General features: G+C 50.0%; 3 protein-coding genes and 1 pseudogene across 5 annotated transcripts; all 4 read left to right on the forward strand.

The window, feature by feature from the left end:
- The first annotated feature begins 3725 nt into the window (after positions 1–3725).
- Positions 3726–7442, forward strand: TUBA1B (tubulin alpha 1b). Its single transcript, XM_055126020.1, has 4 exons — positions 3726–3898; positions 5324–5546; positions 5669–5817; positions 6301–7442. Exons 1-4 carry the CDS (start codon positions 3896–3898, stop codon positions 7279–7281), a joined length of 1356 nt encoding a protein of 451 aa, XP_054981995.1. The 5' UTR covers positions 3726–3895; the 3' UTR covers positions 7282–7442.
- Positions 7443–13490: 6048 nt separating this feature from the next.
- Positions 13491–13995, forward strand: LOC101555414 (anaphase-promoting complex subunit 10-like; annotated as a pseudogene).
- Positions 13996–28728: 14733 nt separating this feature from the next.
- On the forward strand, positions 28729–42221 carry LMBR1L (limb development membrane protein 1 like). 3 transcript variants are annotated; one of them, XM_055128953.1, is made up of 17 exons: positions 28729–29098; positions 31693–31777; positions 33102–33135; positions 34364–34431; positions 34571–34674; positions 35514–35640; positions 36109–36177; positions 36282–36346; positions 36648–36720; positions 36804–36887; positions 36978–37054; positions 38069–38146; positions 38245–38318; positions 38686–38776; positions 38875–38941; positions 41340–41501; positions 41631–42221. In XM_055128953.1, the coding sequence occupies exons 1-17, from the start codon at positions 29027–29029 to the stop codon at positions 41696–41698; spliced, it is 1398 nt and encodes a 465-aa protein (XP_054984928.1). In that variant the 5' UTR covers positions 28729–29026; the 3' UTR covers positions 41699–42221. The 3 variants fall into 3 exon arrangements, with proteins under 3 accessions (XP_054984928.1, XP_004616771.2, XP_054984929.1); XM_004616714.3 differs by having other exon boundaries at positions 28731–29098; positions 34292–34431; XM_055128954.1 differs by lacking the exon at positions 31693–31777 and having other exon boundaries at positions 28977–29098; positions 34292–34431.
- A 2479-nt stretch (positions 42222–44700) lies between these two features.
- On the forward strand, positions 44701–55316 carry DHH (desert hedgehog signaling molecule). Its single transcript, XM_004616716.2, has 3 exons — positions 44701–45239; positions 47724–47985; positions 48314–55316. The coding sequence occupies exons 1-3, from the start codon at positions 44937–44939 to the stop codon at positions 48937–48939; spliced, it is 1191 nt and encodes a 396-aa protein (XP_004616773.1). The 5' UTR covers positions 44701–44936; the 3' UTR covers positions 48940–55316.
- The last annotated feature ends 5632 nt before the right edge of the window (positions 55317–60948 follow it).

Here is a 60948-nt window from a genome sequence, read left to right on the forward strand (position 1 = left end):
AATCGCTTGGTAACCCGTAGCAACGGACTTTGACCTAAGTAGAAGCCCCACGTGGGGGCAGGTTGGAAAAACCCTACACTACCTGAGCCCATGTGCTGCTTGTGCCATGTGGCCGAGCACATGTGGTGCCCCAGCACATGTGTGGCCCGCATCTCCCCTCGAGATGTGTACTTTCGTGTTTTCCTGTCTAATGCTGGGATGTGTGTAGGGGCTCTCTCGGCTCTCTCCCACTTTCTCTTCCTCCTTCCCTTGGAAACAAGAGGATGGACTCCAGCCTACAGAAAGGGCCTGAAGGAAAATCCTTGGAGAACCCTCAATTCTTCCCTTAATTGGATTAAGCCTCAGGCTAGCACAGACCGAGATCCAGCAGGAAGGGAAGGTCAGGAAAGGAGTTTCAAAGAAGACCACTCCCAACTCAATCCCCTTGGCAACCCCCTAGCAACGGACTCTTACCTACTGTAAAGTCCCACAAAGGCAGATTGGGGAAACCCTATAAAAGCCACCTTGAGCAGAGGAAGGGCATGCAATATGCTGCCCCTGTTCTGCTTGTGCCCATGTGGCCGAGCACATATGTGGCCGCATCTCCCCTCTTGAGATATGGACTTTCATGCTTTCCTGTCTAGTGCTGGAATGTGTGTAGGGGCTCTTTCTGCCTTTGGAGAGTTCTTTTTTTTTTTCTTTTTTTTTTTTTTTCTTTTTGGGTCACACCTGGTGATGCACAGGAGTTACTCCTGGCTCTTGCACTCAGGAATTACCCCTGGTGGTGCTCGGGGGACCCTATGGGACGCTGGGAATCGAACCCGGGTTGGCTGTGTGCAAGGCAAACGCCCTACCCGCTGTAGTATCGCTCCAGCTCCTAGGTACATTCTTATCAGTAAAACAGGAGTTACAGAGGTAACTGGCAGAAAAGCAATGAATGCATCTTCTCCACATGATAAGGCCTTTAGGAGCGTAAAGGGAAGAGAGCTGAGTCAGCATATCTGGCCCACTTGGTGTGGCCTGCAGGGGCCGTCTCCCTTGTGCTCCCAGAAATCTGTCGGACCCAGTACACTACCAGAAATCCGGTTGGCCGGTAAGCCCTTAACCCCGTTAATTGGGGTCATAAACAGAATGCTTCTCCCTCCCTTCGCTTGTTTAGTCTGGGGGGTCAGTTTCAGTTTCTCAGCCCCCATCACATTTTCTTAATTTTCATTAGTTTCATTATTCTCATTGCATACAGCTTCTTATTTGTCATTACAAAGACACTAGACTGGGGCAGGGCTGTGGCACAGCTGCAAACGCCTTGCCTTTGTGAGGCCTGGATTCTATTCCTGGCACCACCAAACAAAAAAAAGATTAGATTCTAGCTAAATGTGCCTTTTAGTTCTATAAAACCTGACATGTCATCAGGGACCAAAAAAACCCTCAACTACTTCCACATTTACAACAGGGGAATTCAGAGACAAGAAGGTTAGCTGAGTTAATGGTTTTAGGAAGGCACCTGGGGATTCCTATATGCCCACAGGAGCAAAACTCTGCAGCAGGATGCTGAGAGGAGCCGCCTCTGCCAGGAGTGATTCCTGAGTGCAGAGCCAGGAGTAAGCCTGAGCACCCACCTGTGTGGCTCCCAAACAAAAACAAACAAAAAAGAGGTAGGAGCCTGCTTCCGAAGGGCTTCACTGCACAATGAAGTTCAGCTGGGTGGTTCCCAAAGCTCCCATTCATCTCAGGTTATTTTCCATCTTCTTTTAAGAATATGTGAAGGAAAAAAATTGAGATTTTCAAATATGTCCCTTATTTGGGAAATAAGTACATATTTGCATTTTGAATTGAAAACCTTTCAACAAGGTTACAAAAAATATTTATTAGAAATTAGCAAAAATTGGGGGCTGGAGCGATAGTACAGTGGGTAGGGCATTTGCCTTGCATGCGGCCGACCCGGGTTCGATTACCAGCATCCCATATGGTCCCCCAAGCACCGCCAGGAATAACCCCTGTGCATTGCCGGGTGTGACCCAAAAAGCAAAAAATTAAAAAAAAAAAAAAAAACAGAAATTAGCAAGAATTTCCCCGTATGGTTCCAAGTTGATGAATGGCTTTACATATCATATTCTTATAAATCACACACATTAACAGTGTAAATGTGTTGTTAGAGCACTCAAGTTATTGTCCTCAGCAATTGAGATTGAAATCAGAGAACCAGAGACAAAATGGCCGAATAAAGTAAAGTACTTGAGGAAAGGAAGAGAAGGGCTGGGAAGTTGGGGCTTGTGAGGTTTCCTGAAGCCGGGTGCCAGACAAGATGCAAAAACTTTCATTTTTATCTTCTTTAACTGGGAGTTGGCTTGCTCTGGGTCCATCCAGGTGCCTCTGCACGACCCTTTTTGTGGGGTATGAAGAACTAAGGGGAACTGAAGCTTCAGTCAAATAAACATGAGGAAACATTCAATAAACCTAAACTGGAGGGGGGACAACATAGCCACTTTGTAAAAGTCTTCAAGCAAGTTCCTCCCTACTCAAACTTCTGTCCCCACTTGAAGTTACCAAACCTGAAATGCCTTCTTTTATTTTATTTATATATATAGTTTTTGCTTTTTGGGTCACACCCAGCGATGCTCAGGGGTTACTCCTGGTTTTGCACTCAGGAATTACTCCTGGCAGTGCTTGGGGGACCACATGGGATGCCGGGGATCAAACCCGGGTCGGCCACGTACAAGGCAAACGCCCTACCCGCTGTGCTCCGGCCCCCTGAAATGCCTTCTTTAAACATTCCTCTTTTTTTTTTTGCTTTATGGGTCACACCTGGCAATGCACAGGGGTTACTCCTGGCTCTGCACTCTGGAATCACCCCTGGCGGTGCTCAGAGGACCATATGGGATTCTGGGAATCGAACCCAAGTCAGCCGCGTGCAAGGCCTTACCCGCTGTACTATTGCTCCAGCCCCTAAACATTCCTCTTAAAAGCCCTTATGGACAAGTGAAAGAATTGGTGTTGAAACATTGTATAACTGAAACCAAATCATGAATAAGTATAACTCCCTGTGACCAAATAAAATTAAATTTAAAAAATGAAAGCACAAAGATGGTGACACTTGTTTTTTTGGGAGGTCACACCCAGTGATACATAGGGGTTATACTGGCGGTGCTCCGGGGACTAAATGGGATGCTGGGATCGAACCTGGGTCGGCTGCGCGCAAGGTAAACACCCTACCCGCTATACTATCATTCCAGTGATGAGAATTCTAAAAATGGGGCCTACTCAGTCCTTTCAACTACGCAAGTCTTACACTTTGAGTTGAGTACAATATTACTTGTGTCCAACATTTGCCGTCTTCTAAAGGACAAGCGCTAACAAAAAAAAGAAATCTTTGCAGTTTGCTAGTGCTCACGAGCCAGTTTCACGAGTGCAGGAGAAAATGCCTTGCCTTTCGGGAAACAGGAAAGAAAAACGCAAAACTCGCTGACACATTGTAGCAATGGGAAAACGATCAGCTGAGCTATCGGGCCCCGTTTCTGCATGTCATGGCGCTTCATCTTCTCGGCTGTCTCCACCGAGGCCAGGCGACTTCCCGGCCCCAAGTCCGGCTCCCCGGAGGCCCCCGCGGCCCGCGCGGCGCACTGCAGCAGCCCGGCCCCCGCCCCGCGCCGCATCCCCCCGCCCCGCGAGGCCGGCAGAGAGGGGGCTGGGCAGGACCCGCCTCCGCAGCGGCCGAGCCGGGCGCCGAGTGGGCGCGCGGGGCCGGGGGAGGGGCCGCGGCCGAGGCGCCGCCCGCGCCCGCCTGCCCCTCCCGGGCCCGCTACTTAAGAGGCGCCGCCGCCGCCGCTCGTCCTCGTCGCGTTACTTACCTCGACCCTTAGCTTGTTGAGGACGGTAACTTGTTTGCGTGCCGCAGTTCCTGCTCGCCGACCCATCCACCATGGTGAGTGCGCGGCGCGGCAGGCACCTGCGGCAGCACGCCGTGAGGCGAGGGGCGCGGAGAGCGGGAGATAAATGTGCTTGGGGATTTGGGGCTTGATGGGGGTGAGCTCGGGGGTCCCTCCTGGTGGTGCTAGGGCGGGGCGGGGCGGGGTGGGGCGAGCCGTGGTGCCGCACTGCACGCAGCCTCGCGGCTTCGACCCTTGCTCCACGGCCCATACCTGAGTTTGGGGCCAGGGGGCAGTTAAGTGGAGATGCTGCTTTTTCTCAGCCGCGGGGGAGAGCAGGACGCTAGTCGGACCCCGTCTCCGCACGCGCCCCATCCCCCTCCCCGGGCCCTGCATTTGGCGGGCGCGCGCGGCGCACTCCCCGCCCTCACTTCCTCCAAGGCGCGGGCGGGAAGGCGCGCGCCACGGCGCAGGCGCGACCGTTACCTTCCCGCCAAGGCGCGGCCGAGACGCAGCTGCAGCTGCGCGCAGGCGCACGGGGCCGCTGCGGGTCTGCGGGAGGGCGGGTCTCGGCGGGCGGGGTTTACCTTATTTTCTTCATGCGGAAACCGAGAGGAATGTGAAAAAGGACCCCGGCGTGGTGTATTAGCGCAATTTTTAACGCCTAACGGGCTGCAGAGGCCACCCGCCCTTCTCGAGCTCTCTACAGCATTAGGAACGCGTGTGGGAGCAGGTGGTGGAGGGATTTAGAAGGAAAGGCAATAAGATCTTGATCCAGATCTGGGCTGCCGGTCGGCCTCAGCTGCCGCCCCTGGCCAGGAGTGGGGGTGGGGCTGAGCCCAGAACCTTCCCGGAATGCAGGATGGGCAGCAGCTGCGCGGGTGCGCACTCCGGAATTGCTCGTTCCTCCAGTGCCGCAGAGCCCCGCCTCGCCCCTGAGGCCAGACATTTCCTCTCCGCAGGCCTGGCCACGTGCTTCCTGTGCTTGGCCTGGTCGGAAAACTGATGACTTAGGTCTAAATAGGATTCTGATGCCTAGTACTAAACGACGAATGTGCCAGCAGCCCTTAAAAGAAAAAATGATTAAGTTCTCTTACCTAAGACATTCCCTTGGGACTGGAGTGATAGTACACCGGGTGCGGGCGGTTGCCTTGCACATGACCGACTGCGGTTTGGTCCCCGGCACCCCATATGGTCCCCCAAACTCCTAGGAGTGATTTCTGAGTGGAGCGCCAGGAATAACTCCTGAGCATCGCTGGGTATGACCCCCAAACCACAAAGACATTCCCAATAGCAAGTGCGTGGGTATTTAAGGCAATATGGAGAGCCGGGAGCCTATTCAGGAGTGACCTCATAATGCCATCTCGCCTGCCTGAGCATTAGATTTTAACTCGGTTGAGAAAAACTGTGGTATTGAGTTTGTTTTGCTTCACAGTATCCAAGTGGATTGTTTTAATCGTGATTGTTCCCCTCTCCCCCAGCGTGAGTGCATCTCCATCCACGTGGGCCAGGCCGGTGTCCAGATTGGCAATGCCTGCTGGGAGCTCTACTGCCTGGAACACGGCATCCAGCCCGATGGCCAGATGCCCAGTGACAAGACCATTGGGGGAGGAGACGACTCCTTCAACACCTTCTTCAGTGAAACGGGCGCTGGCAAGCATGTGCCCAGAGCAGTGTTCGTAGACTTGGAGCCCACAGTCATTGGTGAGTGGCCTCAGGCATCGGAGTGTGGGGTGGGGTCGGGTGAGGGCTCCCTGGGCTTCGTGGGGTTAAGCGGGCTGCTGCGGGTTGTAGCTGATGGGAGGTGCTGGGTTTTCCTTTTCCAGATGAAGTTCGCACCGGCACCTACCGCCAGCTCTTCCACCCTGAGCAGCTCATCACAGGCAAGGAAGATGCTGCCAATAACTATGCCCGTGGCCACTACACCATTGGCAAGGAGATCATTGACCTTGTCTTGGACCGAATTCGGAAACTGGTAAATACCAGACTTTAGTGTGTATTTAAGATGTGGCCAGAGCAATAGTATAGCAGGTAGGGCATTTGCCTTGGATCTGGTCAACCCAGGTTCGATCCTGGGCATCCCACATGGTCCCCCCCAGGCACTACCAGGAGTAATCCTGAGCATTGCCGGGTATGACCCAAAAAAGGGTAAAATTACATAAATGGTGTAAGAGATGGTCCAGAAGATGTCCAAAGGACAGCATGCCTGTCTCACATGTGTAGGCCTCAGGTATACCAAGTCTTGCCTTCCTGACCCCCAACACCACCAGAGAGGTTCCCAGAAAAAATAGAGAAATGCATGCCAAGATGTGGATTATGCTGGAAATATTGCTTAGGCTTCCAAGATAGTTTGAGTTAGGTACCAGTTTGCTGGCATGTCTGCTTAAAGGAGTATAGTGTCCTGTGGTTTAATGAGACAGTAAAAGGACTTTTTCCTTTTCTTCCCCCCCCTTTACAGGCTGACCAGTGCACGGGGCTTCAGGGCTTCTTGGTGTTCCACAGTTTTGGTGGGGGAACCGGTTCTGGGTTCACCTCCCTGCTGATGGAACGCCTCTCCGTCGACTATGGCAAGAAGTCCAAGCTGGAGTTCTCCATTTACCCAGCCCCCCAGGTGTCCACTGCTGTGGTGGAGCCCTACAACTCCATCCTCACCACCCACACCACCCTGGAGCACTCTGATTGTGCCTTCATGGTGGACAACGAGGCCATCTATGACATTTGTCGTAGAAACCTTGATATTGAGCGCCCAACCTACACTAACCTGAACCGCCTTATTAGCCAGATTGTGTCCTCCATCACTGCTTCCCTCCGATTTGATGGGGCCCTGAATGTCGATCTGACCGAATTCCAGACCAACCTGGTGCCCTACCCCCGAATCCACTTCCCTCTGGCCACATACGCCCCTGTCATCTCTGCTGAGAAAGCCTACCATGAACAGCTTTCTGTTGCAGAGATCACCAATGCATGCTTTGAGCCAGCCAACCAGATGGTGAAATGTGACCCTCGCCATGGTAAATACATGGCTTGCTGCCTGTTGTACCGTGGTGACGTGGTTCCCAAAGATGTCAATGCTGCCATTGCCACCATCAAGACCAAGCGCAGCATCCAGTTTGTGGATTGGTGTCCCACTGGCTTCAAAGTGGGTATTAATTACCAGCCTCCCACTGTGGTTCCCGGTGGGGACCTGGCCAAAGTCCAGCGGGCCGTGTGCATGCTGAGCAACACCACGGCCATTGCTGAGGCCTGGGCCCGCCTGGACCACAAGTTTGATCTGATGTATGCCAAGCGTGCCTTTGTGCACTGGTACGTGGGTGAGGGCATGGAGGAGGGAGAGTTCTCTGAGGCCCGTGAGGACATGGCCGCCCTGGAGAAGGATTATGAAGAGGTTGGTGTGGATTCCATTGAGGGAGAAGGAGAGGAAGAAGGGGAGGAATACTAATTACTCAGTACAGTGGCATGTCTTCCTTAAAACCTCAGCTCAAGCTTTAGTTGATGTTGAAGCTTTCTGGTTAGATTGTCCTTGTTTTTGAATCATGTCTTGTCTGTGTACCTGTAAGATTTTATTTGCATCATGTCTCAATAAATGAGTTATATGTTCAATTTTTGTGTTCTTCCTAAACAGTTTTTTTCCAGTTCAAGGGTAAAATACATCTACCTAGTATAGGGTACAAGAAGAAACATCAAGGCATATACTTATGGTCTAGCAAACAGGAGGGAACTGACAAAGGAGACCCAGACTCTGACAATTACCTTAACCGTTTTAACTAGTTTATGGGGGAGGGGGTATAATCAGGATAATGTCACTAGTCAGGACCATTCAGTAGGCTGGACTGTATTTTTGTGGAGCCTTAGATTCAAGCCTCTGCACTCAAGTACTTATGGGGATGACTCAAAACCTAAGTAGCCCTTTAACAGGAAAAGGGGTTACAAGATCTTGATTTTTGTGATTTGAGAAACCAAGCTGGCTGGAGTCATAGGACTGCAGGTAGGGCACTTGCCTTGCGTGCTACCCATCTGAGTTGGTCCCCTGTACCACATGCGGGGGGTGGGGGGGCAACCTTGCCAGGAGTGATCGCTGAACACTGCTGGCTGTGGTCCAAGAAAAATACTGGAGATGAAGCCACACTCTTGAGGGAGAGCACTGGTCTCAGAAGATGAAGTAGCAACATTTGTAAACGGTTAATGATTTTAGGCAGTCGGAGCAATTATGGCCAGTTTGGGCTCTTTGCAAGTGAGACTGGCCCAATCCCCAGCTCCCCATATGGTCCCCTGAGCCTGAGCACTGATGGGTGTGGCCTCAAGACCGAATGAAAGGTCATTCAGAAAAGAATGTAGTGTTCCTAGGGGCCAGAAACAGTATAAACGGTAGGGCTCTTGCTTTGCACGGGGATCACCTGGGTTCAACCCCAGCACTCCATATGGTTTCTTGGAACTAGCAAAGAGTAAGCTGCGTATGGCACAAAAATAGTATTAATTTCTATATAACTCCCTATGGTGGGGGGCCGGAGCGATAGTACAGCGGGTAGGACGTTTGCCTTGCATGCAGCAGACCTGAGTTCAACCCCCGGGCATCCCATATGGCTGGCCAAGCACCACTAGGAGTAATTCCTGAGTGCAGAGCCAGGAGTAACCCCTGAGCATCGCTGGGTGTGACCCAAAAAGCAGAAAAAAAAAACCCAACCTCCCTATGGTGGAGTTGATTTTTGATGAGATTGATGATAAGTTTACACTAATTTATGTGTACATGCACACTTATTTTTTTAACATTAAAATGTTTACATGTCTTCAGACCCCAGCATTCTTTTTTGGTTGACCTTTTTATTTGGGGACCACTCCTAGCAGTATGCTCAGAGAATCTTGGGATACCTAAGATTGAACCTAGTACTTTTACATGCCTTTTAGCCTTTGAACCCTGACCCCTGAATCCCAGTATTCTTTTTTTTAAATTTTAAATTTTTAAAATGTTTTATTAAACCACAGTGAGATAGTTACAAGCTTTCATGTTTGAGTTACAATCACACAATGATCAAACACCCATCCCTCCACCAGTGCACATTCCCCACCACCAATCTCCCCAGTATACACCCCCTTTCCCACCCGCCCACTGCCTCCATGGCAGGCTATTTCCTCATACCCTACTTTTGCAATACAGATATTGAGAGGTTATCACACATCTATCCTGAAAGATTACTCCAACCATCATTGGAATCCCAGTATTCTTAACCTTGAGGTTAGAGCCCCATGGCTCCTTTTATATAGATGACAAATCTAACAGGAAAGAAGGGATGCCATCCCACAGCTGCCTGCCTGCTACAAGATCAGAGGAAATAGGGGTCTTGTGTGTGTTAGCGATACAGTGACATTAGAGGCTTGTGCAACTTAGGGGTGTGTGGCCAGAGTGGAGTGGTTCAGCCGGACATGGTTGCTCCCCAATTCTGAGCTCTGAGAGGGATGGCTCAGGGAATCCCCAGCACCAAAGGGCATGAACTACTGGCCAGCAACTCAAAATTGCTGGGAGGGAGCCCTCTGCCCTTGCCTCCTTCCCCGCCAACAGGAGATGAGATAGGTTGGAGAGATGCCATTTTCCTCTTCCAAACTCAGCAGATTCCTGGAATAATCCTTAATGCCCTGCAGATGGCACCACCGACAAGGATTTCTCTGCTCAGAAGAGAACATTTCTGAACTCTGCCCTCACTATCACCTTGGAGCTAAGCCTAGAAGTCAGACAACAAACAGGAAGTGACTGGTCTGGCATCCCAGCCATTCACATGGTTGTCACTTTTGCCCTGTCCATTCCTGCAGGCGGCTGGATTTCATGCCAGGCCATCACCCAGACAGCTACCAAACATTCTGATAGTTCCTAACCTCAGGGCCTGCCTCTAGGGTTTTCCCCAGGCCTGGACCACTAGAAAAAACTGATGTTGGGATCTCCATATTGAAACGGAGGTTTATGTGGCAAGATCAATCTTAACCCAAAATCCATAATGAAGGCATGTAGATTCTGATATGTGTTCTGAGGTCCAGCTTCTGCCCAGCTGGTCCATAAATCACAATAATATCCTCTGCCAACTAACTGACCCACCTCCCAGCTGATAACCTGCAAGGTCCAACTGTGATGGAATCAAGCTCATCTCATTTCTACCTAAGATCTTCCCTTTCCTATTCATTTTGTTTTGTTTTGAGGCCACACCCAGTTGTGGTCAGGGCTTACTCCTGGCTCTGCACTCAGGGATTACTTCTGGTGAGGTTCAGGAACCATATGAAGGGCCTGAGAATCTACAAGTACGCTGTCCCCTGTCCTGTTTCTCTGGCCACTGCCTGTCCCTTTTCTAAATAAAGCCATCCCTACTCCCCACCCCACCCCACCCTTTTACTTCCCTTTTGGCTTTTGCGCCACACCCAACCCACAGTGCTCAGGGATTACTCCTGGCAGAGCCCAGGGAGCCATATGTGGTGCCAGGGATCAAAGTAGGGTTGACTGTGCAAGGCAAGTGCTTAAACCTCTGTATTATCTCTCTGGCTCCCCATCTAAAAAAGTCTTTTACTTTTTCTCTCAAACTTTCTATCATAATTTGGAATTATTTGTTTGTAGACCATTTAGTTCATATATTTCCCCCAGATTTTATAAGCTCCATGCCTATTGTCATTACCACCATATCACCCAATACCTAGACAGCTTAGTACACGATTAGTACCAAGTAAATATTGCCAAGGAATTAATTTTGGGCAAACACAGAGATTGAAGTATTTTGGGATTTTTGGACCACATGGAGGTAATTCTTGGGGTCACTCACAGTTCAGTACATGGGAGTGTTTGCCTTGCATATATATATAGCCAACTGGCTTAATCCCCCAGTGAATTTAGGAGGGAAAAAAAAGGAATTTAGGAGTGAGGGTTGGGTAACACCCAGTGATACTCAGGGTCTATTCCAGACTGTGCTCAAGGGTCACTCCTGGTGGTGCTCAGGGAAATATATGTGGTACTGGGGATTGAACTGTGTTAACCGCATTCAAAGCAAACTCTTTAACCCCTGTAATATCCAGCCTTGTAAATATTTGATAAACAAGATTCCGGGGCTGGAGAGATAGCACAGCGGGTAGGGCGTTTGCCTTGCACGCGGCCAACCCGGGTTCAAATCCCAGCATCCCATATGGTCGCCTGAGCACGGCCAGGGGTAATTCCTGAGTGCAGAGCCAGGAGTAACCCCTGTGCATCGCCAGGTGTGACCCAAAAAAAAAAAAGAAAAAAAAAGCAAATAAGCAAGATTCCTCAGCATCTTTCTGGCTCTAATCTAGTGTCTCATGATATTATCATGCAGGAACTTCTGCTGGCTCATACTGAGCAAATCAATGCATGCCATGAACCTAGGTACTACTCATCTGCTAGAACAGGTTGATGTCACTTAAGACATTCCTTGGTATAACAGTGCAAAGCTGGGAAGGTAGTCCGGATGGGAATCATCATCCTCTTCACTGGCACCATACTGCACAATCTAGGGTCTAGTTTTGGGCACCTCAAGAGTAAAACGGGGTGGAGGGGCTGGAGCGATAGCACAGCGGGAAGGGCATTTGCCTTGCATGCGGCCAACCTGGGTTCTATTCTCAGCATCCCATAGTGTCCCGAGAACACTGCCAGGAGTAATTCCTGAGTGCCTGCGCCAGGAGTAACCCCTGAGCATTGCTGGGTGACCAAAAAAGAAAAAAACAAAAGAGTAACATGGGGGTGGGACTTGCTCTTCAAGCTCAAGTACTCCCAAGGAAGAGCAAATGCCTGCCTGCTTGTTTCTACCTCTTCGCTCACCTGTTCTCTGGAGAATCTTCTCTCTTCTGCTTTCCTCTCCTCTCATGTTTCTTTTTTCTTTTTTTTTTTTTTGACATTTTTTGGATCACACCTGACGGTCTCAGGGGTTATTCTTGGCTCTGCACTCAGGAATTACTCCTGGCGGTGCTTAGGAGACCATATAGGCCACAGGAATCCAACCTGAGCTAGCTGCATGCAAAGCAAACACCTCACCGTTGTACTATTGCTCTAGCCCCCCTCACATATTTTTGAAATTTTTGTACCACACCTGACAATACTCAGAGTGCTGACAATACTCTGCACTCAGGAATCACTTTGATTTTTTTTTGGGGGGGGTTCCATACCCAGCGATGCACAGGGGATACTCCTGGCTCTGCACTCAAGAATTACCCCTGGCGGGCCGCACGCGTGTGCGGCCTCTCCGCAGCTGCACGAGCGTGAATCCAGACCCAGCAAAACCTCTTTCGGCATGGGCAACTCCTCGCAGAATGTCTCCAGCCTGAGAACTAAGCCTCAGCCCTGTGCCCGCCCAGGAGGGGAAAGGTATTTCTCTCTCTCTCTCTCTCTCTGTCTCTCTCTCTCTCTCTCTCTCTCTCCGGGGATGAAGGGTGCAGTGTCCGCCATATTATGACAACCACAGATTGGGTTTTCAAGCCTGCAATGATCCAATATCTGGAAGAAATCTCCCTGGACTTAGTTGTTAAAGTACAGAAATTCAAAACCTCATTTGTCTTCACAGTAGGTCTGACTCTTGTGGGGTACTCCTAACAACAATAGTGAAGTTTGTGTTGAAATATTGAATGTAACCAAAGTAAACAGAAAGTAAAATGAAACTTAAACTTATCAGTTACAAGGCGGGGGGTGGGGGGGCGGGATGGGAGGTGTACTGTTTGGTTTTTTTTTCTTTTTTTTTGGTTGTGGTATATGGGCACTGGTGAAGGGATGGTTGTTTCAGCATTGTATAACTGAGACCTAAGCCTGAAAGCATTGTAATCTTCCACATGGTGATTTAATAAAATAACATTTTTATTTAAAAAAAAAAAGAATTACCCCTGGCGGTGCTCAGTGGACCATATGGGATGCTGGGAATCAAACCTGGGTCGGCCGTGTGCAAGGCAAACACCCTACCCGCTGTGCTATCGCTCCAGCCCCCAGGAATCACATTGATGGTCCTCAGGGATGTCAGGGATTGAACCTAGGTCAGCCGTGTGCAAGGTAAGAGCCCTACCCATTGTACTACCACTCTGCCCCTTCCTTCACATTTTTCTAAGTAAGTTTTAATAAGAACTAACTTGCTTTAGGGCTGGAGTGATAGCACAGCGGGTAGGGCGTTTGCCTTGCATGTGGCCAACCCGGGTTCAAATCCCAGCATCCCATATGGTCCCCTGAGCACGGCCAGGGGTAATTCCTGAGTGCATGAGCCAGGAATGACCCCTGTGCATCACCGGGTGTGACCCAAAAAGCAAAAAAAAAAAAAAAAAAAAAAAAAGAACTAACTTGCTTTAAAAAAGAATATTAATATAAGGGCTGGAGAGATAAATCAAAGAGTTGAGCACATGTCTCGCTTACACGAGACCCTGATTTCAGTCCCTGGTAAATGCAGCCTGTAAGTCTGGCAATCTCTTGGTCTACTGAGCAATGCAGGGCATAAGACTCCCGGCACTGCCAAGGCCTAAGCACTGAACCATCAGGACTACACTCTGGGTGAATTATCACGGGAGCTATCACAGGTCTTGTAGAAACACTGGGGAGATTCATTTTTTAAAAAGTGGATGGGCGGAGGGGCATCCGGCCCCGCGCCCGCACCTCCGGGGAGCGGACCGGGAGGAGCCGCCAACTCATGGCGGCGGGATGCCAATGTTCCAGAAATGACCACCCCAAATAAGACACCTCCTGGTGCTGACCCTAAGCAGCTGGAAAGGACAGGAACAGTGCGGGAAATCGGGTCCCAGGCTGTTTGGTCACTCTTATCCTGCAAACCAGGGTTTGGAGTGGACCAGTTACGTGACGACAATCTAGAAACTTACTGGCAATCAGATGGCTCCCAGCCTCACTTGGTGAACATCCAGTTCAGGAGAAAAACAACTGTGAAGACCTTGTGCATCTATGCAGACTATAAATCAGACGAAAGCTATACTCCCAGCAAGATCTCAGTTCGAGTGGAGCATAATTTTCACAACCTCCAAGAGATCCGGCAACTTGAACTGGTAGAACCAAGAACGGGAGGGACACCCACATGAGGCAGATTAAGATCTACACGCCCGTGGAGGAGAGCTCCATTGGCAGGTTCCCGCGATGCACTACCATTGATTTCATGATGTATTGTTCAATAAGGTGACAGAGCAAAGTCATTTGCGGTCTCTTCATTTTATCTTGCTAGTAAATATTGTATCTGGTTTTTTTATTGAAAAAAAAGTCTTAATTCTGTGTGCATTAAAGGTATTGTAATTTTGATAAAAAAATAATAATAATAAAAAGTGGATGGGCAAAGGGCAGGGGCTGGAGCGATAGTACAGTGGGGAGGGCATTTGCCTTTTACACAGCTGACCTGGGTTTGATCCCCAGCATTTCAGATGGTTCCCCGAGCACTTCCAGGAGTAATTCCTGAGTGCAGAGCCAGGAGTAACCCCTGAGCACCACTGGGTGTGGCCCAAAAAAGCCAAAAAAAAAAGTGGGTGGGGTAAGGGGGTGCTTAGATCATCCTTGCCCCGTGTTTAGAGAGGAGACAGACAGAGAGGGAAAGAAATCAAGGTGGGAAGAAGAGAACAAGAAGTAATGGGTGAATAATGCACACAATGAAAAGGAGAGAGAGAGAGAAGGAAAGTGCCTCCCGTAGAGGAAGGCTGGGGTTGGGGGGTGGGGTGTTGGGGGATGGTGGGAGGGAAACAGGGGATGTTGGTGGTAGGAAATGTACTGTGCTATCGCTCCAGCCCCCTCATTCAGGGTTTTGATGAAGAAGTCTGACCATCTCATAGGTGGGCGGCCATGCGCCCTTTTCACGTCCCGTGGAATCCAGTAGGTTACAGCTCTAGTCCAGCAGTCGTCTCTGAAACGCATTGTGTCCAGCTCATCTAATTTTTTTTTTTTTTTGCTTTTTGGGTCACATCCAGCGCGATGCTCAGGGGTCACTCCTGGCTCTGCACTCAGGAATTACCCCTGGCCGTGCTCAGGGGACCATATGGGATGCTGGGAATTGAACCCGGGTCGGCCGAGTGCAAGGCAAACGCCCTACCCGCTGTGCTATCGCTCCAGCCCCTCATCTAATTTTTTTTTTTTTTGGTTTTTGGGTCACACCTGGTGATGCACAGGGGTTACTCCTGGCTCTGCACTCAGGAATTACTCCTGGCGGTGCTCAGGGGACCATATGGGATGCTGGGATTTGAACCCAGGTCGGCCGCGTGCAAGGCAAACGCCCTACCCGCTATGCTATCACTCCAGCCCCCCCTCATCTAATTTTTGACACCTTGGCAAACAAGACAGCGTCCCTGATTCTTGATCGTTAACAGAGGTCAAAACTCCGGATTCCTTCTCTCACTTGAATGAAACGTGATACTCCAAGCATAGCTCTTTCGATTCCTCCTTGGGATGCCCGAATAGCGTTCTCATCCTGTTTTCATAGGACCCAAGTCTCTGAGGCATACGTTAGTGTAGGAAGAACAGTGGAGTCGAAAAGATGTGCCCAGAGCCGGAGGTTCTTTGTCCTCTTTTTTTTTTTTTTTACTGAATCACCATGTGGAAAATTACAATGCTTTCAGGCTTAAGTCTCAGTTATACAATGCTCAAACAACCATCCCTTCACCAGTGCACATATTCCACCACCAAAAATACCCCAGTATACTTCCCATCCCCCTACCCACCCACCCACCCCCGCCTGTGTAACTGATAAATTTCACTTTACTTTCTCTTTACTTCGGTTACATTCAATATTTCTTTTTTTTTTTTTCCTTTTTGGGTCACACCTGGCGTTGCACATTCCTGGCTCTGCACTCAGGAATTACTCCTGGCAGTGTTCAGGGGACCATATGGGATGCTGGGAATTGAACCCGGGTCAGCTGCGTGCAAGGCAAATGCCCTACCCGCTGTGCTATTGCTTCAGCCCCACATTCAATATTTCAACAAAAAACTCACTATTATTGTTAGGAGTTCCCACTAGAGTTAGACCTGCTGTGAAGAGATATGAGGTCGGTTTTGGATTTCTGTATTTTCGTAACTAAATCCAGGGAAATTTCTGCCAGAAATTGGATCATTGCAAGCTTGTATCTCTCATTGGAGGTCCTCATAATATGGCGGTCGCCACCCCCTTCCCCCCTGGCAAGGAAAATGCGAGAGAGAAAACCCTTTCCCCTCCTGGACAGGCATGGGGCTGCAGCTTAGTTCTCAGTCTGGAGACATTTCTGCAAGGAGCTGCCAGTACCAAAAGTAGTTTAGCTGGCTTCTGGAATCATACACATGCAGCTGCGGTGGGGCTGCACATGTGTGGCCGCTGGGATCACATCTCGGCGGAGAGTGGGGTGGTTCTTTGTCCTCTTAACCACTTCCTTTATGCTCTTGAAGGCATTCCATGCTGCTCTCTTCCTCCTGCCTAGTTCTGGCACCAAGTCGTTCCTCATGTTGAGTCAACCTAGGTACACATAGCTGCTGCATTTGGAGATGTTCGTTCCATTGAGAGCAAATGGAGCTCAGGGACTAATTCATTTTTCATGAGCATCGTCTTGAGGTTCAGCTGCAGTCCGACCTTTCCACACTCTCAGTTGAAGTCGGCCGCATTTGTGCCGCTTGGCCAATGTTTGGTGTTATTAGAACGATGTCATCAGCAAAGCGGAGGTGGTGCAGTTGCCAACCATCTATCTTCACTCCCATTCCTTCCCATTCCAGTCGTCACATGATGTTCTCGTGGGTAGCACTGAAGAGTTTTGGTGAAATGGTATCACTCTGCTGAACCCCTCTCTTTATGTCAATGATCACTTCCTTGTAGAATGGTGAGATTCTGGTGGTGAATCCGTAATACAGCTCGTGGAGGATCTTTTTTTTTTAATTTTTTTTTAATTGAATCACAATGTTGAAAGTTACAAAGCTTTCAGGCTTAAGTCTCAGTTACATAATGCTCGAACACCCATCCCTTCACCAGTGCATATATTCCACCACCAAGAGCCACAGTAAACCTCCTCCACCCCTCCCCCACCCTCCAGCCCCCCAGCCCGCCTGTGTAGTTGGTAAATTTCACTTTACTTTCTCTTTACTTTGATTACATACAAACAAAAAACTCACTATTATTGTTTGGAGTTTTCCCCCCAGAGTGGGACCTGCTGGAAAAGAAGCATTTGATAATTTGTTTTCCATTGCTGAGAATGAGGAGATATGAGGTCGTGTGGCCACAGTAGCGGCCGTGAGGTTCTAGATTTCTATATTTTAGTATTTTAGTGACTAAGTCCAGAGGGCTTTCTGCCAGAGGTTGCATCATTGCTAGCTCGTACCTGTATGCTACTTTATATTCCACATATGAGTGCAATCTTTCTGTGTCTGTCTCTTTCTTTCTGACTCATTTCACTCAACATGATACTTTCCATGTTGATCGTGGAGGATCTTGATGTACTGAGTTTGAATGCCCTGTTTGGCTAGGACTTCGATGACTGCTTCAGTCTCAACAGAATCAAAGGCCTCCTTTAAATCAATGAACATTAGACAGAGTGGCATCTTGAACTCTCGCAAAACTTCAATGAGCTTGGTCACTGTGTGCATATGGTCGATTGTGCTGAATCCTTTTTGAACCCAGCTTGCTCACATGGTTGTCCTTGATCGAGTGCTCTGCCTATTCTATTCAGGATGACTCGAGTGAACAACTTGTAGAAGACAGACAACAGGCAGATTGGGCAATAGTCGCCGATGTTGTGGATGTCTCCCTTCTTGTACAACAGAACGGTCCTACTGGTTTTCCATTGGGACGGAACCTTGCATTCAGACAGGTAGCATGTGAAGAGCTGAGCCAGTGTATTGACAAGTACTGGTGGCAGATTCTTCAGATGTTTGGGTCTGACCTTGTCAGGACCAGGTGCTGTCCGTGTCTTTACCGACAAAATGGTGTGTCGGATTTCAGAAGGGAGGATGTTGGGAATGACATATCCATCCTGCAGAATTTGGTATGTGGGCAGGTGGACGTGGCTGTAAAAGAGATCCGAGTAGAAGTCGTGAATAATCCTCTCGATTGCCCTTCTGGAAGATGTGATAGATCCATCAGGACGTCGGAGGGCAGTCATCTTGGTCTTGTAGTTGGCGAAGGACAGATGAGCGTTGCGAATACTTTTCCTGGCTTCTACCATATGGGCCAACACTGCTGCTCTTCTCTCTTTGAGGTCTTCCTTTATCCCTTCTCTGCATAGCTTTGCAAGCTCGGAAGTTAGCTTGTGGTTGCCTGAGGCTCATGCCAAATCACGTTGCCGAATGGGCTTGAGAGTTTCAGAAGACAGGTGTCTGTTTGTGGCTCTCCCACTCTCAGCATTCTTCATGCAGTCATGGAGGTGCTGAGCCAGTCAATCATATTCCTTGTGGATGTTGTCAATGACAGCATCTTCCCACATTGCCACAATAGTGCCAAAAAGCTTCCAGTTGGTTGTCATTCTGGGAGTTCTTTTCTTAAACTTAAACTTTGCAGACCTTTCTTCCCACTCTGTGAAGTAGAATTTTGCACGAAGGAGACAGTGGTCTGATCCTGTTTGGAATTTTGGGACAAGAGTGACATCAGTCAGGCAAAACCTTCAATTGAATATGATGTGGTCAATTTTGTTGGGGAACTGTCCACCGGGAGATTCCCATGTCCAACGTTCAGATTCGGCCTTCTGGAACTGTGAGTTACCAAGGATGGTCTTGGTTGACATGATGAACTCAAACAGTCTCTAACCCCATTTGTTCCATTCTAGGCCATGGGTCCCAATGTGGAGTTCTCCGGGTGACCTTCTCGGTCCTATCTTGGCATTAAAATTACCGACAAAGATCTTGTAGAAGGTGTGGTCTTCTTTATAGAACTTCTCCAGCTCCATGTAGAACTTCTCAATTTCTTCTTCATTGTAGTTGGATGTTGGTGCATAGACGATGAAGATAGAAACTGCCGACAGTGAGCTACATCTATTCAAGTGTAATCGTCTGATTCGGGTTGTTAGGCATTTGAGTGAATCAATGCTCATGGCCAAGTTCGTGTTGACAAGGACACCAACGCCACCGACGCCTCTATTGTCACATGTTCCGAGGAACATTTCTTCTCCAGTGTCAAAAATGGCGTGATGTGATCGATGCCTTCTCGTTTCGGTCAGACCAATGATGTTGTACTTGATCTTCTGCACTTGCACCATCAGGACCTCATTGGATGCTTCTGATACCAGCATACGTGCATTGAAAGTACAGACAGTCATTTTAGTCTTTCTTCATTTTGGCAATCTATCTTATAGATATTCAATTTAGAAATATTTTTTCTTTTGCTTTTTGGGTCACACCTGGCAATGCACAGGGGTTACTCCTGGCTTTGCACTCAAGAATTACTCTTGGCGGTGCTCAGAGGACCTTTATGGGATGCTGGGAATTGAACCTGGGTCGGCCGCGTGCAAGGCAAACGCCCTACCCGCTGTGCTATCTCTCCAGCCCCACAATTTAGAAATATTTTTTAAAAGTAATGTGGAGTTTATGCCCACTTCAATCAGCTTAATCAGTGGCTGAATAAATAGTAATATTCTTACATTAAAAAAAAGGGAAGTAATGGGTGAACAGGTATCAGGACTTCCATTTACCAGTAATACGAGTGAGGGGTTTAATTATGTACCAAAACACAGATTCAACAGAACTGAAAACATGAGATCTAGCGGCAACCACTAAAACTTTGTATTGTGCTTGTCAAATTGAGACATGGGGGTGGAGTAGTCGTTGGGATGGGGAGGAATCCGGGAACACTGCGGGAGGGAAGTTGACACTGGTGAAGGGATTGGTGTTGAATTCTTGTAAGCCAAAAACACAACTCTGTGTAACTTTGTAAAACATGGTTCTTTAATAATTTTTAAGTGGTTGGGGGTGGGATGGAGAAGAATATAGATGACAAAGAACCTTCCTTCTAGAGGTTCTTTGAGTGGAAAGGGGTCACTGGATAGAGAAACTCTGAGAACCAAAGAGTTTATATTACAAAACAGAAACCCAAGGGTCTAAGACTGGAGCCCTGGGTTCTATTCCCAGCACTACATGCAGGAGCAGTTTGAAGCATTAAATTGTGAGTAGTCCCTGAGCAGTCCCTAAGTGTGCAGCACCGTGTCCTGACACTCCCAGCAGAGAGAGGGGGGAAGAGAAAGAGAGAGAGAGAGAGAAAGAGAGAGAGAGAGAGAGAGAGAGAGAGAGAGAGAGAGACCCAATGAAGAATTGCTGTGTAGAAATGACGGAAACTCATTCATACTCATTCTGCAGAGAGTACAGCAATGATAGGGAAGAACTTTGCAGTTCACTAGCTAACAATTAGCTAGGACAAAAAGTGGCCACTCTACCCTCCATGTCATGAAGGACAAGCAGGGAGAAATTAAGATTTCTAGGAGCCTGAGGATGGCTACCTTGCAGGCCTGAAGGCAAGGGTTTGATCCCTGGTACTGCTCCACATGCCATGTATAATCCCTACGCTCTGCTGTTGAGGTCCCTGGCACCATAACAAATGTGTCTCATAATCTGTGTCTCCAGTATCTCATAACTGTGCACATGAGCACAAGTAACATGTGAACCTCAGCAAATAACCATCTAAGTGATCTTCAAAGCAACAGCAATAACAAAGGGAGTGAAGGAGAAAAAAAAAATTAAGGGAGACTTAAGAATCCTTTCCAGGGGCTGGATCGATAGCACAGTGGGAGGGCATTTGCCTTTCATGCAGCCAACCTGGGTTCGATTCCCAGCACCCCATATGGTCCCCTGAGCACCCCAAGAGTAATTCCTGAGTGCAGAGCCAGGAGTAACCCCTGTGCATCACTGGGTGTGACCCAAAAAGCAAAAAAAAAAAAAAGAAAAGAAAAAAGAATCCTTCCCATTCCTAGAAGAAAAGATTTTCCATTCCCCCAACCCCCTTTAATTTTCTTTTTATTTACTCCAGATTCACAACATTCAACAACCTCTGTGATTTTTTTCCCTTGTAGCCACACACAGTGATCCTGAAGTTCCTCCCACGGTGCTGGAGGGTCGGCGGGTGTTGAACCAGGAGCATCTGCATGCAAAGCGTACATCCTAGTCTTTTGAGTCTGTAACTCCCTGGTCCTTTTTACCAACTCTTCTCATTTTGCTGTTATTTTAACATCCAGGGTTCACACAGATGCTGTGACACCACGATCCCAAAAGTAGTGCTGCCAGATGAGCTTACCCATCTTTGGGGTGTGGTAGGATTCAAATTCTTGGCCTCAAACGTACAAGGCAGGGGACTCTACCACTGAGTCACATCCCTGGAGACCTAGGATTTCATAATATTTTCTTCTATCTCAAGAATATCTTTTTTTTTAAAGCAGATCTTTCATTTCACATATTCTCTCTTTTTTTTCTATGATACCGGAAGTAGGTAGGAATAAACAGAATCTCCAAAAGTTTGCTTCTTAAACATTTTTCTCCACCCCTAATAATACATTTCCAGTTCAGGTTAAAGGAAACCTCAGAGGTTTTGACTTCTCTGAAAACTTAGATAAGAAAGCAATTCCATGGGGCTGGAGTGATAGCACAGTGGGTAGGGCATTTGCCTTGCATGCAGCTGACCCAGGTTCGAATCCCAGCATCCCATATGGTCCCCTGAGCACCGCCAGGAGTAATTCCTGAGTGCAGAGCCAGGAGTAACCCCTGTGCATTGCCGGGTGTGACCCAGAAAGCAAAAAAAAAAAAAAGAAAGAAAGCAATTCCAGAGGCAGGCTGGGAAGACAGCTCAAAGGACAAGCAAACATACAGGTCATGCTGGAAGCTTGTTAAGCTTACTAGCATCACATGGTCCCCTGAACGCAGTGTCTCCAAAACATTTTTTATAAAAAAAAAAAAAAAAAGGAAATTCCAGTACTGGAACAGGTAGGTACAGCAGATAGGGTGCTTGCTTGCCTTGCATACAGCAGATTAAATTTGATCCCCAGCACCTCATAAGAATATTGCCAAGAGTGATTTCCCAAGCACATAGCTAAGAGTGAACCCTGAGCACTTCCTGGTATGTTCCCTAACTACAAAAAGAGAAAAAAGAAAGAAAAAGGAGAAGGAGAAGGAGAAGGAGAAGGTAATTTATGGAGCTCAAGAAATAATTCTCTACAATGAGTAGAGAACTTTCTCTGCACACAGTCAACTCAGGTTCAATTTCTGGCATCCCATAATGTTCCCTGAGCACTGTCAGGAGTACTTCCTGAGTATAGAGCCAGGAGAAACCCCTGAGCATTACTGGGTGTGGCTCCAAAACAAAACAAAAAGGCAGTTCAACATTGCTGTTTATTTCTAGGAATTGGTCCAACTTCCAGAGAAAGGAAGGTTTAAATCTTTAAATCATATTTTAATTGGGCTACTATAATAAAGTACCATAGACTGGATGATTCAAAGAACAAACATTTCTCTCAGTTCTGAAATCCAAGAAACAGTGACTAGTAAATTTGATGTCTGATGAGAGTCCACTTCTGGGTTTGCAAATGGTCTTGCTGTATTCTCACATGGTAGAGGAGAGGCAGTAAATTCTAGTTTCTCCTCTTTTGTTTTTTTCTCCACTGGGCTCTGTGCTTGGAAGTTACTAGGGTGGTGCTCTGAGGATCATATGCCAGGGATTGAACCAAGGACTTCTTGTATTCTCACATCCCATTTTGGGATTCAATTGAGAATCTCTGGGCCAGGGCTGTTGGTGTGCTAAGATGGCACCTGCAGGCACATTGTAGACATGAAAGCCAGTCTGCTGGGTAGGTGGGGACCCTGGAAGGGACAGCTCAGGTCCTCTGTCGCCATGTGGCCTGGAGATTCAGTCCTGGAGCCCACATACCTGGGCCTTGCTTGTGGAAGCTCTTGGTCACTGGAGTAGGTGAGTAAAATTACTTTCAATCTTCAAAGAAAAGATGGAAATGGACATAAAATTACATAACTGCTTCAACACCGAATGCTATAGACAGTGTGTATATGCCTGATTGCTCATTGCCTGCATATGCAGGTATAGATGGTGCTTTAGAAATTTAGAGATGGAAATCCCTTTAGAAAGGAATGGAAGAAAAGACATTATTTGAGTTGAATCTTAGAAGCTTATAGAATTTGAACAAAGATATTTAGTGACTTTACTTATTCGGAGGCCACACTCAAACCCCTTAGTTCCTGTACCATCTCTCCACAAACAACAGTGTTCGTGAATCATTCCAGATGGGCTCAGAGGACCATTTGAGTTGCCAGGAATCAAACCCAGTTCAGCCTCATGCAAGGCACACACTCTGCCAACTACTGTCTCTCCAGCCCCTAGACACTGATTTATATATGTTTGTATAGGTTTTCTGGCATACAATGTTCCCACCTCCAACTTACCCCCGTTTCCCTATCCCTTCATTATATGCCCCAGATTCTCTACCTCACCCCCAGCCTGGCTCCTTGAAAATTTTGGGTTTTTTGTTTTGTTTTGTTTGGGAGTCATACCCAGAGGTATAACTTGCTCCTGGCTCTGCACTCAGAGATCACTTGGGTAGGACTCAGGGGACCATGCGGGGATAGAACCCAAGAAAGCCACATGTGAGACAAACATCCTACCCACTGTACTTATCCATCACTCCAACACTAACAGTTACATTTTTAAATCTAATTGTTGTAGTTTGGGTCCCATGTTTAGGGTAGTGTTGATTCTAGTGGTTTATTTATTCAATTTTTAATTTTTTGTTTTGTTTTATTTTCAGATCACACCCAGTGGTGCTCAGGACTTACTCTTCACTTTGTGCTCGGGAATCACTTTTTTTTTTTTTTGCTTTTTGGATCACATCCAACTGTGCACAGGGGTTACTTCTGGCTCATGCACTCAGGAATCACTCCTGGCAGTGCTTGGGGGACCATTTGGGATACTGGAAATCGAACCTGGTTTGGCTGCATGCAAGGCAAACGCCCTACCAACTGTGCTATCGCCCCAGCCCCCCTCCAAGTTTTCACTTCTGATAGTGCTCCAGGGACCATATGAGATGCTTGGAACACAGGTTGGTCAGGTGCAAAGTAAACATCTTATGTGCTGTACTATCTCTCCAGCCCCAGGATCTAGTGGTTTATATATACACGAATATTTTGTCTTTATATAGTAGAGGTTAAAAAGGTTTAAAAAATCTTTTAAAAATGTGTTGTACTTTGAGATACCACCTCACACCACAGAGACTAGCACACATCCAAAAGAACAAAAGCAACCGCTGTTGGAGAGGATGTGGGGAGAAAGGGACCCTTCTTCACTGCTGGTGGGAATGCCGACTGGTTCAGCCCTTCTGGAAAACAATTTGGACGACTCTCAAAAAATTAGATATTGAATTCCCATTTGACCCAGCAATACCACTGCTGGGAATATATCCCAGAGAGGCAAAAAAGTACAATCGAAACAACATCTGCACATGTATGTTCATCGCAGCACTGTTTACAATAGCCAGAATCTGGAAAAAACCCGAATGCCCCAGAACGGATGACTGGTTGAGGAAACTTTGGTACATCTATACAATGGAATACTATGCAGCTGTTAGAAAAAAGGAGGTCAAGAATTTTGTAGTCAAGTGGATGGGCATGAAAAGTTTCATGCTGAGTGAAATGAGTCAGAAAGAGAGAGACAGACATAGAAAGATTGCACTCATCTATGGTATATAGAATAACAGAGTGGGAGACTAACACCCAAGAACTGTAGAAATAAGTACCAGGAGGTTGACTCCATGGCTTCGAGGCTGGCCTCACGTTCCGGGGAAAGGTCAACTCAGAGAAGCGATCACCAACTACATTGTAGTCGAAGGCCATGTGGGGGAATGGAGTTGCGGGCTGAATGAGGGCTAGAGACTGAGCACAGCGGCCACTCAACACCTTTATTGCAAACCACAACAGCTAATTAGAGAGAGAAAACAGAAGGGAATGCCTTGCCACAGTGGCAGGGTGGGGTGGGGGGGAGATGGGATTGGGGAGGGTGGGAGGGACACTGGGTTTACGGGTGGTGGAGAATGGGCACTGGTGAAGGGATGGGTTCCCAAACTTTGTATGAGGGAAGTATAAGCACAAAAGTGTATAAATCTGTAACTGTACCCTCACGGTGATTCTCTAATTAAAAATAAATAAATTTAAAAAAAAAATAAAAAAAATAAATAAATAAAATAAAATATATCTTTCACATGACTAAGAAAAAAAAATAAAAAAAATAAAAATGTGTTGTAGAGTGGCTGGAGTGATAGCATAGTAGGTAGGGTGTTTACCTTGCACACAGCCGACCCGGGTTCGATTCCCAGCATCCCATATGGTCCCCTGAGCACCGCCAGGAGTAATTCCTGAGTGCAGAGCCAGGAATGACCCCTGTGCATCGCCAGGTATGACCCAAAAGCACACACACAAAAAAATGTGTTGTAGAAACCAGAGTGGTAGTACAATAGGTAGGGGGCTTGGTTTGCATACGGCCAGCCTGGGTCTGATCCCCAGTACCACAGGTGATCCCCTGAGCCTACCAGAAGTGATCCCAGAGTCAGAAATAATCCCTGAGAACCACCAGGTCTGGCTCAAAATCAACTACAAAAATTTGCTTTGTTTTTTTTGGGGGCCATACCCAACAGTGTTGAGGGGCTACTCCCAGCTCTGTATTTGGGGGTAGCTTCTAGCAGTTCTGGGGAGACTGTGGAAGCAGTGATTGAATCTGGGATCCGGGCATGCAAAGCTATATGCTGAGTCTGTGGAGTTGTTTTTGGCTACCCTCCAAGTCTTTTGGGTTTTTTTGGGGGGGCCACACCCAGTGATACACAGGGGTCACTCCTGGCTCTGCACTCAGGAATTACCCCTGGTGGTGCTCAGGAGACCATATGGGATGCTGGGAATCGAACCCAGGGCTTATTGTGTGCAAGGCAAGCACTCTACCCACTGTACTATCACTCAGGCCTCTCCTTTTTATGTTATTTTTTGTTTTGTTATTTTCATTTCTTACAGTCCAGTAGCAATCCACTGTCTATATGTACCTTAGTTTTTGGGGAGATTCATAATTTTTTTGTGCCACACCCAGTGATTCTCAGGCGTTTTTTCTGGCTCTATTCAGGGGTCATTTCTGGTGGGCTCAGGGGACCACAAGGGGTGCCAGAGATCAAACCCGGTCAGCCTTGTGCAAGACAAATACCCTACGAGGTATACTAGTCTGGCCCCTACCATTTCTTTTAACTTTCCTTGCAAATCTTTATTTGAATATGACTAAAATGAACTAAATAAAATATAGTATGTGTAGAACAGCTCAAATTCTTCCATTGTATAACCTCTAAAGGCATTTTAGGCTTTGCTTTTTTTTTTTTTTTTTTTTGCTGTTTGGGTCACACCCGGTGATGCACAGGGGTTACTCCTGGCTCTGCACTCAGAAATTACTCCTGGCGGTGCTCAGGGGACCATATGGGATGCTGGGAATTGAACCTGGGTTGACCGTGTGCAAGGCAAATGCCCTACCCGCTGTGCTATTGCTCCAGCCCCTAGGCTTATTTTTTTTTTCTTTTTGGGTCACACCCAGTGATGCTCAGGGGTTACTCCTGGCTTTGCACTCAGGAATTACTCCTGGCGGTGCTTGGGGGACCATATGGGATGCCGGGGACAAACCCGGGTCGGCCGCGTGCAAGACAAACGCCCTATCCTCTGTGCTATTGCTCCAGCCCCTAGGCTTATTTTTAAGATGGGTAAATTTTTCTTTTTTGGTCTGTTTGCTTATGGGCCACACCCAGCTTACTCTTTTTTTGAGGGGGGGGGCATTTTGGGTCACACCTGGTGGTTCTCAGGGTTACTCCTGTCTCTCCACTCAGGAATGACTCCTGGCAGTGCTCAGGGGACCATATGGGATGCCAGCTTTCTAACCCAGGTCAACTGCATGTAAGGCAAATGCCCTCCCCACTGTACTCTGGTCAGGACTTCCTCTTGGCTCTGAGCTTAGGGATCACTCCTGGAAGATTGGGTAGAGGACCCTATGTGATGCCAGGGATTGAACCTGGTTGGCAGACATGCAAGACAAGCGCCTTGCCCGTTGCAGTATCTCTCTGGCCTCAGTGGATGATTTGCTGTTTTTAGTTCATGACTTGTGGTGTTCTGGCCTTACTTCTGGCAGTGCTCAGGGGATCGTATGAGGTGTCAGGGTTTGAATCATGGTAGGGTGTGTGCAAGGCAAGTGCCTTAATTCTTGTACTATTTCTCTGGCCCCAAGATGAGTAAATTCTTTTAGGGTGTGTGTGGTATGTATCTGAGATAAACCCACACATTCAAAGCATGTGCTTTACAGCTGTTACATCTTGGATAAAAAACATGTTTTTTTTGTTTTTGGACCACAACCAGTGGAGCTTGGGCAGGCCCTGGGTTACTCCCTTGGGTACTGTGCAGTTTGGATCCAACCAGGGACTTTTGCATGCAAGACATGTGCTCTAATCCTTTGAGTGATCACCCTGGCCAAAGGCAGATGAATATTTAAGTAAAAATGATTTGTTTTTGATTTTGGGCCACAACCAGTGGTGTGAAGGGGTTTTTTTCTAGTTTGTGTTCAGGATCATTTCTGGTAGGCTTGAAGGACCATATGGGGTGCCAGGGATAACCCCAGGAAATGCCCTGCCCTACTCACTGTACTATTGTTCTGGCCCCAAGACCAGGTCTTTTTTAAGGGGCTGGTCCAATTACTATCTGAACAAGAATCAGAAACCAGAATTAAGCAATTGAATTCTGTACCCTTGTAGTTCCTCTAGGGCAAATTATTCCTGTTTCTTGTTTGCAATATGCAGTTGAAACTTGGCAAATAAAAAGTTTATACTTGTGTGTGTGTATATATATATATATATATATATATGTATATATATGTAAAAACCCAGTAGCTTGAGTTTTTGCTCTGCACCAAGGACAGAAAGGAGAGCTGTGGGAGGTGGCTTGGGACTATTTAGTGAATTTTAGGAATAAAAACAAAAGGTCAGGCTCTTGCCTGGGACACAGTCTTCAGTAGGCAAAACTGTTCGCAAAATTTAACTGTTATTTTATGGGCCACACCCAGCAATGCTCAGGGGTTACTCCTGCACTCCTGGTGGTGCTTGGGAGATCATATGTGCTTGCCAGGGGTCGAACCTGAGTCAACCACATATACAAAGCAAACGCCCTACCCATTATGCTATCACTCTGGCCCCAGAATGCAGCCTTTTAAGTTTACCTTAACAGCTTTTTCCAGCGTAGAGCAGTTACTCCATAAAGATGGGAATTCCTCAGACAGTACTTATACCAATGTGACTTGCATCCCTTCATGGTGTGACCTTGGGCATGCCAGCTTTCAGCATTTTCTAATTCCTAAAATGCTAAACACTTCCTCTGAAGGGCTGTTGCCGTGCTAAAAACGACACTGTAAAGTGAATGGCACACAGGTGATCAGCTGCTTGGTTGAACTCCGCTCATCAATGGTCCCCATGTAGACATTTCTCAAAACCTTTCAAACGGTATTTCTGTCGTTCTGGATCCAATTTTCCTAAGTATTTGCTCTAGCATGTTCTAGGGCGTCTACAGGAGTGACAGTGAAAATTGGCGGCAGAGCCCCTGAAACTCCGCAGCACAAACGCTTTTAGAAAATGTTACTAAGGTCTTGGGTTACTGGGTAGCAGTACCACGGGGCTCTCTTAGCGGGCTGGCCTGGTTCAAACAGCTCGACTAACCTGGTCCAAGGTAGAAACCAAGAATCCCAGTGCCGCACAGCGGGAGACGGGAGACACAGCACGGGTTTTGAATGGGCACCCTTAGGCCCTACGTCCCGCCTCCCCCCGCACGCAAGTCTATCAGCGCTCCTCCAGCTGTGAGTGGCCAGCCTCCGAGCCAATGAGCTCGCCTTCCCGGAAGCCACCCGCCCCCGTCTCGAGTCGTCACTCGGTCTCCCGTAGGACTCAAGTGCGGCCCGCGCTTCTCCCGAGCGCGTCGGGCGTTTGCGGGAAGCGTGACGAAGACCCGCCTTAAAAGGGGAGGGAGCCGCGAGGGGCCGGAACTCTTTGAAAGAGAAGCGCAGCGGTGCCCGCCCCTTTAAGGGCGGGGCGTCCCGGCGCCTGAATCCGAGCCCCAGATTTCCCCGAGTTTCCGTCGCAGGCTGAGAGGACCGGCTCTGCGGCGGGGTCCGGGTGCTCGGCGGCGGCGGCCCCCCCCCGCCCCCCCGCTCGTCCCCCCCCGGGCCCGGAGACACCCCCGCCTCAGTCATGCTGAGCAGAGTATGGAAGCAGCTGACTACGAAGTGCTATCCGTGCGAGAGCAGCTATTCCACGAGAGGGTCCGCGAGTGCATTGTGAGTGCGGGACGGGCGGGAGGGGAGCCAGGGGGCTGTGCCGGCGGGGGCGCCCCCGGAGCCGGGGGCCGGCCCGACCCGACCCGGGCCGCCGCGCCGCGCCGCCTGGCGAGCCCGGAGGTGCAGTCAGCTGGGAGCTGCGTGGTAAACAAAGCCGGCGGGCTCCGGCCCTCCGCGCCCCCGCCCGCGGTCTGGGCGCGGGGCTGCTGGGGACGAGGAGGGAGTCCGACTGGGGCGGCTCTGGCGGGGAATGGCTGATCTGCAGCCCCCTCCCCCCGAACCTCTCCCCCAAAAAACAGCCGGTGTCTGGTTCAGGGGAGACGGCAGACGCGGAGCAAGATGCCAGGAAACGCTGGGTACTGGGCAGGTGTGAAGGTGCAGGGCCTCCTGCCCGGTGCTTCTAAAGTGTAGCTGGGATCCACCGAAACTTTTCTTTTCTCCCTCTTTGTGTTGTTGTTAGAAACCCCCCAAGCCCAGGCTCTTGCTCCCCATTCCGCCCCACACACACATGCTGTCCCCTAGAGTAACAGCTGAAGGTGGCGCCCAGCAGTGGACTCCAGGCTCCTGGAAGAGGGGCCGCCCAGGGGGGCGCAGGCTCGCTCTGGATTCTCCCCCGGAGCTCGGGGTTCCCCAGAGACTGCGTGGGCAAGGAGCGCGTCGGGAGAGTGGGTGTTGTGGGCAAGGGCCCTGCCCTTCCCTTTTCTCAGTTTTCTGCTCTCTGGTGTGTCCCGGATCACCTCAGATAGGAGGAGGGTAAGATGAGCCTGGACCTCACCGGGCCTGTCCTCAGGACTGAAATGGAGCAAGCATGTCAACCCCCGTGTGGACATCCAGGTCTGTGTCCGGCAAACCTTCTTTGTGTGCTCCTTAGTGGACAGCCTCACTCGGCAGGGGCGGGCCTGGACACCCTCCTGAGCAAACTGGAAGGTGTGAGGCCTTGGACACAGGCCTGCCGGTGTTGTGGTCTGTGCTTTAGTTTCATTACTTAAGGATGCCCATGCTAGCCAGAGGCAGTCTGAAGGTTGTTGCCTCCCCCACCTGACTCTCATCCCCAGATTAGAATAACCCAGCCTCTGCTGGAGCTGCGTGGAACTCCTTTCTGACCTTTTGACCACCCCCACCCCCCTCCACATCTTACTGGCTATTACGCAAGTCCAGGACAGAACAGTAGGCTGTAAAAAACCTTCCTTACAATCTACTTTGCTTCCCGAATGTCAAAAGTTACAAGTTTGTTCCAGGCCCATGGCTTTTCTGCATCTCCACGACTCCTGTCCTTGTGTACATGACTGTACACAGATTCTGTGGGTTCAGCTCTTCTTTGGACCCATGAGACTGATCCTTCCACTTTGGCCTCCTGCAGACTTGCAAATGCAGTAACATCTCAAGACAGTGTGGCCCTGATTGCGGAGCTAAACTGATAGTGCACTGCCTCTGCCACCCCCAACCCTCCCCAGTTAGGGACGCATGTGCAGTAACCTGACCAGTCCAGGGCATGGGACAGGCCCTTAGAGACCTGGAGTTATGGATCAGTTCTAGTTGGAGACCAGGGGTTCACAGTCTTTATTTATTATACAAATATATATACTGCTGGAGGGGCTCTGGGTACCAGAGTTTCGACCCAGCTTGGCCTCATGTAATGCAAGTGCCCAGCCCTCTGCACTGTTGCTTCTGCCCATTTATTTATGTTTTGGGTCCATAACATAAAGTTATGTTACTAGAGTGATCCCTACTTAATTTTCTCAATTAGTTTGGATTGCGGGGCGGGGGAGTTGAAAGGAGGAAATATGCCAGGACAGTGCAGACATTGCCTTTCCTTCAAACCTTTTCTTTCCAATAGTGCGCTGGGAATACATTGCCCCTGGTTCTGTGACCAGCTGTTTGGGCGGATGTCCATGCATCTGTGAGTCCCTCTGCTTACTTAGCAAAGAGGATTCAGCTACAGCTGCTTCCTTAGGCCAGCCTTCCAAGGACTCGACATTGTGCTGTTTTCCTAATGTGTGGGACAGCCTCATGGCTGGTGCTTCTTGGAGGTCCCTGAATTTCTTTTTTTTCTTTTTTTTTTTTTTTTTTTGCTTTTTTTTTTTTGAGGGGGGGTCACACCTGGCGATGCTCAGGGGTTACTCCTGGCTCTGCACTCAGGAATTATCCCTGGCCGTGCTCAGGGGACCATAGGGGATGCTGGGATTTGAACCCGGGTCGGCCATGTGCAAGGCAAACGCCCTACCCACTGTGCTATCTCTCCAGCCCCTAGGTCCCTGAATTTCTCATTTTTCTTTCCCCCTTGGTTTTGGAGCCATAACTGGTAGTGCTCAGGGCTTACTCCTGGCCTCTTCACTCAGGGATCAATCCTGGTAGGGCTAGGGAGACCATATGGGGCACCAGAGATTAAACCCAGGTGCAAGGTAAGAGTCCTAGCAACCGTGCTACCGCTCCAGCCCAGTCCATGAGTTTCTGACTAAAAGAAAGAAAAAGGAAAAGAGATGGGCTCTGTGGAAGTAGAAAGTCTTGTCGGGGAAATGACCATCTGGAATAACACCAGGCTGTGGAACGTGCTGGGGTCAGAGCTTCTCACCCCCGCTTACACTGTGCCACAGATCTCAGCGCTTCTGTTTGCCACACTCTACATCCTCTGCCACATCGCCCTGACCCGCTTCAAGAAGCCTGCTGAGTTCACCACAGGTACCTGGGACTTCCCTCCCTTCTGCCTGTCCTTTGCCACTGTTCCTGTTGCCATGGGGCAAGCCTCGGGAGAATGCGCCTGGGTGCCTGCAGGGGAAGGGAAGGTTGCGCTTCTGGAGTCTTTGTCTTTCTCCTGCACAGGCCGGGGCAGGTGGCACAGAGAAAAGTCCAGATGCAATATCAAATAATGGCAATTTGGGCTGGAGTTATAGTATAGTGGGTAGGGCAGTTGCCTTGCACACGGCCAAACCCAGGTTTGATCCCCAGCATCCCATATGGTCCCCCGAGCACCACCAGGAGGAATTCCTGAGTGCATGAGCCAGGAGTAACCCCTGTGCTTCTGGGTATGACCCAAAAAGCAAAAAACAAAACAGAACAATCAAATAATGGCAATTGATGACTCTCAGTTTCATCCACAAAAGGGGCCTACGGACCTACTGCTCCGTGGTCTGTGTGTAGACCAAATCAGATGAGACCGTGAACATGAAGTCCTCTGGGCAGTGGCAGGTGAATGCTGCCCTGGACAGAAGCTCTCCTTTCCCACCTGATTGTTCCCCACACGCAGAACTGATGCTCCTCTGACCGCCTGTGACGGTGATCCTTGTCTTTCCAGGGTACCTGAGAGTGCTCACACTGAGGCTCTCCTTTCTTTTTTTTTTTCTCTTTTTTGGGTCACACCTGGCGATGCACAGAGGTTACTCCTGGCTCATGCACTCAGGAATTACTCCTGGCGGTGCTCAGGGGACCATATGGGATGCTGGGAATTGAACCCAGGTCAGCCACGTGCAAGGCAAACACCCTACCCACTGTGCTATCGCTCCAGCCCTGAGGCTTTCCTTTCTGTGGGCTCTGTGTGGCTGAGGGACACATGTCCTCCAGTTCCTAGGTACAGCCTGCCCAGATCCTGCCCTAATCTCCCCAGAGCTCCATGGCCCCCCACCCCCAAGGACAGCTCCTCTGTGTAATTGCCCTGGGGACTTCCTTCACGATCATTCCCCTGCTTTGTTCCCTTCACTGCACCCAGCCACTGATGAAACCAGCCTCGCAGACCAATTGTCTTGACATTTTCATCTTACAAAGAGGAACCTGTGATGGAGAGATTGAGGGGAGTGTGGTATTTCTGGCCCATACTCTCCCTCTGGGGCCAGCTTTCCTGAGGGTTTCATAGTGCTAGCTCTCCCAGAACCTCCCATCCATCCCTTCTGACTCTGGGCCCTTCTTTTGGGGGCAAGGAGTGGGCAAGAGGGCACCCTGCATCCCAGATGGCTCTCCGAGCCACCCACTGATGTCCTGTCTCTTCCCCATGCCTTTATGTCTTTTGTAGTGGATGATGAAGATGCCACTGTCAACAAGATTGCGTAAGTGTCGCTGCCTGAGCACCTGGCATCAGTAACCTTTAGAAATTGGGATCCAGGGAGGACCCTGGAGCTTGGGGAAGAGTGGAAGTTGCACAGTGAAGAGAGAGTTTCCGCTTTAACGCCATTTCTGGCTTCCGGCTTTATACCATCCTGGCAACGCTTGGAGAAGCTGTTCTTCCTGTCCCCCTGGTTAGGCCAGGAGCTTTTAGGAACCTCATGGCCAGGAAGTGTCGGCTGGGCCTGAGTCACTGGAAATGACTCTAGCGTGGCTTCACTTCCTGTAGCCATTGGGCATGGAGTGGGGGCAGTTCTAAGAGAAAACAGCGGGTGAGGGGGGCGGGAAAGGTGGAACTCCCACGGGTGGGTGTGCCTGGCTCTGAGAGATGGCCCTTACTCCAGGATGCTATTATTTACTAGAACATAAAGAGAAATATGAAGATGATCCCTTTGGGTCAGTAGTTTTTATTGATCATTGGTTGTTTTTTTTTGTGTTTTTATTTTTTTTGCACGGGGGGGGGGGGGAGGTTTGGGTTTTGTTTTGGGATCATGCCCTGCAGACTTCAAGTCTTCAGGGGCCAGTCCTGCGCTTTGTGGCGGTGGGGAAGGGGACTGCTCCTCTGCTCAGGGGCCATGTGGCGCTGGCAATCAAACCCAGGTCAAAGCATGCTTGACATGTACTCAGCCCACTTAGGTGTCTCTGCCGTTCAGGTGCGCTCTTTGAAGCTGAAACAACCCAGGACACAGGCCTTGACTGTGAAGCCATGTCTCGGTGCTCCTGCTTTCCTGATTTGCCTTTGTGTAGAGCCACATGGGGTGAATCTGGCTCAAAGGAGGCCAGCTCAGAAATGCACATCCCTGAACAGAAAAGCCAGGCCCCTTAGCTTTGGCACCATGCCTGATGCACCCCGCAGGCATGTGTGAGGACCAGATTCTTGGGGACGGTGGATGGTGGCTTGGCAGGTGACTAGGCTCACTTGAATGCCCAGGGTGTGCCTCTGCCGCGGGAGGTGAGGGTGTGGAGTGGGGAGCACTGGAAGGCAGCGGCTGGTCACTGCTAGAGCTGGCCCTGGGAGAAGACTCAGGTCCACTGGGGCTAGCTGCTGTCCTGGGCCTGGGGGCGGGGGGCGGTGTATCTAGCCCTGACTCTCTCATTCAGGCTCGAGCTCTGTACTTTCACCCTGGCAGTGGCCCTGGGGGCCGTCCTGCTCCTGCCCTTCTCCATCATCAGCAATGAGGTGTTGCTCTCCCTGCCGAGGAACTACTACATCCAGTGGCTCAATGGCTCCCTCATCCACGGTGTGTGATTTCAGACTGTAACCTGGGGTGGGGGCAGGTGATACAGTCTTGTCTCCTGCTCCTCCCCTTCTCCCCACCACAGGATCAGACCTGGGGTGGGTAACCCCTTTACTGACCACCTCTGCTCTGTTCACTCTAGGCCTCTGGAACCTTGTTTTTCTCTTCTCCAATTTGTCCCTCATCTTCCTTATGCCCTTTGCATACTTCTTCACCGAGTCCGAAGGCTTTGCTGGCTCCAGGAAGGTAAGTCAGGATCTGTCTGTCCACTCACCCAGGCAGGAAGTTGAATTCCATTCCAAAGATTCAACTGAAAAAAATTATTTTTAAATTTTGTAGTGTTTTGGCTACTTGGCATTGTTGGGAGCTGCCCATACTGTGCTTCCTGTAGTGCTTGGGGGACCATGTAGTGCCAGGGCTTGAACCCGGGCCCCAGGCACACAGCATGGACTACTGCACGTGAGCTGTCTTCCCAGCCAATGACTGAAAAAAAAAATTTTTTTTCCCGCTTTTTGGGTCACACCTGGCAATATTCAGGGGTTACTCCTGGCTCTGCACTCAGGAATTACTCCTGGCAGTGCTCAGGGGACCATATGGGATGCTGGGGATCGACCCCGGATTGGCCGTGTGCAAGGCAAATGCTCTACCCACTGTGTTATCGCTCCAGCCCCTGAAATTTTTTCATGAGATTATCAGCAGAGATTTAGTCAGTTCAGAGGACCAGCATGGAGTGTGAGGTGTGAGTGAAAACAGGAAGTCATTACTGCCTCTGTGCCTGTGGTACAAAGGGATTGTATAGTTCTTGGAATCCACTAGATAGTAAACTGGGGAATGGCAGCCACTGGCAGTGAAGGGCACAGGCTCAGGGCAGCCTCCCAGCACAGCACAGGATGATGACGGGATCTGGGGAGAGGGGCTGCAGGTGAGGACTGGAGGCTGGCAGGAGAGGGTCGTGACTTAGCAGAATAAGAGGTAAACACCGTTTCCTGTTTCCTAAAGCTTCCTCTGACTCCCGCAGCCAGGCTGCCAGGCCTCTGATGTTACACCCACCCCCCCCACCAACTCTGGCTTCCTTCCTCCTGTAGGGGGTCCTGGGCCGAGTCTACGAGACTGTGGTGATGCTGATGCTTCTTACGCTGCTGGTGCTGGGCATGGTGTGGGTGGCATCAGCCATTGTGGACAACAACAAGGCCAGCAGGGAGTCACTCTATGGTGAGATTTCCTGCCATCTCCCCGCCTTCCAGGCTCAGCAGCCTTCGCTTGACTTGGGGCCCCTGGCTGGGACTGCTATATCCCTCTAAGGTGGAGAAGATTAAAACTCTGTCTCTTAAACTGAAGTTTCAAGTGCTGGAGTACAAGTCACCCCAACCTGCTGACATGTTCCGTTGGGCCTAAGCAGTGACTCAGAGTTCTGTAAGCCAGCAGGTTAAAGGGGGAGTGCCTGTTAATGTCCAGGTTTCTGGCTTTGCTCAGCTGGGGTGAGGGCTGTGCACACTTAGTTAGGGCTTGGATCTCCGCCTGCTAGCGTTCCAGCTCTGTTGTCTGGCCTCCGCCAGCCCTCACATGCCTGACACCTGCAGATTTTTGCATCCAGTTCTTGCCTAGTGTCTGACACTATTCATCCCACAGTTAAGAGGGAAGAGAGGCTGCTGATAAAAGGCTCCCTTTTTCGCCCCTTAGACTTCTGGGAGTATTACCTCCCCTACCTCTATTCCTGCATCTCCTTCCTGGGGGTCCTGCTGCTCCTGGGTAAGTGCTCAGGGTCTGGGGGGTGGAATGGAGAAGATCCTGGGGCCACCTCGGCCAGGGTGGGAGAAGAGGGAAAGGTCGGTGACTGATTCCTGTTCCCACAGTGTGTACTCCACTAGGCCTTGCCCGCATGTTCTCCGTCACCGGGAAGCTGCTGGTCAAGCCCCGGGTATGTCCTCCTTGCCCTTTTCCCTGTGAGGACAGCCTCCTGCAAAGTAGACCCACGTGATCTGCGACCCTAAAGTGACTTAGAGTACACCTTATAGGTGTCACAGCCTTGGCTGCCCGATACCCTTCACACCCTTCACACGGAACCCATCATCAGGCAGACCATTGGGCAGTTAGAGGGGTTGGATTATGTTCCTGCCAGTGTGATGATGAAGGGTTAGGGGCCCTGCGGAGGATTAAGGTAGTGCAGGAGGCTGTGGGGGGTGAGGAGCCTCTGATAGCTGCCTTGACCCTGCCCCAAGCTGTTGGAAGACCTGGAGGAACAGCTCTACTGCTCAGCCTTTGAAGAGGCAGCCTTGACCCGCAGAATTTGCAGTAAGTTACTGGCCTGCCCAGAGTGGACAAGGGGGTGGCATGGGCTGAGCAGGACTGCGGGCAGCGCCGTCTTTCTGTCCTAGATCCCACCTCGTGCTGGCTGCATTTGGATATGGAGCTGCTGCACAGACAGGTCCTGGCTCTGCAGACTCAGAGGGTGCTGCTTGGTAGGTAATGGGTACGGGTTAGCACCCCTGGGGATCCCCTGGGAGGGTTCCCTGGTACAGACCCCTGTCACAGCTTGCATCCCTGTGCAGAGAAGCGACGGAAGGCTTCAGCCTGGCAGCGGAACCTGGGCTACCCGTTGGCCATGCTGTGCTTGCTGGGACTGACGGTGGGTATTCTTGCCTTGCATATTTCTGGTCTTCATAGGGCAGAGGGGTGAGCTGCAGGGGCCTGGTATTCAGTAATAGTCGTTGCCTCACTGAGTGCCTTCTTTATGAATGGTGCACTCCTCATTTTCTAGATTAATAGAGACATTTAGGAATCTGCCCAAAGCCACATGGGGCCACTAAGTAATTCAGCAGGTTCGCTTGGTGACAATGTTAAAATTCACTTCCTAGCTCCATTTGCCTAGATTTTAGCCTTGGGAATGAATCTTACTAATCTGAAGGCACCTTTGACTCTGTGGGCTTTTTGGTCCACACCAGGCAGTGCTCAGGGGTTACTCCTGGCTCTGCACTCAGCATTTACTCGTGGTGGGGCTCAGGGGATTATACGGGCTGCCTGGGGTCAAACCTAGGTTGGCCACATGCAAGGTAAGCACCCTACCCCTGTACTATCTCTAGCTCCTGGGATTTTCTTTTCCATGTGGTGCCAGGATTGGACCTAGGCTGCCCTGTGGAGGGCACACATCCTACTCAGTGTCCTCTGGCCTTCCAACTGGACTCCCACAGCCCTCCCACCGCTGAGCAGTGCAATGTAGTTCACAAGCTCCCAGAGGCACTTTGTTGTTAGTTTCAGGCGTGAGGAGATCACACGCAGCGTATTCCAAATGGAAAACCTTGGACCAGTGTGTCTGCTGCTAACATTTAACTCAGGATACTATCATGGGGGGCTGGAGAGATAGCACAGCGGGTAGGGCGTTTGCCTTGCACGCAGCCGACCCGGGTTCAAATCCCAGCATCCCATATGGTCCCCTGAGCACGGCCAGGGGTAATTCCTGAGTGCAGAGCCAGGAGTAACCCCTGTGCATCGCCAGGTGTGACCCAAAAAGAAAAAAAAAAAAAAAAAAAAAAAAAAAAAAGGATACTATCATGGGCCTGGGAGCACAGTGTGTGTGTGCGTGTGCGTGTGTGAATGTGTATGTGCGTGCGCGCGCATGTGCCATCCATATTGCCTCTTGCAGGGCTTGTCAGTGCTTATTGTCGCCATTCACATCCTGGAACTGCTCATCGATGAGGCTGCCATGCCCCGGGGCATGCAGGTATGGATGGGGCTATCCTCCTGTGGGGCAAAGGCTGGAATGAGAGTTGGGGGTGCTGCTGGTGGGATTCCCTACAGTGACCCTGCTCCATCCCTCAGGGTGCCTCCCTGGGCCAGGTGTCCTTCTCCAAGCTGGGCTCCTTTGGTGCCGTCATTCAGGTTGTACTTATCTTGTATCCTTCTAAACACCACAATTGCCTGTTTATCGAACTCATGCTCCTGGGCAGAGCTTTGGAGTGATGGAGGGAGTGATGGGGAAGTGGGTTTTGGGTTCATAAAGAAGGAAAAGTCTCAGGGCCAGAGCAATGGTACAGTAGATAAAACGCTTGCCTTGCGTGTGCGTGTACCCAACTGGATTCAATCCCCGACGTCCCCTGTGGTCCTCTAAGCTCTGCCAGGAGTAACACCTGAGTACTGCAGGTGTGGCCCTAAAACAAAAGACTTGATTTGAATGGAGGGTTGGGGAAGAGAGTTCCATTCTCCTTTGCAATGAGATGTTCACCCTTGCAAACAAGCCAGTTCTTCCCTAACCACTGGCAGTTACCTAATGGTTTCTTCAGTCGTGGGATTCTACAGCTCTCCACTGTTCCGGTGCCTGCGGCCCAGATGGCACGACACAGCCATGACGCAGGTATGGGAAGGAATAGAGGAGGCCTTCCAGGTGTGCCGTGATCACCGTCGATGCTGTATTTCTGCCCCCTCACCTTCCCTTTCCTCATTCCCACACAGATCATTGGGAACTGTGTCTGTCTCCTGGTCCTAAGCTCAGCACTTCCTGTCTTCTCTCGAACCTTGGGTAGGTAGCAAGAGGAGGTAACGGAATTGGTTTTGTTTTGTTTTGAGTACCTATTGTTGTTACAAGCAGACACTGGCTTTTGATAGAGACTCTATCTAATTTCCACAGCAAAGTAGTATCCCTGTTATATAGATGGAGAAATTGAGGTTCTGTAAAATTCCTGTGCTAAGCTAGAGCAGTGATACTTCAAAAAGCATGCTTTTTCCATTTGCTCCATTCTACATATCCCACAGTTATGTTCATTTTTTGGATGAAGAAACATCACTTTTCCCCAAATCTTCCATCGAGGTAGACTACCTAATAAACAGTATTCTCTTTTTTGTTTCAGTTTCCTTTTTCCTCTTTTCTGTCCATATTTCAGTCTCAACCAGAGCCTCGCCCATGCAAGGATCTACCACTGAGCTATATGCCCTACTTAAATATTCTCACTTTGTTATTTTCTGTTGGGGTTTGGGGCCACACCCAGAGCTGCTCAGGACTACTCTTGGCTCCTTCCTGACAGTACTTGGGGGATCCCCACGGAATAGGGGATCAAATTAGGATCAGCCACGTGCAAACAAGTGCTTTATCCCTGTGCTATCTCTCCTGCCCTCCCAAACATTCTCATATTAAGAATAAGTAACAAGGGTCCAGAGAGATGGTAAATCAGATAAAAAGTGCTTGCTTGCCATGCATGAAATCAAGCACTGGTACCCCATATGGTAACCCAAGCACCACCAGGAGTGATCCCTGAGCACAGAGCCAGGAGTACTCTGCACAGCCAGGTATGGCCCTAAAAACACAAAAATAAATAAAGATAAATAATAAGTCTGGGAGATAACTCAGTAGTCTGGAGTACATGCTTTGCATGCTGGAGGCCCCAGTTTGTTTCATTTATTTACTGGGTTTTTGGCCACATCCAGTGGTTCTCAGGGTTTACTCCTGGCTGTGCACTTGGGGGTCTCTCCTGCCGGGCTCACAGAATCATACACACCCACTTTGAAACCATACTTTGGAACCAGTGGTGCTCAGTGCTCAAGGAATAATCCTGGTGATGCTGGGGACCATATATGGCACCAGGGATTCAAACTGGAGTCATTGGAACACAGTGCACTATTGTTAACACTTTTCCACCCCCAGGAATTTTGTTTTAGTTCTGTGCCAAACCCCCACTGCCTCCCTGCCCCATCACTGTGACCAGGAATATATATATATTTTTTTTATTTGCTTTTTGGGTCACACCCGACACAGGGGTTACTCCTGGCTCTGCGCTCAGGAATTACTCCTGGAGGTTCTCAGGGAAACCATATGAGATGCACCAGGTCAGCCGTGTGCAAGGCAAACGCCCTACCCACTGTGCTATCCTCCAGCCCCCAGAATTTTTTTTTTAAGGGGGTGGAGGACCAGGGAGGTGACTTAATGGCCTGGAATGCATACAGGAGCCTGGATTTCATCTCCAGTACCACATAGTCTCTGAGCACCACAGTGGGGAATGGTCAAAAAACAGAAAAGAAAAAAAAAGGAGCTAGAGAGCCCCAGAATTTTTATTATTATGATTAAGGATTCGGTAAATGTTCCAATAGTGACTAGTACATACATTGTTGACTGTTTTTTGGGGGCACCCCATCCAGCAGTACTCTGGAGCTTCTCTTAACCCTGTGCTGATGATGCTCTCACTGCTGTTCAGGATCAAGCTTAGCAGATGCAAGGGCAAGAGCCTTTATACCCCGTACCATGGTAGGTGGGCACCTGCTGGGGATCTAACCCATTTGGGCCATGTGCAAGGCAAGCACCCTGCCTGCTGTACTCTCTCCCCAGCGCTTGTTTTTTTTTTTTTTTTTTTTTTTTGGTTTTTTGGGTCACACCCGGCGATGCACAGGGGTTACTCCTGGCTCATGCACTCAGGAATTACTCCTGGTGGTGCTCGGGGACCATATGGGATGCTGGGATTTGAACCCGGGTCGGCCACGTGCAAGGCAAACGCCCTACCCGCTGTGCTATTGCTCCAGCCCCTCTCCCCAGCACTTGTAAGTGGAATTTGTATAAGCCCCAAATCTGATCAGAATTAGAGTTCTTTACTTCCACACTTTTCTGTTTACTGAAACAGTTGGTAGCCAGCTTAGTGGTCCATCCAAGGAACAAGGAACAGATCCAAGGAGTTTTCTGGAATACCAGGAGTCAGGGAGGCCTCCTTGGAGGTAGAAGATGAGATGGAATGAAAGTTGGAGCTAGCCTCGCTGACAACTTCGAGGCGCAGCCACTGAACTGGGAAAGCAGAATTAATGAATGCAGAGAGCAACCTCTATACTGCAACCACACTGCAGTACCCAGAGAAGCCACGGGGAGGCAGCAGACGGCTTGGCTCCATGGTGGGAAGGGGCTGGCGAGCCCATCCCTCATCCTGACCTTTGTGCTTCAGGGCTCACTCGCTTCGACCTTCTGGGAGACTTTGGCCGCTTCAACTGGCTGGGCAATTTCTACATCGTGTTCCTCTACAACGCAGCCTTCGCGAGCCTCACCACTCTCTGTCTGGTGAAAACCTTCACCGCGGCTGTGCGGGCAGAGCTGATCAGGGCCTTTGGTAAGGGGGAGTGGGGGCTCTGAGATGGTGGTTGTGAAACGGGACCCTCCGACAGGGAAGATGGCACCCTCTCAGCTCTGTAGGGTGCTGACCTAGGCCCAGCCTTGACCACCTGCTTCTCTTCTCCAGGGCTCGACAGACTGCCGTTGCCTGTCTCTGGTTTTCCCCGGGCATCCAGGAAGACCCAGCACCAGTGATCTCCAGCTGGGGGTGGGAGGGAGAAAACTGGACACTGCCATCTGCCGCTCAGACCCAGAGGGCACCCGGGGGTGGGTAGCCCTCGGGACTTGGAATCTGAGAGGGTGGGTGGCAGGGGAGCTGGGCCATCTGCACTGTTGCATAATCTGAGCCAGAGTTTGGGACCAGGGCCCCCTCTTGTCCAGACTCGATTGTAGGCCTAAACTTGGGGTGACTCTGGATAACTGGGTCTGGCCATCGGTCCCAAATCCGTTTACACATCAATCTGCCTCACTGCTGTTCGGGCTGTGCCCACTAGCCATGTTTACATGATTTGATGTGCAATAGGGTGGGTGGGGGCAGGGGAGAGACTGAGCCTGAGGCTGACCCGGGAGGCCGATTGTCTCCTTGGCCTCTAGCTCAGCTAAGCCTTAAGCACTGTGTCACCCTGGAGGTGCTTTGGACCCCCTGTGAGACAGGGCGGAGGGAGGGAGAGGCCTTGACCATCAGCAATAAAGTTGATCCCAGGGTTTGGTTTGGTTTTGTAAAGGGCCTGTCTGTATCTTTTTGAACACCCTTGCTCCCACCAGTTCTGAGTGTCAACAGAAATATGGGGTTCTGGAGGCTGGAGTGATAGCATAGTGGGTAGGGCGTTTGCCTTGCACTCGGCCAACCTGGGTTCAATTCCCAGCATCCCATATGGTTCCCCGAGCACTGCCAGGAGTAATTCCTGAGTGTAGAGCCAGGAGTAACCCCTAAGCATTGCCAGGTGTGACACAAAAAACAAAAAAAAAGAAATAGGGGTTCTGGGACCAGAGTGACAGTACAGTGCTTAGGGCACGATCGGGGCTGCATATAAGGCACAGTTTGACCCCTGGCACCCATATGGTTCCCTAGCACTGCCATGAGTAAGAGCACTACTAGGTGTTCTCCCCCTTAAAAAAAAGAATTAGGGCTTCTGCTTACTATCTTCCCTTCTCTCTCCATCATCATTCTTAGTGACCTCTGAGGACGTGAGTTGGTGTTAGACAGTGGATGGTCTGCCACCATTAGCTTCCTCAAAGTTGATCAGTATCCGTGTACCCAAAGTTTTGCTTCTACATCTTGATTGTTGTGGTAGATGACCATGAGTGTGTATGGGGACATGAGTCCCCTGACTTTACTCTTGGACATAGCACAATGTTTCTTAAAAATGGCAATTCTTGAATTTTCTGGGGGTCCAGCAATAGTGTAAGGTACGATTGAGAGGCAGGACTAGAGAGCTAGCTCATCAGTCAGGGGCATATGCCTTGCATGTGCCAGGACCCAGGTTCAGACCCTAGAACCGTATTCTTCCCTCACCAGCACCGGTGGGCAGAGCCCCGCAGGCTCCAATAGTGCCAAGCCCAAGCAGACCACTAAGCCAGGCCCCAGTTTTGAACTGTCTGTTCAAGTATCACTGGGGGTGGTTCCTTTGTCCCTGAGCACTGCTTGGGATCTTCCTCCCCCCACCTCCACCAGAAAATGTGTCCTACCTCAGGGAACTATCTTTCCAGAGCCGCTGGGCTTCTAGGCAAGTCCCCCTGCTCTGAGGACTGAGGATGAAGTCGCTGCTTAGGGTTTTATGCAGCATGTGCACCACACAGTGTCCAGGGCACCATTAGTCTCAGCCACTGCACATAGAGACTCTACAGCAAATGGCAACCAGGTGTCTCCCTCCTTTTGCAAAGGCACAGATCTGAGTGCTGGTCCTAGAGCTGAGGAAGAGATCCGTATGGAACAGATGAAAGTGTAGAGCCTGCAAATTACTGCTGAGTACCCTGCAATAAGCCTGCACTTCATTAGCTTTAGGATTTACACTTCAGAACTGCATTATTGAACAGGAGAAATGGCTGAAAAGGGCTCTCATGCATATTTTGCTTTTGGAACCTCTGGGTTTAATCCCAGCACCATGCTAAGTAGCCCCAAAAAAGACCCAGAAAATGCCTTGTCAGGAAAGAAGGTAATTCCAATACTGGTTAGCAAGGCAACAGATGGGCAGGTTCAGCCAGCAGGGAAGGCTCCTCAAAAAGAGATATTTGGGAGGCTGGAGATAGTATAGTGGGTAAGGTATCCTTGCATGTGTTTGAGCCAGATTCAATCCCAGGCACCCCATATGGTATCCCAAGAACCACTGGATGTGGCCCTACCCACCCCAAAAAAGTTTATTTCAAGGGGCTGGAGAAAATACAGCAGTAAGGCACTTGCTTTGCATGCCATCACTTGGTCCTGTTTCCATCTCCAGTCCTGCAGGGTGAATCCAGAGAACAGGACTAAGAATAGTCCCAGAGTAATGGCAGGTGTGATTAAAAAAAAAAAGTTATTTCTCAATGATAACATTGGTAACTGAAGGCCAATCCAGCCATCACACTTCAGGAGCTTCCTAGCAAGTAATTCATTTGAAAGGAAGCAGCAGTTGGGTTTCAGGGAGGACAAGACATGTGACAGCTTTGAAATACTAAGCCAGACGGTACCAAACCCAGTTTCTGATTCTGGGGATGCTCTCAGCAGAAGGCTGCAAAGCCACCAGGGGAAGAGATTTCCTGGTGCCTCCCTGCCGGACCTGGCTAGTGCTGAATAAAGGGAGACGCAAATTGAGAACACCAAAGGTTGTCCGCCTACAGGGCTTGGCTGGCCTTATGCGGGGACTGGAACCCCATCCTTCGTGGTAGCAAGAGGACATGGTCTGTCAGGTAGGTTTGGGGAAAGCCAAGGTCCAAGCATCAGGGCGTGTGGTTCAGCGTCAACTTTAGGCGTATGGTTAGAAGTAGAAGGATGCTTATTTGAGCAGCTAAGCGCTGTGTAACTACTAGATTTCTTGGTCAGGTGCCTTCCTATTTATTTGGATGGGACACACTTCACTCTCAACACGGATCGGCGGTGACCTGCCGGAGCCCCCGCCCCAGTGGGAGGGGGCGGGCGGTCCTGGAAGAAGGGCGGGGGGCGGGGCCAGGGGCAACTTAAGGCGGAGCTGTGCGTTCTGGCAGCGCCAGACCCGGCAGAACTAGGCTCGACTGGCACTCACCCACCACCCCCCGTCGTCCCTGCTGTGATGTCCTGTCTGTAGCAGGTTCCCGGGCCCCCGGGCATGTAGGGAGGGCTCGCAGAGCCACGGGCGCTGCAGGGCACTCTGGAGGCAGCTCTGCCTGCTGCGCGCTCTGGTGCCTGGGGAAATGCCCAACTGACGGGCGAGCTGGTGAGAAAGAGAACATTGCCTTTTGGCCCTAGTTCGCAACATCCATGGCGCTGCCAGTCGGTCTGGTGCCCCTGTGCTGCTTGGCACTTCTGGCTCTGCCGGCCCAGAGCTGCGGACCGGGTAGGGGGCCGGTGGGCCGCCGCCGCTACGTGCGCAAGCAGCTGGTGCCGTTGCTCTACAAGCAATTCGTGCCCAGCGTGCCCGAGCGGACCCTGGGCGCCAGTGGGCCTGCGGAGGGGAGGGTGGCAAGGGGCTCCGAGCGCTTCCGGGACCTGGTGCCCAACTACAATCCCGACATCATCTTCAAGGATGAGGAGAACAGTGGCGCAGACCGCCTGATGACAGAGGTAAGGGCGGGGGTGGGGGGTGTCTCCACACCTGCGCTGGGCACTGCCACCTCTATTTTCTATGGCAGCCGCGTGAGGTGAGTCTGATGGAACCTTAGCCTCAAAGACCTTTCCTCAACAGCCCCCACCCCCCACTCTGCACTGGAATGAGTGAACCGAGGGATCCCACCGGGAGCCTGGGCTGGGGAGGGGAGGAGGGGCTAGTGAGAGTGAAGCTGGGAGCGACCGTGAGGGCGGGGAAAGGAGGATGGCGGCAGGCGAGACGGGAAATGGCTGAGGCGTGGACCGGGGGTCAGTTACCAAGCCAGGCAGGAAGGGCTGGGGTGAGCTGGGGGCCAGGAGCTGGCTGGGCAGCAGACAGAAAGCGCTACCCTCAGCCTACCTCCTGACCCGAGTGTGGAAAAAGCTCTGCCGGCCAAAGAGATTGAAAGCGGGGAGAGAGACTCAGGTGTCAGGCCTCTGAGGAGGACCAGAGGTGTCTGGCATGCAGAGGACTAGAACATGCAGAGGTGCTCTAGAGTCCAGATGGCTGCCCTGTGTGCACAGCAGTTCTTCAGTAGAGCTGGTGTCCCACCTGAGACTCAGAGGGCACCCGTGTCCTTCCAGCTCAGCCTAGCACAGAGGCTTTCCTTGGGATTCAAGAAAACAAATCCAACTACCTCCTGTCTCGCGCACCAGAGCCTCAACAATATGGAGGGGGTGGGTGGGCAGTACCTGGGGAGAGGAGAACCCCTCTGCTCAGTCTTCTGTAGCGCCAGAACTGGAAGGAAACTAGGTCATGTTCTTCCACCCCACCCCCATTTTATAGCCGAGAACTGGGCCCCAGGAGGATAAGCGATTTAATCAAAAACCTTACAATTAAGTAGTGGCATGGCTGGGAGTAGAATCCAGGACTCCTGCTCTGGGTTCCCTATATTTCCATTACACCACCTAATTGTGTATGGAGTGAGTAGGTGGGGGACAGGGAGGGGGACGGATTTCCTTTGATTAATTGCCATAGTTTTCCAGGTTATTTTGTTAAAAAAAAAAAACCTGTGTGTGTGTGTGGAGGGGGGGGACACTCCTGCCCTGCAGCCTTTCTCAGTCCCGCCATTGGGAAGGGGTCATTCCTTCCCTCCTTGGTCATGGGAGAGGGTTTGCGGGCCTTGGCTCTAGCTGCAGAACAAGGAACAGTCCCGGGAAGGACAGGCCTGGGAACCCCCTCATCCCGCTTATCTCCCACACCCCGGCTGCTAAAGGCCTCCATTGAGTAGGCTCTGCCCTGGGCTGCTGCCCCCGCAGGTCAAGGCCTCAGGGCCTCCTTAGGGGACAAAATGACAAAAAGTTGGAAGGAGTTACCACTTTTCCTGTCTTCCCCCACCCCTCCTCTCCATCGCTGCGGAGGTGTCGCAGAGTCGGGGCATGGGCAGTTAGGCCCAGACTCGCGCGGAGGTGAGCGATGCGATGCGCGGGGGCCGGAGGAAGCTGCTCTCCTCCTCCCGCAGCGCCTCGCCGTGCAGCCTCCAAGGTCTCGGGCTCGTCGCGGAGATAACGCCGCGCTACTCCCCTGGCACACTCTCAGCTGCTGCTGCCCGGCCTCCTCTCGCTCCAGCCCTGCAGGGGGCCTCCCAGACCAGCGTTCCGGCACCTCCCCGTGAGAGGCCGGGGCTGCTCCCACGCCTCGCCGGGCTGCCTCGGGAGCCGAGAGGGCGAGCCGGGAGCTGTCGGGCTGCAGGGCCGGCGCTGGAACCCGGAGGGCGGACCGCGCGGGGGGAGGGGACCCGACGGGCCGAGCAGGACAGGGGGGCGCGGCTTTCTGCCCTTTCCTCTCGCTGCGCCGGGGCGGCTGAAAAGCGCCTTTGTGGATGGAGCTGCTGAGTCCGCTTCTCCCCGCGAGTCCTCGGCCCCGGCCCGGGATTCTCGCTCGGTTAAGTCATCCCGGAGAATAGCCATTGTGCTTCGCGCAGCCCCCGCCACCCCGGCCCTTTCTCGAGCAGCTTTAATCCCGCGCCGCTCCCTCGGGCACCTCGGTGGGGGTCACTTGTACCAACAACAAGGGGTTAATGCCAGGGGCCGAAAGGAGGAGGAGGAAGGAAGGAAGGAAGGAAGGAAACGATGCCCCGTGCCAGGGAAGGCAACGAAACAAAAGATGAGTCAGGCCGAGGGAGGGCAGCGGGGCTTGAGGCGGGGGCCGGGCTCAAACAGGGGTTCTTCTCGGCGCTCACCCGCTTTCCACCCAACCGCCAACTCCCCCCTCAAACTCTTGCTATCGCTCAGGTTGAACCTCCTCCCAGGACAAGAAGGTAGGGGGCGGGCCCCGACGTGGGGAAAGAGCAGGTACTCATGGCAACCTCAACAGGTGACCCCCACAGGGGATCTCAGCGTCTCACTTCCCCAGAGCACTCATAAGTTGCGAGGAAGAGGGGTGGGCCGGGAAAACCGAGAAATGCGCGCGGTCCCGCCTCCTACCGCTGGTAGTGAGGACCGATCCCCTATTCCTGCCAGCGCTGCAAGGAGCGGGTGAACGCGCTGGCCATCGCAGTGAGGAACATGTGGCCCGGAGTGCGCCTGCGTGTGACCGAGGGCTGGGACGAGGACGGCCACCACGCGCAGGACTCCCTCCACTACGAAGGCCGGGCCTTGGACATCACCACCTCTGATCGCGATCGCAATAAGTATGGGCTGCTGGCGCGCCTGGCAGTGGAAGCCGGCTTCGACTGGGTCTACTACGAATCCCGCAACCACGTCCACGTGTCGGTCAAAGCCGGTACAGTAGGGGGTGGGTGGTGAGCTCTGCCCCCGAAGGGGTCCCCTCCAGCTAACTGAGGCTGCAGTTCATGCGACCCTAGGGCGTGACCCAAGGGTTTTTGCGACCCAAGTAGGCGTGAGTGATGTAAGTCACCCTTGCATTTCTGCCCAGGTCAGGCCAGATTCGCGGGGGAACAGCAGTGCATGTTGTCTCAGCAGCGGGTAGGGCTGTGCTGGGCCTGACCCATAGCTTTGAGAATCTACAACCGCTTAATCGAGTCCCGCTGAGAACGTCGAACTATTCTAGAGCCAGGAGTCCCAATTCAATCCTCTGTTTGGTCCCGCAGATAACTCCCTGGCGGTCAGGGCAGGCGGCTGCTTTCCGGGAAACGCCACCGTGCGTCTGCGGAGCGGCGAGCGGAAGGGCCTGCGGGAACTGCACGGCGGAGACTGGGTTCTGGCCGCAGACGCGGCAGGCCGGGTGGTGCCCACGCCCGTGCTGCTCTTCCTGGACCGGGACCTGCAGCGCCGCGCTTCCTTCGTGGCCGTGGAGACCGAGCGGCCCCCGCGCAAGCTGCTGCTCACGCCCTGGCACCTGGTGTTCGCCGCCCGAGGTCCGGCGCCGGCGCCCGCCGACTTTGCCCCGGTGTTCGCGCGCCGCCTGCGCGCGGGGGACTCGGTGCTGGCGCCCGGCGGGGACGCGCTCCGGCCCGCGCGCGTGGCCCGGGTGGCGCGGGAGGAAGCCGTGGGCGTGTTTGCGCCGCTCACCGCGCACGGGACGCTGCTGGTCAACGACGTCCTGGCCTCGTGCTACGCGGTCCTGGAGAGTCACCAGTGGGCGCACCGCGCCTTTGCCCCCTTGCGCCTGCTGCACGCGCTGGGGGCGCTGCTTCCGGGCGGGGCCGTGCAGCCCACCGGCATGCACTGGTACTCGCGCTTCCTCTACCGCCTGGCGGAGGAGCTGCTGGGCTGAGCGCTTCAGGCACGGAAACCCCCAGGCGTTCGATGTGGAAGGCTGCTGTGCTCTGTGATGACGGGGAGGGAGGGACCGTTTAGGAGAAGATGGAGGCGATACCGAGCGCCCGGTTCAGGCTCCCTTAAACTGGGAGGGGATTCCGGGGTCGGAGGAAGGTGGGGTTGATGATGCGCTTCCCTGACAAGGATTATTTGGCCTCTTCTTCCCCAGTGCCTCACTCCCACCGGGTTATTTTATTTTATTTTCTATTTATAAATTGTAATATAATGGTCAGCTTGCCCTACCTGGGAAGGTGAGGGGTGACAGCTCGTCATTCACACGGACAGTCAGCCCACCTGACCTCTGACATTTTCCTACAGGTGGGTTAATAAAGGGAAGGCATCCAGGAGCTTAATGGAAAGACATCTCTGTTTGGAGGGCGTTTGACTCCAGAAGGGAGAAGAAAGGAGACCAACCTAGTCAGTATCTACTTGCAAATCTTTCCACCTTTCTGTAGCAGACCTTCTAGCACTGTTGCAGAGGACGCTCTTCCAGTCCATTAGAAACCGACCAGGAGAGGGGCCAGAGCCATAGAAAGGTGCTTGCCTTGCATGTGGGTAGGGTGTTTGCCTTGCATGTGGCTGACCTGGGTTTGATCCTTGGCATCCCATATGGTCCCCCAAGCAAGCACTGCCAGGAGTAATTTCTGAGTGCAGAGCCAGGAATAACTCCTGAGTGTCACTGGGTATGAGAAAGAAAGAAAGAAAAAAAGAAAGAAAGAAAGAAAGAAAGAAAGAAAGAAAGAAAGAAAGAAAGAAAGAAAGAAAGAAAGAAAGAAAGAAAGAAAGAAAGAAAGAGAGAAAGAAAGAGAGAAAGAGAGAGAGAAAGAGAGAGAGAGAAAGAGAAAGAAAGAAAGAAAGAAAGAAAGAAAGAAAGAAAGAAAGAAAGAAAGAAAGAAAGAGAGAGAGAAAGAGAGAGAGAAAGAGAGAAAGAAAGAAGACCAGGAGAGGGTCAGAGCAGCAGCAGTAGTAGTACAGCAGTTGGGTGCTTTCCTTGCTCCTTGCACTTTGGCTGAACCCGGGTTCGATCCCTGACACCCCGTATGGTCCCCTAACCGCCCCCCCCCCAGGAGTGATCCCTGAGCACAGAGCTGCACGGAGCCAGGATTAAGCTCAAATGAGGCTTTGAGCACAATTAGATGTGTCCCCCAAACAAAATCAAAACAAAACAAACAAGTCAGACCAAAAGACTTGGGCCCTCTAAGAGGCTGGTCCCTTCTCCCGCCCAGAGCCACAAACTTGCATTCTGACTGTTGAAGGGACCAGGGGCTTCCTTTGGGCCTTTTCTCTAGGTTCATTGGTACTGATGCTCAGGGAATTTTGTCCCCTCTCCATTAGACTGTGGTCCTGATACCTCTTTTAAGACACCATGAATCAGCCTAGTCTCCAGGCTATCCTAGTTAGTGTCTAAATGGAGCTGATTATATTTTTCTGGAGGGTCACTGGACCAAATAATGACACATGAAAATCCCTAGATAATTCATAATTTATAGTTCTCACACTGCCAATAGAGCGTTGGAATCTTTCTTCTTTATTTTTATTTATTTTATTTTTTTGTTTTTATTTTTGTTTTTTGCTCAGGGCTTACTCCTGGCTCTGCACTCAGGAATTACTCCTGGCAGTGCTCAGGAAACCATATGGGATGGATGCTGAGGATTGAATTGGGTCGGTGGGGTGTGTGGTCCTACACATTGCACTACGTCATGGACCCCTGGAATCTTTTTCTTCTAAATGGCTGCTCATAGAGAATGCCTTCAGCCTCAGCATATTGCTGGGCGGGGGTCGGGGGAGGATGAAAAATAGGCTCTCCATGCAGAGATTCCCTTCCAGATACCTGTCCTGTGGTTGCATCTGCTGCTCACCTTCACCACCCTCTCCTGTCTCCCACTTTTGCCAGCTGTTGCTCTGACCTGTGTGTTTCTGGAAACTTTGGGTTACAGGCATAGCAGACATCTGTAATCCAGGCAGAGAGGGCTCCTGATTTAGAAATGAAAGCTCTGAGAAAGTTTGTCTACACCTTGGAAGGAGAGTATGTAGGGGCCGAGGGGTGGTGGGGCCTCTGGGACCACCAGGAGGAGTGCGTCTTTCCTGGGCTGGCCGGCCTGGAGGGTCCCTGCTATACAGTGCCCTCTGCTGGCCTTCAGGGTTAGTTCCTTGTAGTTTCGGATGACAGGAGAGAGAGCGAGAGCAGTGAGTGTCCCATAAAGAGAGGCAGATTGCACCCACAGAGACTAGAGGTGAAAGATGGCGGGCGGGGCTTGTTAGGGTGCTTGGGATGAGCCCAAGGTTTGATCCAGCCCTTGAAGGGGCGGAGGGCTCCACCTGCTGTCTGGTGGAGAAGCCTTCTCGAACCAGCACTTCCCCGTTTCTCTGTCTTAGCTGTGGCTCCTGGAGATACAGTGGAAACCCGTGGCAGTTCCGACATCCTGGGCATTCCAGTCACCCCTCATCCCCCTTTCCCTTGTGGTCCCAGAGTTCAGTGTTTGGAGGTGAGGCATACTTAGGATTCCAGGACGTGCTCCCGAGGGCGGCATTGGGAAGCAGGCTCTGCCCTTCTCTTCGCGCCAGGTGCTCCCCCTCTGGGTCATAGTCAGAGGCAGAAGTTGCCCCGCATCCCTCTTATGCCAAACCAGGCCATGACCAATTTGAGAAAACCATTCATCCCCTTTCCTCTTGGCTCCTCTTACTGCCCCTCCCTCGTATTTTTTTCCCCTCTGAAGTGGAGGCATACTCTATGGTGCTCAGGGATCACTCCTGGCAGGCTTGGGGGGTCAGATGGGATACTGGGAATGGAACTCAGGTTGGCAGTGTACAAGGTAAATGCACAGCATGCAACCCACTATGCTATTGCTTCAGCCCTGCCCCTTGTTCTTATCTCATTCTCACCCAAAATAAGACTTTATGCCATAAAAATATCTTGATGGTGATTTCCAGTACTTTAATAAGTTGAACGGGGATTGGGTACTTGGTTCCCCTTAAACTACATCCTATATTCTCATACCTGACTAATGTTTTTTACCATTTTCATCTCCTTGAGCCTCTTCTAACTCCTTCATTTTTCTGTAAATGATTAAAAAAAAAATCAGTTCCCTCAAATGCCAAAGAGCATCATATCCGGGGCTGGAGGGATAGCACAGCGGGTAGGGAGTTTGCCTTGCACGCGGCCGACCCGGGTTCTAATCCCAGCATCCCATATGGTCCCCTGAGCACCGCCAGGGGTAATTCCTGAGTGAAGAGCCAGGAGTAACCCCTGTGCATCGCCGGGTGTGACCCCCCCCCCCAAAAAAGAGCATCATATCCAAGAAATAGGCCATGATTTCATATTTCACACAATATTTCCAGTTGCAACACCTCATCAATAAAGCAGGCAGTGAGCTGGGCCGAGAGTAAGGTAATAAGCCTTGCACATGACTAATTCCACTGAATCTCCAGTACTGTATGTAGATGGTCTCCTGAGTACCAACAGGTGTACTCACCCTTCCCCAGCAAAAAAAATAGAGGCAGTGAGCATTAGGGGGAAGGCCTGGCTGGGAAGTTAGGCATTGCTGGAGCTAATGCTATATCCCTGCCGGGTGGTTATGGACATCAGCATCTATGCCAGGTGGGACCTAGGGACCAGGTGTTACCAATGTTTTATATTTTTGCATTTATTTCTTGTTGCCATTGCTGCTTCTCTCCTCATTAATCTACCTAAATTACTAACAACTGTTCCCAAACTTTTTGGAAGTGGACTCGCTTTGTCCTATGATTGATTTCCTAAAGCTTCTTTCTTCACAATGTATTGTTTGACAGATTTGGGTTTTAGAACTAATGTATAATTTAGAGATAATTTTGATTTGAGAATATACAGATTATTTTGTGATAACCCTGGAAGAAATGCAAGCTGGGAGGGAAGAGTGGAGAAATGCTGCTCCAAGATTTAGGTGACCTATTTTGTTGCCCAGAAATCAGATCCCCCCACCCCTACCCCGTAACTCCCATTCTTCAAGTAAGATTAGGAGCATGACAAAATAACAACATAATAGGCATTGTAAAAAACACACACACATACACATACATAATCTAGGGGCAAGAGAGATAGGAAAGAAGTTAAGGCACTAGCCTTTTGGCCAACAGTGTTTGATTCAGACATCACACATGGTCCCCCTTCACCTCCTCTGCACAGAGCCAGGAGTAAGCCCTGAACCCAGCTGGGTGTGGTGCAAACACACACACACACACACACACACACACACACACACACACGGACTAGGAAACAGCTTCTGTGCTAGAGAAGAAGATATAAATGTATAAAATGGATCAGGACCAAACAAAATTGTTACTTAATCAGAATGAGTTGAATGTATATACTAGTAGCAGAAGGTCTTCCAAAGAACAAGGAGACAGTAGAATGTTGAGGCATGTGTAGGTGGAGAACAGAGAGAAGTAACATGAGCAAGGACTTAGTCAGTATGAGAATGAAAATGGGCAGCTCTGTTAAAACTGTAGACTGGGAAACTTAACTTCGTGTACCTAATGTTTACTGAGAACTTACTACATGCTGGGTCCTGTTCTAGCACTTTATATGCATTTTCTCTTCATCCTCACAATAACCCTATGAGAGCATATTATTGAGGCAAAGAGAGATTGGAGGCCAGAGAGATGGTACAAGAGTTAAGACATTGCAGCTGTGACACTGGTTCAAAACCCAGCATCATATACAGCCCTACCAGGAGTGACTCCTGAGCACAGAGCCAGATGTGGTCTCTGAGCACACCGGGTGTGGCCCAAAAACCCAAAGGAGAGAGAGCAAGAGAGAGAGGGAGAGAGAGAAAGAGCAAGAGAGAGAAGAGAGAGAGAGAACAAGAGGGAGAAAGAAAGTTGAGTAACTTGCCCACTCCTTTAGTCAGTTATGGAACCGGAATCAGAATAACAAGAAATAAGACTATCTTGGTGGATGGGGCCACAGCCTAGAAGTCTGTGTCGTCAAAACACTTTGACTCTTCTCAGTCGCCTTCACTGAGACACTAATAAAGTCCTAGTTTCCTGACACTTATTTTTCTCTCATTTTCACTGGCTCATTTTCGTCCTGTCTCATTTTGTCCTTCCCTGTTTGAAGTCCCCTAGCCACCAGTCAAGGAAATACCTATAGAGATGGAGGGGGGTAACCCAACAAGAAAGTATAGGAAGATTCTAGATCTTTGGGGGTTAAAGGAGAGGGGACATTGAATATTTTTCTAACTTGATTTAGAAAGGTGTTCAAAGTGAACATAGTCTTCTCCATAGTGAAAAAGGCAAACAAAGAAACACAGAAGCAAGCAGGATACATGTTCAAGAACATAGACTTGAAGAGCAGACCTGAATTTTGTTAATACTCAATGTCCATGTCCCCTTCCCTGCCCCAGGCTGGTGTATAGAAACCCTTGTGGATCTACTGGAGATGGGACCCCAGGAAGGGTTCAGTTCACATGAGGTCATAATAGTAGGTCCCTCATCTGATGGACTCAAAAGGAGACACCAAAGAGTTTGCTTTCTCAAGGCTGGAGCAACAGTATAGCAGGTAGGGCATTTGCCTTGCATGCAACCCGCAGGCTTCAATCCTCAGCACCCTTATGGCCCCCAAGCCCACCAAGATTGATCCGTGAGCACAGAGCCAGGAGTAAGCCTTGAGCATACCAGGTGTGGCTCCAATCCCTCCACCACTACAAAAATAAATAAAGAGTTTGCTTTTGCCACACACATGAAGGCAGAAACAGTAAGGGAGAAATGAGAAGGGGAACATCTAAAAGCCAGGAAGAAAACACTCATCAGAAATCAAATTGGGGAGGCTGAAGCGATAGTATAGTAGGTAGGGCATTTGCCTTGCACACAGCCGACCTGGATTTGATTCCCAGCATCCCGTAGGATCCCCTGAGCACCACCAGGAGTAATTCCTGAGTGCAAAGCCAGGAGTAACCCCTGTGCATCATCGGGTGTGAACCAAAAAAACAAAAAAAAAAGAAGAAGAAGAAGAAGAAGAAAGAAATCAAATTGGGGTGAGGGAGACAAAGGCTTAGCATGCAGAGCCCTCAATTCAATCTCTGGACCTGCTGGGTCGCACCTCAGCACCAGGACTAAGCGCTGAGAGGAGCTTATGGGCTTTAGAGTCCCTTCGGGGGCCAGAATGATAATACAGCAGGTGGGACACGTGCTTTGTATGTGGTGCACCTAGATTTAACCTCCTGATCCACATATGATCCCCCAAGCCCTGCCAGGAGTGATTCCTGAACGCAATAGCCCTAAACACTACTGAGTATGACTCAACAATAAACTAAAACACAATTAAAAAAAAGAAGTGCCTTTCCATAAATAAATGAATATAGAAGAAAAGGAATAAAATTGGCCAGAACATTGAGTTTGGTGTTTTTTTTTTTTTGTTTGGGGGCCACATGTGGCAGGGGTTATTCCTTGTTCTGGGATCATGTACACTTCTGGGAATTTGATCATGACCAAGTAAAATATAAGGCCTTAACTCCTTAGCTCTAATACTATCTCTGGCCTTACATACTTAATTTTAATTGGAAGGTAAGGGTTGGCATCCCTGCTCAGGGCTTACTCTGTGCTTGGGAGTCACTCTTGATAGTTCTCAGGGAACCCTGTGTGGTGCCAGAAATTGAACAAGGACCCAGAGAGTGGAAGGCAAGGGCCCTGATCACTATAGTTTCCTTCTGGATCAGTGTTTTATGTTTAAGATTCCTGTTTGGGGGTATTTTGTTATGGCAGCCTTATCAGACTGATATAAGGGATGAAGAGATAATAAAGTGGGTAAGGTGTTTGCCCTACACATGGCTTATTAGATTTGATCCCTAGAACCCCATATGGTCCCCTGAGTCTGTCAGGAGTGATCCCTGAGGCAGAGTCAGGAGTATACCTAAGCACAGCTGGGTTTGGCCCTAAAACAAAATAAGAGGGCCGGAGTGATAGCACAGCGGGTAGGGCGTTTGCCTTGCACGCGGCCGACCTGGGTTTGATCCCCGGCATCCCATATGGTCCCCCAAGCACTGCCAGGAGTAATTCCTGAGTGCAAAGCCAGGAGTAACCCCTGAGCATTGCTGGGTGTGACCCAAAAAGAAAAAAATAAGAAAACCAGATTAATATAAGCTTCCAGAAATGTTTGAAGTTAGAAGAGGCCTGTGCTGAAGTCCATAATAGTGAAAATATTTAACTCTGCTTGAAAAATGACCAATTGTACCCTGATACTCTGGAGAAAGTTTTTAGGAGGAAGAGGCTGAGCTATACTCAACACAGATGACCCTTGATATTCTCAGGGACTTTATTTGGTACAGGGAATTTCAAGCTGGGTTTAGCAGGATGCAAGGCAAGAGACTTACCCCTGTATCATATCTGTAGCCCTAAAGGAAGGATCTTTTCTCAGGCTGGATGCCTGAGTCAGCTGTTAGTGCATCCTTTTCTCTACTATTGTCCCTTAATGTGATATGGTTGGTTTAAACATATGAAAATCTTCCATGTGAGGGGTTTTCATTAGTAGGATTTTATTGGATGCCTAGGGTGTGTCAAGTATTGTAGGCCACAGGGATAGGACAATAAGAAGCTTCATTTGGTAAGATAGGCTTAAATGATTCATCACAAGTGATGAAATGAAAGATGACTGTGATGAAAGATGGGAAGTAACATTTAATCAGAAACCTGAAAAATGAGTTAAAAAAAATAGCAACATGCAAAGGCCTGAAGATAGCGAATAAGAATATGAAGAATCTGAGGAACATCAACAAGTTATACCTAGAGGGCAATGTGAGCCACCTTAAAAACTTTCATATGAAGGCTGGAGAGAGTCCATGTGTTAAGGTACTTGCCTTTGCACTCACTGACCCTGGTTTGATCCCTGGCATCACATATGGTTCTCTGAGCACTGTAAGTAGTAATCCCTGAGCATAGAGATTGAAGTTATCCCTGAGCACTGCCAGGTGTGGCCCAAACACACTCTTCAGGCTCTTGCCTGCCAAAAACCCCCAAAATTCATGTCTGGAGAAAGGAGCTCAATGAGCTGATGGGCTCAGTTATCTTTCTGTCCCTGTGGGTCATTTTCATCTCTTACTAGGCTATTCTCAGCTGAGCATATGAGTGTTGCTGGTTCTGTTTGCAAATAGGAAGCAGAAGTGCCCCTTACAAAGAGCCTGTTTTAGGAGCAGACAGTGAGACATGGTGTGGGGGCATCGGAGCAAGACAGGACAGGTGAGGGATCAGTGAGGACTCAGGCTCTGGCTTCCCTCTTCTCTGACATCTAAACCCAAACTTGTCTACTTCTCTCCTGGGAAAGCTATGGCCTAAGAACACAGGGAGTCCGATTTTAAGTCACATGATATTGAAATGAAACTTATTGGAACTTGGGGCTCTTTTCCAGCTCTTCTCTTTCATCCATTTGTTCAGCAGACCCTGGGCCAAGCTTGGAGGTAATGGGCCTATGCTGAGATAGACTCTTTGCCAAGAGTCGGGTCCGGAGGAAACACCGCAGCTGCCTGGGACAGCTGGCTAAACCCTCAAGCAGCTGCAGCAACTGGGGATTCCACCCAACATCTGAGCTAGGATTAATCCCAATTCCTCCACACACACCCCTTCCTTGTTCTAGACCCAGAGAGAAGCTCTTTCTTTTGGGGGGGGTGGGGGCTAGCCCACACCTGGTGGTACTTAAGGGGTCACATATTGCTGGGGCAAAGCCCAGTCCTCCAGCATTCAAACCACGTGCTCAGCCTTGCTCTCCTGCTATCGCACAGAATTTGAGACTAGGTTAAGATTTTGTTTGTGTGTTTGTTTGTTGGGGTCATACCTGGCAGTGCTCAGGGGTAACTCCTGGCTTTGGGCTCAGGGATAACACCTGGTGGTGCTCAGGGGACCCTGTATGGTGTCAGGGATCAAATGCGGTTTGGTCACATGTAAGGCCTTCCCTTCTCTTTGGCCCCTTAGACTGGGAAGTTATGAATCTCTCTCAGAAAGATGTGCAACCAGGGGGCTGGAGCAATAACACAGTGGGTAGGGCGTTTGCCTTGCACATGGCCGACCCACGTTCGAATCCCAGCATCCCATATGGTCTCCTGAGCACCGCCAGGAGTAATTCCTGAGTGCAGAGCCAGGAGTAACCCCTTTGCTTCGCCGGGTGTGACCCAAAAAGCAAAAAAATAGAGAAAGATGTGCAGCCAAAGTAATCAAGCTCCTCATTCCTGGGAAGCTACTGGCCCCAGAAATATACTGTATACTGGGGCCACCATAGTATACTCACCCAGGATACTGGGGCCACCCTAGAAAGGAGACTGTATTTCTTTCCCACACATTTCTCTTTATTCTTTATTATTATTATTATTATTTTGCTTTTTGGGTCACACCCGGCAATGCACAGGGGTTACTCCTGGCTCATGCACTCAGGAATTACTCCTGGCGGTGCTCGGGAGACCATATGGGATGCTGGGAATCGAACCCGGGTTGGCCACGTGCAAGGCAAATGCCCTACCCACTGTGCTCCAGCTCCTTCTCTTTATTCTTTGACCAATTAGCTAGGATGGGTTTTTTTTCAAAATACTGACTTTGTCTAAGGGCTAGCATGTCTAGATCAACAATGTTTCCCATTTAGGGGGCCGGGCACATGATCCCTTGTGTACCCCCAGGATAATCTAAGAGGACCACAGGTGAACATAACAGAAATAAGGCCATGCACAAGACTGAGGGGCCAACCATTAGGACAGAAGGACCACAGCTGGGTGAAGCCTGAGAAACTCCCCTCTATAGTCAGAGGGGCTTCTTTGGCTGGCTAAACCCTCAAGCAGCTGCAGCAACTGAGCAGGCATGGTGGCTTTGACTTTTATAGATGGGTCTGGAGTCCTGGTGGGAGTGTCGCAGATCGGAGCTCATACTGGTGCTTGACACTTTTAAACTGTGATAATTTCTTACTCACTGGAATTCTACAGTAAAAAATAATAGGACTCTATTTCACCAGCTGTGAGACCTTGAGGAAAGAGCTATGCAAGAGATGCCAGAGTCTACAAGTGGGTCCTTTTAAAAGGTTCAAAGTAAGGAAGTGCATGGGCCAGAGTGATAGTGCAGCAGTTAGAGCACTTGCCTTGCACAGGTTCAATCCCCCACACCCTATATGACCTCCTGGGGGAGTGATCCCTGAACAACTCTGTGGGTAACCCCAAAACACACAAAAAAGGCAAGGCGAGGAGGTGCTCTGAGCTTTTTTTAAAAAAATTTTTGGTTTGAGAGCCACCTACAGAGTTGTTCAGGGTGCATAGGTAAGGCAAATGCCTTAATTTCTGTACTATCTTTCTGGCCCTGAGATTTAAACAAGGCAGATTAACTCTGAAAGGAAAAAGGCAGTAGATCCATCCCCTTTAGCGAACATCTGTTAAAGCCCCATAAGTACTAATCAGCATTGAGCTATGCATGGATGTTTCATTTTCAGAAAATCATTTTAATGGATTAAACTAATTAGGTATTAGATGGAGAAGTGACCTGATGATCAAATTTGTGTTTTTTAGGAGTTTTGTGTGTGTGTGTGTGTATGTGTGTGTGTGTCGGGGGGAGCACACTCTGGGCTCGTCAAGGGTTACTCTGGGTACTCAGAGATCACTCCTGGGGTGATTGGGGCCATGTGAGGTGCTGGAGATTAAACTGGGGCCGACTGAATGAACATCGAGTGCCTTACCAACTGCACTATTTATCCAGTCTCCCCCAAATTTGGGCTTTGAAAATATCACTCTAACTTTTGGGTGGAGAATGGATTGTGAGGGAGGCCCAGGTGGAGAGCCAGCAGAAGAAAAACTCAACAGCGCAGAGAAATGTTGGCCAATACAAGTTGTGTCTTTGTCACCGAGGAAGTGACAGGGAGGTGGAAGATCCAGAACATCCATGTGGGATTGACAGGGTTTGGTGGTTGGCTGGATGAAGGGGGAGTGATGAGTTGAAAGAGAAAAAGACTTCTCTCAATTTTATCTGCTTGCTATCAATGTAACTAGATATAATAATAATAACAATGTAACTAGAACTAAAGAGAAAGAGTAATTGATCAGTCAATACCAATCTATTAATTCAAAATGGAACAGAGTGTGGTTGCTTCTGCTGCACATACACTAAAGGTTGGAATACTATAGAAAAGATTATCTAGGTTCCTGTGCCAGGAATGACATACCTAAATTCGTGAAGTGTTCTATTTATATTTTTGGGAGAGATCTCTTATGCATTACTTAGGTGGGCTGGGAGCCCTCCTAGCAATTCTTAGCTAGCTAGGCAGTTGGAGGGACTCACGGATGCAGTGCTGTGCAGGGTCTGCATTGCCACAATTAAAAGAGTCGCCCCAGTGGTGCTTGGGAGGCTTCCAGGGTCACACCTGCCAATACTGGGGGCCATGTGGTACCAGGGATCAAATCATATCAACTGTATGCAAGCTTGTGCCCTAACCCCTCAACTAATGCTCTGACCTCATCCATCTGTGTGGTGGTAGGGTGTTGGGTTCACTTGACAGTGCTCTGGGCCTATTCCTGGTTCTGTGATGGAGTTTACTCCCACAGATACTCATACTCAGAAGACCATGCAGTGCAAGAGATTCCTGTATGCAAAGTATGTGCTGAGGTTTTTCTGTATGTCACCACATCTGGTAGTGATCAGGAGTTACTTCTGGCTCTGCACTCGGGAAATATTCCTGATTGGCTCAGGGGACCACATGAGATACTTGGGATAGAACCTAGGTTGGCCACATGCAAGGAAAGTGCCCTATCTTCTATATTATCACTCCAATCCCATTTTCTAAGGCTTTGAGCTCTGTCTCAGAAACTCTATCTGTCTATCTATGTATTATTATTATTTTCAGGGACAACTGATGAATCAGGGGACTATGTGGTACCAGGAATTGATGAGCCTCCAACATTCAAAGCAGGCACTCAGTCTATTAAGCTATCTCTCTGGATATATATATATATATATATATATATATATATATATA

This window comes from Sorex araneus, chromosome 2, assembly GCF_027595985.1.
Source record: "Sorex araneus isolate mSorAra2 chromosome 2, mSorAra2.pri, whole genome shotgun sequence".
NCBI classification, from domain to species: Eukaryota; Metazoa; Chordata; class Mammalia; order Eulipotyphla; family Soricidae; genus Sorex; species Sorex araneus.

What these genes read in the sequence shown, in the direction of transcription:
- TUBA1B (XM_055126020.1), top strand. An exon ending in CTTGGAGCCCACAGTCATTG is followed by an intron (nt 5,547 to 5,668) that starts GTGAGTGGCCTC and finishes TTCCTTTTCCAG; the next exon opens with ATGAAGTTCGCACCGGCACC. An exon ending in TGGACCGAATTCGGAAACTG is followed by an intron (nt 5,818 to 6,300) that starts GTAAATACCAGA and finishes CCCCCTTTACAG; the next exon opens with GCTGACCAGTGCACGGGGCT.
- LMBR1L (XM_004616714.3), top strand. Translation starts at nt 29,027, where the DNA reads ATGGAAGCAGCTGACTACGAAGTGCTATCCGTGCGAGAGCAGCTATTC. An exon ending in CAATGGCTCCCTCATCCACG is followed by an intron (nt 34,432 to 34,570) that starts GTGTGTGATTTC and finishes TGTTCACTCTAG; the next exon opens with GCCTCTGGAACCTTGTTTTT. An exon ending in TGTCTTCTCTCGAACCTTGG is followed by an intron (nt 38,942 to 41,339) that starts GTAGGTAGCAAG and finishes TTTGTGCTTCAG; the next exon opens with GGCTCACTCGCTTCGACCTT.
- DHH (XM_004616716.2), top strand. Translation starts at nt 44,937, where the DNA reads ATGGCGCTGCCAGTCGGTCTGGTGCCCCTGTGCTGCTTGGCACTTCTG. An exon ending in CAGACCGCCTGATGACAGAG is followed by an intron (nt 45,240 to 47,723) that starts GTAAGGGCGGGG and finishes TATTCCTGCCAG; the next exon opens with CGCTGCAAGGAGCGGGTGAA. An exon ending in CCACGTGTCGGTCAAAGCCG is followed by an intron (nt 47,986 to 48,313) that starts GTACAGTAGGGG and finishes TTGGTCCCGCAG; the next exon opens with ATAACTCCCTGGCGGTCAGG.